Genomic DNA, 71014 nt, shown 5'->3' with positions numbered 1-71014 from the left:
CCACCAGAAGAGCAAGGTCTTTAGCTAAAGCAAGGCGTAGAGATGTTCCTAAGCCTTCTAAGTCATGTCCTCAGGGAAGTTTCTATCTTCTAATACATTTTGAGAAGAATAGCTAACCTTAATTAGACTCTAAATCAGTATGTTTTTATGATTCAATGATTTATGATATTATGGTCCCATTGGTAAGTCACTATTCATGGACTAAAAATCTTATGGGGCAAACATCTTGCTGTTATTCACCTTAGCCATAGCAAGCATGTACTACAATGCATAGAATATCTTTGGCAAAGTTCATGGGGGCCCCCCTCATTCAACCTATTTTGTAAAACAAACAAAATCTTGTTGACAAAGCTATGCTATCTTATATTAAGATTTAATATACATTCATCACGATTTTTGTATGCTACTTTCAAAAAGGCATATCCTAGAATTGCTAGCAAAAAAAAAAAAAACGTTAGTGCTAAAAATATACTCTTAGCATCAAATGCGATACCAATATAATTTGGTTATACATATATATCTGCATATATTATTGTTAGTTTGACAAAGTTGATTTATTGAATACCAATCTACAACCTAATACTAATATGAAGGTGAATTTTAATCTTTTGCAACATGTTAGTTCATCCCATGAAGGAAGTGTAGCAATTCCTTTGGAGTTTCCCTCAAGAATTATTTGATCTACACATTGGTTCTACAAACTAGAAAAGTATCCAAAAACAATTTATTTTCTCGCGCGTGGGCTACAGGTAACCCACGAGCTCGGGGGGCTAATGTTGAAGGCTAAAATTTCACAAAAAAGCCCATTCCATGAAAAGTAAAGAAGGCCCAATTCAAGCAGCAAGAAGAATCAACATTAAGGCCCTATTTATGTTCAGATTTCCAGCAAAAAGGTCATTAAAAAGTCCAGCAAAATCCAGTGAAAGAACTGGGCCAGGATACCCAGAGGCTGCCAGAGGCCCGGGATCCTCAGGTAATGCAGCACAGCTACTGTGAAATTGAGACAACTCAAGAAAGGTACCACGAAATACAAGAAATGAAGAACAGAGATGTCTTTCTCAAGTACCCAGTGGTGCAGCAAAGAATCAGAAAGTATAAAGCAAACATTCATGAACAAAGGAGCTGTACCACAAGGAATCAAGAATGAGAAAATCATAAGTAGAAGCGACTGGAGGGGAACTTTCAACCCAGCAATAAAAGATTCCAGCTATTTGGGAATAATGACAACAAGGAAATAACATCGACAACTAAGTCTGAAAAATGAGAAACCTTGAAAGAAGAGAGATTGAAGGCTAATTGCCAAGGACACCCCGAAATGGAAAGTCAGCAAGTGACTTTTAGAGAAACAGCAATAAAAGATGAAAACTATGAGAAAAAAGGGAAGAGACCAGCCCTTGGGCAACTGTCACAGCACGAGCTCTGAGAGGCAAAAGAGAGAAATCACTAGTACCATGGAGCCCTAGAAAACACACTATAAAAGGAAGAGAAAACCCATGTTGAAAGGGGGGAATTTTCAGTAGGAAGAATATCATAACAGAGTCATTTGAACTCTGTAAAATTCAAGAAAAACAGAGGAGCGTCTCCCGATATCCCAGAAACAGCCACTATAGCACATACTTAGATTCAAAATGATTCAAACTTTGCAAGTCTTAGAGGCTTGAATAGCCATCAAAGTCTGTAATTTTTGAGCTTATTTGAACCTTGTATCACGTCTTAGTGAGCACATTTGTAATCCACAATTAAGAAAAATAATGAAATATCTCATATTGATTTAAGGATTTCTAACAATTACTTTACATATTTATTTATTATATTATCTTCCTTTACTGCTTCTTGCTGCTCAATACATATATTCTTGCTTGTAAAACTGAGTCCTTTGCCCAAACAAAGCCACTCAGACTTGAGTTCCAAATCCCACAAGTCTTATGCAAAAGCACTAAGTTTGTGAGAATTGGGGCCAGGATCCTCATGGCTAAATCATTCTCATGAAATTCATTTACATATATGTATATGTAAATATATATATATATATATATCCTAGTCTAAGAAACTAACAATTATTTGAAGATATGTGCATTGTATAGTTGTTCTTGTGTAGGACCTACAGAGGTAAAAGGAAAGGACAACACTCCATTGCATAACAAGCATGGAGAAAGATTGTATAGTGCAGAGAACCAGATATTCTGGATTCTTACAGGCCTAATACACCCCGGGATCCCACGACAGTACGCCTCGGGATCCCACGACAGTACGCCCGGGGAGGAATCGCGTTTTTGCCTTGAGGAGATTTATGTGACTTGCGCACAACTTGGTTCGTAATCAGCCCCCATTTAGCTGCGGTGAACCAAGCCCAGTCCACCAAACTACAACTATTTGGCTCAAGATCCTTGGGCCTATGTGCTAAAGAAAAAAAGCACTCTCACAGAATCTAACCAAACGGGCTTTTTGGGCTGGGGGTTTCAAAACGTGCGTTTCAGCTTCTAAAAACTGAAACAAACAGGCACTTTATACCCTTAAGTGAACACTCACTTTTTTGATGTGGGAGAACTTACTCCCATGAATCTTTTTTTTTTTATAACCAATAATCATTGGAAAAAAGAATGCAAATGTGTTTGGACTTTGGACTAGCTTATAAATTTTAAAATTTTAATTTTTATGTACAGTTTTATAAAATTTATTGCTTTTTTTTTTCTTTTTTTTTTTCAAAATATTTGTATATTTTAATAGTCTTTTAGCAAATAGTGTATTAAAACTTTTGAGAACAACTTATTTAGTTTTTTGTTGAAAATGTGTTAAAATATAATTGTCCTTTTAAAAAGTAAGAAAAATTAAGGTTTTAAAAAACTATAAAGAAAAGCTAAAAAGCAAAAGGTTAAATTATAAGCCAATCCCAAACACACAAAATTTTAAAATTAAAATTTATAATATAATAGAAAAATGAATTTATAAATAATATTGCAACTTTCGTGAGCCATTTGAAACTTTATTAGAGATCCATTTAGATTAAATTATCGAAATGAATATATATATATATATATATATATAGAGAGAGAGAGAGAGAGAGAGAGAGAGTTTTTTTTTCTTTGTTTTTGGTTGATAATTGGGGTGTGAGGATTTTAAAACTGAATTATAATAAGGTGTCAACCAATTGAATTATAATGTTGTTGACATATAATCATATATTGAGTTATTTGGTGTGTAGAAGGTATGTGTAAGGACCAGATTTAGATTCCCTAGCCCAAAGGTTGGTGGACTTAAGCTTAAAAAGGCTCAAAACAATGAATTTGTAGAGAGTGGGTTGGAAAAACTGGGCTTTAATGGTTCAAACAAATACTAAGGTAGATTGTCGTCACAAAAGAATGAAAACAGACGGGTTTATATTGAAGAAAAAAGGTCCTCGGCAAGATTCGAGGAGCACAATTCTTATATATTGCTCTTAGGTTTGATTACAAGATTGGTTCCTGGTTACTATGATATTTTCCACTTGATTTTCTCGTCCTCCAACTCTCCCTGCCTTCTTTCTCTTTTATACTCTTGTTTCCTTTCACCTTCGCCCCCCACGTGCATGCTAGATGGCTGGTGTTGATACTTGTCCCATCAGCCCCTTCCTTAAGTCTCCGTGTAATAGCTGTAAGGCTGATAACTACTGTTCAGGCATCACCTCCACATTAATGTAGCCAGAGAGTTAGCCGGGGAGCAATTAATACGGTGGCAGCAGCTTTTCCCTTAGATATTTTAGGACTCTCCTTCGTACCTTGTTTCTGTAATGTTTATTCGTGCTAGCAAAACTTCCTAGAACATTCCTCTGGACAGCAACCCATGTATTTGGACCTTGGCTTTGGATAGTCGAGGATACATTTATCTCTCAAGCTATTATGACTAAAAAAAACTTCTTAATTTAGTAACACAATTTCCTCTACTAAAGATTTATCCTCCTCGGACAACCCCTCATCCTCGGCTTGGGCCATAGGCCCAAGATATAACCAGATAAAGAGCTCCTGGGCCCAACATCCCTACAATAGCCCTTCGAGATTCTTCTTTTTGGCTCCTCGGGAAGAAAGGAGGATTTCAATGTCATACTAGCCAGTCCGTGCTCACAACACGTCATCTCTGCTTATGTAGACGCCTTTTTAACTGCCCAAGGCGCACTCTTGATGCTTCAGCATACGAGACGCGCTCCTTATTAAATTTTACGGCGCCCTGTCCCCCACGTTTACACAGTGCGATGTAGATCTAATGGCTGAGGACTCCGCTAGGGTTGGGGTAGGAATTTTCTCGCTCTATTGCCTTATCTTTGATATAAATATTACTCAAATCAATCTCACACCTTACTTTAGCATTCACTTAGCATCAGCACACCTACACTGAATTTGCCAACTTTCTTCACTTACTCGTTTTTAGAAATACTAAAAGTCTGTTCGAGGAGACCCTCTTTATTTCTATAAGTCTTCACAAATCTGTACACTCTATTTTTCCATATAATTTTCTGTTTTTCGTACATTTCCTTTCCTCGGCCCCCTTTCTCTCCTTTCAACCTTTCAAGTTCTCTCCAAACCCTTCTGAAAATGGGTAGATTTAAGAGTCTAGTAAACTCCGAGGAGGGGATAGAAAACTTTAGGGCTCGATACAGGATCCCCCCAGGAGTAGGCATTAGGTACTACAAAGAGGATCAGTGGCATGAAGATAGGCAGGTCGGGGAAGTAATAATCCTGATGATTACCTTCATAAAGGGCAGGATGAGAATCCTTATGGGCGCTATAACCAGGGATTATCTTAGGGCCCATAGGTTAGCTCCTACTCAGTGTGCCCCGAATATGTTTAGGATCCTTGGTTCTGTAGATGCCCTCAATGAAAGAATGGGGTTAGGACTTACCCACCACAATATCAATTGGGTCTATAACCTCCACCACCTAAAAGGGCAAGGGTATTACCTAAAGTCTAGGTATCCTAAAGTTAGACTCATTTAGTGCCTTCCTGACTCCAACAAAGGCCTAAATAAGGATTTTCTAATCGTGTCAGGAGAATGGCACGATGGCCTCCCCTGCCCGATAAGAGAAGGGCAGCCAGGTGGGTTTTAGGTCTAGGGTGTTCATTTATAGGTTCTTTTTTTTTTTTTTTTTTTGGTATATGTTTCACTTTTACAATTGACAAAGGAAATTTTTTTTTTGTTCTTGATGATTTTGCAGATAAACATGCTGCTGAGCCGAACCTCGGCTTGGTCAACAAGGAGAGTTTGGATAAAATACTCCGAGCCAAGGTCTTCGTACACGACGACGGCCAATTGCAAGCGGCTCACCTAATCTTAGGGTACAAGCTGATCTCGTCCGGCTTTCAGGCACCAAATTGCGTGATTAGAGCCAAAGACCCCCGTCTACATTGCATAAACATAGTTGTCCCTAGTTTTTTCCTACCCGAAGGTGCTCCTGTTCCAGAAGGCACCTTCTTCACTCAACCCATCTCAAAAGGCGATTTCATCACTCAATTGATCCCAGAGGGCATTCCCAAATTAGCTTTTCCATCCCAACACATAACTAGTGAATCCACTTCCTCTTAACCTACTAACAAAGAAGAAGGCGAGGGAGAAGAAGAAAGGCCTAGAGGGGGGCTAAGCAGCAAAAAGGCCTACAAACGAGGTTAGCCACTAAGGCGGAGAGGAGGGGTGACCATGAAGTTGTAGCCCTAATTTAGGCCCTGTATATGGAACTGGATGGGGCTCTTTTTCACAGTGATGCCTCTATTCGAGATTTCCAACAAGGCATAACTGGGTATATAGCAAACGCTGTGGAACAATCCCTGCTTCTTCCCAAGGATATGACGGACCTCAGGCCTCTAAGGCAGTACGAAGTTTTCCTCGGACTAAAAAGGGACTTAACCATGGTAATTGTTTTAAATTAAGGTTTTTTTTTTTTTTTTTTTTTTTTTTTAACTCATCTTCCTTTTCAGGACATCCAAGCCACCTTTAAGGCCGAGGAGATGGTCAACTCCTCCCACTGAAAAATGAAAGAGGAAGAAGGGAAGAGGATAGCAATCATGGATGCCTTTCACGTGGCTGAGAAAAGCAACAAGGATCTAAAGGCTATGCTAGCCGAGGAGGAAAAACAAAGAAAATATGTCGTGGCCACCTTAGGAGGGGTGACTATGAAGCTGTAGCCCCAATTTGGGCCCCGCGCATGGAACTGGATAGGACTCTCTTACACAGTGATGCCTATATTCGAGATTTCCAATAGGGCACAGTTGGGTATGTAGCAAACGCTATGGAACAATCCCTGCTTCTTCCTAAAGATATGATTGACCCCAGGTCTCTAAGGCAGCACGAAGTTTTCCTCGAACTAAAAAGGGACTTAGCCATGGTAATTGTTTTAACTTAAGGGTTTTTTTTTTTTTTTTTTTTTTTTTTTTAACTCTTCTTCCTTTTCAGGACATCCAAGCCACCTTTAGGGTCGAGGAAAAGGGAGGAAGATAGCAACCGTGGATGCTTTCCACGTGGCTGAGAATTGCAACAAGGACCTGAAGGCTAAGCTGGCCTAGGAGGAAAAACAAAGAAAATATGTTGTGGCCACCTTAGGAAGGTAGAAAATATCTACTACCCCCCAGCCATCCGTGCTTCCTCTTCGAATAGCTCTAAGACAAACGCCCCTCCTGAAGTGGCAGATCCTAGAAAAGGCAGCCCCAACAAGGTCCCACCCCTTCCTAGCAGTCCTCCAAAAATGGCCGAGCAGCTTGGGGTAGACGAAAAAGGAGTTGAGGTGACCAAGGAGGTTGCCCTTGATGCCACCGTGCCCCTGGCTGCTCCCTAGGACCCCTCCAAAGATAAAAAGGATACCAGAATGGAAATTGTTTTGGCAAGCCTTCCAATTCCAGCCAAGGGTGAGTCCAAGGGAGCATATCAAGGATCCTCAGAGGCTGCAACTCAGCAACCCCCAGGAAAAATAGTAATAAAAAAGAAATAGACTTAGGGTAGCTTTTTTCTTTTTCTTTCTTTTGTTTTGTTTGGAAACTTCTATTTTGGTTTTCATAATTTGTAACCAAGTTGCCATTTTGTACTCAATCCCCCTTTCTTTAAGGCTTTTGTTAATGAAAGTTATGGAAAATTCTCTTACTTCTATGATTCTTATGCAAGTACTGATATAATTTCTATCTTGTCTAGTACTAAATATGTTCATAGGGTCAAAGGGAGTGAAATATACTAAATTCATCATCTCGGCCAAGCATAATTCTAATTTTAAGAACATACACAATGTTGCAACATGCACATAGGCTTAAAACTACTTTGTGCCTTACTCATTAACAAGTTTGTAGGGCCAAAGGCTTAGTCAACTTTTAAATAGATACAAGTATGCCTGTAAATGTTTTAAATGATGCTCATGAACATCTAATTGAAACTCTTATTGTAGTGAAGATCATTGATGATTGGAATGATTTCTCCTGACATTAAAGTAATCAATGAGGAATACTAATTCACCTTAGATGTGTAGTCCAAAAAGTCTGTAACAACGAAGGCTTTTCCCATATCAATTTACCCAAGGTACGTGATCCAAGGAACCAGACATGACCAAGGTTCTGTTTGATACTTAGAAAGATGTCATAAGGTGTTAATTTTACCAAAGTATGTGATCTGAGGAGCCAGACATAGCTAAGATTCTGTTTAACACTTAGTAAATTAACTCAACATATCAATTTACCCAAGATATGTGGTCTGAGGAGCCAGGCATGACCAAGATTCTATTTGGTACTTAAATTGATGTCAGGAAGTATTAATTTACCCAAACCAGATGGTCCGAGGATCTAGGCATAACTAAGGTTCTGTTTAATACTTAGAAAGATGTCATAAGGTGTTAATTTCACCAAAGTATGTGGTTCAAGGAGCCAGGCATATTTAAGGTTCTATTTAATACTTAGAAAAATAACTCAACATATCAATTTACCCAAGGTAAGTGGTCCGAGGAGCTAGACATGATCAAGATTTTATTTGATACTTAAATTGATGTCAGGAAGTATTAATTTACCCAAAGCAAATAGTCCGAGGATCCAAGCATAGCTAAGGTCCTGTTCAATACTTAGAAAGATGTCATAAGGTGTTCATTTTACCAAAGTATGTGATACGAGGAGCCAGACATAACTAAGGTTCTATTTAACACTTAGAAAAATAACTCAACATATCAATTTACCCAAGGTATGTGGTCTGAGGAGTCAGGCATGACCAAGATTCTATTTGATACTTAAATTGATGGTAGAAGACATAACACACAATATAAACCCAAATTGGATAAAGAGAACTTTCATTAATAATAATACCTTCTCAAGTTATTTACATTCCAGGGGCGTGGTACAGCCTTTTTCCTCTAGATCTTCTAGATAATACGCACCTATTCTAGCTACTAATGTGATATGATACGACCCTTCCCAGTTGGGTCCCAATTTTCCTCAAGCTGGGTTCTTTGTAGTGCCTAAAACCTTCCTTAAGACCAGGTCTCCAACTGTCAGCAGCCTTAGCTTTACGTTGGTATCATACCCCTGCTTGAGCTTGTGTTGATAGTAGGCCAATTGGACCATGGCATTTTCACTTCGTTCTTTAATTTAGTCTAAACTCTTCTCCAATAGCCCATCGTTGTTGTTTGGAGTGAAAGAACTTGTTCTCAGCGTGGGGAATCCAGTCTTCAAAGGAATGACAGCCTCAGCCCCATAAGTCATCGAGTAGGGCGTCTCCCTAGTGGATCTGCGAGGAATAGTCCGGTAAGTCCAGAGGACGTGTGACAGCTCTTCCACCCATTTCCCTTTCGCAACGTCCAATCTTTTTTTAAGTCCACTCACTATGACCTTATTGACAACCTTGGCCTGTCCATTCCCCTGTGGATAGGTCGGAGTGGAATATCTATTCTTTATTCCCAAATCGCAGCAGTATCTTCTAAAGGCTTTACTATCAAACTGAAGTCCATTGTCCGAGATGAGTGTATGTAGGATTCCAAATCGAGTGACGATATTTTTCCAGACAAATCTCTTAGTATCCATGTCCCTGATATGTGCCAGTGGTTCAGCCTCAACCCACTTGGTGAAGTAGTTTGTGCCGACCAACAAACACCTCTTGTTCTCTACTGCCTTAGGGAAAGGGCCTACAATATCTAACCCTCACTGAGCAAAAGGCCAAGGGCTGGATAGAGGATTGAGGACTCCTCCAGGTTGGTGAATGTTTGGAGCAAATCTTTGGTATTGATTGCACTTCTTCACATATTTCTGTGCTTCTCTCTACATGTTCAGCCACTAATAATCTTGCGTGAGGGCCCTGTAAGATAAAGATCCGCCCCTCGTGTGGCTTCCACAAATCCCTTCATGTAATTCCTCCAAGAGTAGCTCAATTGCTTCAGGGTGTACGTGTAGCAGATATGGGCCAGAGAAGGATCTTTTATACAACTTTCAGTCCTCGGACAGCCAAAACAGAGGAGTTTTTCTCCGTATCTTATTGGCCTTTGACTTACTCTCAAGCAGGACATCTTCCTTAAGGAATAGCATAATAGGGTCCATCCAGCTAGGCCCTACCTTTATTTGGTGAACATGAACCACATTCCTTTCTGTCTCGGAGGGTTTGCACAAGTCCTTCACAAGGATTACCCGAGGTAAGCTCTGTGTTGAGGAGGTTGCTAGTGTGGCGAGAGAGTCCGCATGTGCATTTCTACTTCTAGTAACTTGTGATAAATTAAAAGACTCAAATTTAGATTGTAAGCGTCTAACCTGGCTCAAATATTCCTGCATTCTAGGATCTCTTGCTTCCAACTCCCCTTGGACTTAGCCTACAACTAGCCTTGAATTAGAGAATATCTCCACTGTTTTTCCACCCATTTTCTGAACCATGGTCATCCCTACCAATAGAGTTTCATATTCGGCCTCATTGTTTGTATCCGAGAATCTCAATCTCAAGGATTTCTCAATTGTGATATTTTCTGGGGATACTAGAATTAGCCCCACTTCAGATCCTCTGTGATTAGTCGCACCATCAACGTAGACCTTCCAGGACAAGGGCTCTTGCAAGGAGATTACACCAATCGATTTTCCATCCATGTTTGGCTCCTCTAATATATCTTTTGATGGGGTCTCGGCAAACTCAGCCACCAGGTCAGCAAGGACCTGACCCTTGACAAGCCCTAAAATCGTGCTCCATTTTGCAATTCTCCCTATGTAGTTAGCACTCTAAAGTAGAGATCTGAGTGGGAGCTGAGTCAAGACAACAACCGTGTGTGATTGGAAATAATGGGGGAGCTTACGCATGCCATGCACCACTGCCAAAATGGCCTTCTCAAGTGGTAAGTACCAGACCTCGGCTTCATGTAGTGACTTTCTTATGTAATAAACTGGCCTCTGCACGCCATTATCAACTCGGATCAAAACCAAACTTACTGCGTGGGAGGCCACGGCGATGTAAGCAAACGAAACCTCGTCCACCTCGGGCCTGGACATAATGGGCAGCCGAGAAAGGTACAATTTCAACTGCTGGAAAGCCAGGGCACACTCCTTGGTCCATTCAAATCCCTTCCATTTGTTCAATAACTGAAAGAAAGGCCTACACCTGTCTGCTGATCGAGAGATGAACCGGTTCAGAGCAGCAGTCATCTCAGTTAGCCTCTGGACCTTTTTGGGATTCCGAGGTGGTTGCAGATTGTTGATTGCCTTGATTTGGTCAGGGTTGACCTTAATTCTGTGGTGTGTGACCATGTAGCTCAAGAACTTCCCTAATTCGACGCCAAAAGAACACTTGGAAGTATTAAGTCGCAGCTTATGTTTCTTCAAGATAGCAAAGATATTTCCGAGGTCATTAACATGCTCGGACTTTACCTTGCTTTTTACCACTATATCGTTGATATAAATTTCAATGTTTTTTCCCAGCTGTGACTTAAACATCCTAGTCATCATCCTTTGGTAGGTAGTTCTTGCATTCTTCAAACCAAAGGGCATAAACTTATAATGGTAATTTCCAATAGGAGTAACAAAATCAGTCCTCTCTTGGTTGTCCAAAGCTAAAGGTATCTGATGGTACCCTTGAGAGGCATTCAAAAAATTCATTCGAGGATGGCCCACTGTTGCGTCCACTAGCTGGTCAATCCGAGGCATAGGGAAAGGGTCCTTTGGGCAAGCTTTGTTCAAGTCTGTGAAATCTACACATACGCGCCACTTTCCAGTCTTCTTCTTTACCACTACGGTATTAGTTAGCCATTCAGGGTAAAAAACCTCTTTAGTAACCCTAGCCTGTGTGAGAGACCGCACCCTCGGCTCGTTTTTTGGGGATGTTGGACCAAACCCATGTGAATGGATGGAGTCGTGTTATTGCCTCTCAAAATGGAGGTTCGACTAATTATATTTTTCCCTTTAGATAAAGGGTTTTACGATGGAGTTGCCACTTATTTAATTATTAGAAAAATAAGAAAATCATAATTGAAAAATTCCTCATTTTATTAATTTGAAATTGAATTTACATTGATCATAGGAAAATTACATGACTTTGGTCCTAAATACAATCTAAGATAAAGTACATGGTTTTGTTTCCTAGTTACAATCTAAAAATCGAAAATTACATGGATAAGCATTTGATCTACTAACCCTTGATCTAAACTCGGAGGCTATATTACAAGGTGGGAAGGTGTTAGGCACCCACCTTACCTGGCGAAACCGGTCTTCTAGACTATGGTGACCAACATTCATATCATATCATCCAATATGTTATCAATCAATTTGCATGTTGAATTTAATGTGTGTGCATGTGATAAACCCTAATTCAATTTATTAAGTATTGTATTGGATTGAAAAATAAATTCTAGTGAATGTGTATGGATGGTGATAACCTAGATTCAAGGATTTGAAAGAATTATTAAACAAACATGTTTTTCATATTTTTGATGTGGATTTAAGATTAAATCTAGTAATATGCATGAATATGTGATGAACAACCAAGAACATGTGAAGAACACATAAGAACAATTAAGAACATTCAAACATATTCGAGGAAATTATCATGCTTTAATCTTAAATTCTCATCATGGCAATATAAACAAACAGTTAGGAAAGAGGATTATACTTTCATACAAGATCCATATGGTGGAGTAGGGGACTCTTGATGGAAGTTCTAAGGGTGGAGGAAAAGAAGAGTTAGGAGAGGGAGAGTGAGTCTCACTCAATACCTTTAGTCTCAGGAAGACCAAGATATGACAAGGCTACTCAATTTCACTAGAACTCAAGAGAAGAGAAGAGAGGGGGGTTTTTTGTGTCCTTTGAAATGAAGGAGATGAGGGGTTTATATAATAGTGATGGAGGAAATATAAATGGAATGTCATTTAATGAGGGTTGACAAATAATCATGAACCTAGATCTCATTGTAGTCTTTGGGGAAATTTGGTACATTAAATGTGGAGATTAATGAGAGTGAGGAGCAAGCAAAGTTCGGTTTTCCCGTAGCTGCTGTAACAGTCTGTAAAGTCAACTTCGAAAAATCATATTTGACTCAATTCTGATTGAAATTATCTCATTCTTGTACTCAAATTGAAGCCCCGGATGTCTAGTTTCTGGGAAAATTAACCTCATTCACAGATTCAAAATATTTTGAGAGATATTGATGAAATAGTGAGCAGAGGTCATTTGTTAGAAAATAGTTTCAGTACAATTAACATTAATAGGTCCCAAATTAGCTCCCAATTAACATTAAATGGCTCCAATCACTCCCATTTCAGACTTAACTGGTTCCAAATTTACTCTGATTAAAAGATAATTGCACAAATTACTCATTGAATAATTAATGTTTAACTATCTAGTTAATTAGGTGTGTGCAATCCTATCATATAATGTAGTCCTAACCAATCAAATTATGACATATCATTGATCTCAAATTGATTATACATATAATTAATTGAAATCAATTGTTCATAATCACATATAGTCGGACTCAATTTGTGATGGTGCATCTCAGCCATTAAAACTTGATTTAATGATAACTTTCAATCTGGTAGTCCGATTTGGGCTTATGATCAATCGATTTAATCATTACAACATCAACATCATTTTGATGAAATGAAATTAAGGATTTTTAATGACCAGAATCAAGATGCATATTTTCAAAGTGAAATTACCTTTTTACCCTCCATGTAAGGTTAAATGCGGGTTGCAAAATAGGGTGTCAATAGCTTGCTTAAATTTCATCACCTTGTCTTTTACAGCATCTGAGTGTTCTTTGGATGAATGCCGAGGTGGTTGCTTCCTGGGGGTGACAGATGGATTGATATTCAAATGATGGCAGATGAAACTCAGATCCACCCCTGGAGCTTCATAAGCATTCCAAGCGAATACATCAACGTTCTTCTTGAGAAATATCACCAACTCCTCTTTCTCCTGTGGTGGCAGCTAAGCTCTAACCTAAAAAAGCTTTTCTGGATCATTACCTACGGCGAATTTCTCTAAATCTTCACATTTGGCCTCCTTGATTGGCCCCTTTGCAGGTAATTTCGGAGACTTTGATTGCTATAAACCTTCCTTAATCGAGGCCGAGGACTCAGCTGCTGGCTGATGCAAAATTGCAGACATGAGGCACTGCCTAGCCATGGATTGATAACCTACCAGCTTCTCAATCCAGTCTCTAGACGGATACTTCATCTTTTGATGTAGAGTTGAAGAAATAGCACTCAAGGTATGAAGCTAGGGTCTGACTACAATGGTCGTATAGGGGGAGTATGCATCCACCATTATGAAGTCCACTTCCACTACTTCTGAGCTGGCCTGTACCGGCAACCTAATCTGGCCTTTTGGGGTAACAAGCTTCCCATCAAAACTTACCAGAGGCGAATCGTAGGTTGTCAGGTCTTCAGGTTTCAAGTTTAGTCCTCTGTACAAGTCAGGATACATGACTTTTAATCAGCTGCCCTGGGCCACCATTACTCTCTTCACATCATACCCCCCTATTTTGAGGGTAACCACCAAAGCGTCATCATGTGGTTGGATGGTTCCAATCTTGTCTTTGTCCGAGAAACTCAATGAAGGTCTAATTTCCAATCTAGCCTTCTTTGGCTCAGAGTTAGGGTCCTCAGTTGGTGATCTAGCTATAGACATCACCCTGGTAGGGTGAGAACCAATTTTCCCAGGTGCAGCAAAAATGACATTGATTGTACCTAATGTGGGCCTTGGAGGAGCATTCCCCCGAGCCCCTGTCCTTGATTGGTCTCTTTGTCCGTTGGGTTGATACAGAAATTGTTGTAACCTCCCCTCTTTTACCAATTGCTCCAGATGGTTCCACAGCGTTCGACAGTCTTCGATGGTATGTCCCCACTCTTGGTGATATAGGCAATGAAGGCTTCGGTTGCGTCTCAAAGAGTCTCCACCCATCTTGTTCGACCATCTGAAGTATGGCTCGTTCTTGATCTTCTCCAAAATTTGATGCACTGATTCTCTGAATATAGTGCTCACCACTTGAGGAGCTGCAGGCTCAGACTGCCCAGCAAAATCCCTTCGGGTTTTGTTATTGCTATAACGATCCAACCTAAAATCCCTCCTCTCCTGAGGGATAACCTTGCCTTTCCCCTTATCTTGCTGCCGGTCTTCTTCAACCCTCTTATATTTATCAATCCGATCCATGAGTTGGCGTATACTGGTAAGAGGTTTTCCAGTCAAAGAATTCCATAAACCATGCTTGGAAGGTAGGCCGAGTTTGAAAGTACTGATGGCTACATCGTTAAAATCATCATCTATCTCATTGACCATCTCCTAATATCTGTCTGAATATGTTTTCAGGATTTCTCCTTCTCTCATGGACAAAGATAACAAGGAAGCCAAAGGCTGAGGAATCCTGCTGCATGTAATAAAGTGGGACCCAAATGCTTGGGTGAGTTCCTTAAAGGAATCAATGGAACCTGCCCCCAGTCCATCAAACCACCTTATCGCCACATCAAGGGCTCGTTCTTGGAGTGTACGGTCATCCTTTGATTAAAATGGCTAACATGCTCTATAAGGTCTGTTCTACCATTATACATGGTGAACGTGGGCTGTGCAAACCATCGGGGGAGTCTCCCTCTTTCAATCCAGCACATGAAAGGTAATCTGAAAATTTGGTTGAGTGCTTTGCTCATAACATCGTTTCCTAAGCCTTCCAAGGACGAATTTCTGTTTCGGCCCTCGTGATGATAGTCCTCATCATATGAGAAAGACTCCCTGGGAGGGTCCTTGATCTGCGCCTATAGCTACGATCCTCTTCACCATCAGAAGAAAAGTTAGAATGAGATGGAGCTCGCTTTCGTCGTTTATGGCGCAAGCTCCTCTTCAGGTGATCAATCTCCTTCTGCATGTTTCTGGCATTCTCCTCATGAGAGACGTGGCTTTTATCCCAAGATTGACTCTTATTGATGTGGGTAGTATGTACACTTCCTTCCCAGTCTCTCCTTCGCTCAAGTTCACGGAAATGATCTTGACGTTGAGGCCTCATGGATTCTGCTTGGTTCGGACCTGAACCTACCATCGTTGAATGTTAAACTCACTATCGCACCAGTAATTTCCCACATACAACGCCAATTGTAAGGACCAGATTTAGATTCCCTAACCCAAAGGTTGGTGGACTTAGGTCCAAAAAGCCCAAAACAATGAATTTGTAGAGAGTGGGTTGGAAAAACTGGGCTTTAATGGTTCAAACAAATACTAAGGTAGATTGCCTTCACAAAAGAATGAAAACAGATGGGTTTATATTGAAGAAAAAACGTCATCAGCAAGATCCGAGGAGCACAATTCTTATATATTGCTCTTAGGTTTGATTACAAGATTGGTTCCTAGTTACTATGATATTTTCCACTTGATTTTCTCGTCCTCCAACTCTCCCTGCCTTCTTTCTCTTTTATACTCTTGTTTCCCTTCACCTTCGCCCTCCACGTGCATGCCAAATGGCTGGTGTTGATACTTGTCCCCTCAACCCCCTCCCTAAGTTTCCGTGTAATAGCTGTAAGGTGGATAACTATTGTTCAGGTATCACCTCCACATTAATGCGGCCAGAGAGTTAGCTGGGAAGCAATTAATACTGTGGTAGCAGCTTTTCTCTTAGATATTTTAGGACTCTCCTTCGTACCTTGTTTCTGTAATGTTTATCCGTGCTAGCAGAACTTCCTGGAACATTCCCCTGGACAGCAACCCATGTATTCGGACCTTGGCTTTGGATAGCCGAGGATACATTTATCCTCAACCCATCCTCTCAAGCTATTATGACCAAAACAAACTTCTTTATTTAGTAACACAATCTCCTCTGCTAAAGATTTATCCTCCTCGGACAATCCCTCATCCTCGGCTTGGGTCATGGGCCCAAGATACAACCAGATAAAGAGCTCTTGGGCCCAACATCCCTACAGTATGTAATATGTAAATATTATTATATTAAATTAAAAAATTATAATAGATGATCAAAATAATTAAAATGAATTTTGAATTTTATTTTAAAATTCTTGAAAATTTTGAAATAGAATAGGCTTGTTTCTGTCCATAAGAGTTTCAGCCTTACACATCAACCATGGCTGAGGCAACACATCTTAAGGGCAAACAAAGGAAGAAAGGGGATGCCTACAAGTAATTTTCAAATTATTAGTATGTAGTCCAATGCTTATACATGGATTCATTTTTAAGAATTCTAAATTGAATATTACTGAAGTTCCTTTTTATATTTTTGTCGACTCTTGAAAAAACATGTATGTGTCGGACAGTTAGATAGCAAACTCTTGAACAAACATTGTAAGAATATTATTTGGTAAACATTGTAATATATATATATATATACTCTTTGTGATGCAATGAATTTATTCAATATTTTCATTTTTCAAATAACTTATGAAAATTGTGTTTTTGAAAATATATTGAAAAGAAGCAACTGCTTTTTTAGAATATATTAAAAATTTTCATTGAAACTTATACTTTAATCAATAATAATTTTGTTAACAAAATTTAGATTAATTTTAAATGAGTTAGAAGAAGTTTGAAATAGTTTTTAAATAGAATGTGCTGAATGTAGTTTAGATGGATTTAAGTAGTTTTAAGTTGGAGAGATACTTGTCATTGATGCAAGGGCGGTGGTTACAATTATTACATTCTATTTATTCATTTGATTCATCTCACCCATGTAGTACTTTGAGCTCTGATTGCAGGTCTGTACTCCAGCTTTTTGAGGAAATCCACATCTACCACGCCTTCTGCAAGAGAATCAATGCGCAAACCTTTAGGCCAAGGAAGGATCTTATATTAGTGATAGCCTTGTTTTATATTTGCATCCCCCTTCCTCTATTTTGTAACAGTTATTTGTTGATGCTTCGAGTGTTTCTTACCCTAGACTTTGTAATCTTTAGTTTGTTTGTTTAAATTTCCCTTCCACCAAAAAAAAAATCTAACATAAAATATTAAAGGGTAAATACAAACAATTATTCCTAAAGTTTGGGCTAATATCAGGTACTATTAGAATTTTTTTTAGAAATATCCAATTTGCTCCTTAAGCACAAATGTCACTTAACACCATTTGAAAATTCCCTTGATTTTCTTGCTTTCTTCTCCATCTAGTGCTGCTATTTATCTAATATTGGCTATTAAAACACTCCCTCACACATTAATTGGCTTAATGCATTCAATTTGAGACTTATGCAGTTAAGACAAACTGATGGAAGGAAGCAGAAAACTGTCAACCATTGTTTATGATATTTGTGCTTAGAAAGCAAATCAACTATTTTTGAAAAATGTTGATGGCACCTAGAATTAACCTAAACCTGAGGGCGATTTTTGTATTTTACCCAAATATTAAATTAGAGTGCAATTAAGATCTAATTTTGATTTTTTGGGGGCTTTCTCTATAATATGTTACAAAAATTTGGTATGGTTTGATGGTCGGACTAGTAATTGACTTGATCCTTTTCAGTTAATTGGATAGAGTTCTGTCATGACACAATAGGCAGCCAGTGGTGTGATTCTTGAATATATTCTGTACCAAATAGGCCAACAAGCACCAAGAATACTTGGGTATGCTTCAGGAATATTTGGCAAGCTTCGTCAACATTTTGAAAGAGTTGAGGGGACTGTGCACTCAAGAGTTTCCAATGATGAAAATAAAATTATTGAAGTTTGGCCTCAACAGGTATATCATAAAACACATCAACTGTTTAGGGATTCGCTAGATTGTTGGACATAACTCCTGGAGTCGTGGCTGAGTTATGGCCTCTAAAGGATGGTCTAACGCTAGCTTCTCAACTTAGGATTTCTTCCATATGTGTAGAGCTTGATGTCGAGTTTATTGTTTTACTTCTTACTAATTACTCGATAAATAATCTTAGGTTAGAGTTTTTGCTTGATGATTGCAGGACCCTATTGAAGAAATTTCATAGTTTAATTGTCCATCACATTTTCAGGGAGGTAAACTAATATGCTGATGTATTGGCTAAATTTGGAACCACCTTTTCTTTTGACTATGTTAATTTTGTTAACCCATCGCCTATGGTGAAGGACTTGCTGGCTTTTGATAAGGCAAAGCTTTTTTGTAATACACTTATTAGTAATTAATCTATTTCAGCTTTGGTTTACCCCAAAAAAATAATAATAACTGTAGCAAATATTAATATTATATTGTTTATTAACGGTTTTTCTGGAAGTTCAGAAGATTTGGCCATAGCGATTGAATGATGAAAATAAAATTATTGAATTTTGACTTCATCTAGTAAATCAGAGAGCGCATAAAGTGTAGCATATATTGTGCTTGTGATCAACAAGCATCAAAGGTTTTTCAAGCCAAGATGTCTAGTGGGAGATTTTTTCACTGTCTCATCTCTCTCTTCGAGTGTTGCAGAATTCGTATTCTTTGTGCTTCATTAAGAGGTTGCCATTGGAAGGAGGTTGGGACGGGGCTTTGAACTATAGTAAATAGCCCATTGGTTGAGCTTTGCTCTATGCTTAGATGTGTAAAACCATTTAACAATTTAAGTTCTATAGTTTAGATGATTCAACTCGCAAGAGAAATATTACCCACATAAACATGATAATGATAGTCTAGCAAATATGCAAAACAACTTGGGGAGTAATTAAATTAGATAAAAGACCACAAGAACAGGAAAGATGTGTAATCATGGTGATTCTCTTTAGGAACCCCATACGCAAAATATTATAAATCGTTAAAGGAAATTAACATGACAACTTGGACGAAATGTAGCCACAAAAACAAGATAGAATTGCAGTGGCCCATATCAAATTATTCTCTTACCCTATGTTTGGAGAGAGAGAGAGAAAGAGAGCTCAGCCAAAGCACTGGTCAGCTGGGAGAGGACCTGGAATATAACCTTGTTGAAAATACTGCAACCCGAACACAACGAGGATGGCAAGTAATGTTAGATATGATAGGCCTTCAACAGCTCCTAACAACCCAAAAGGACCATTAGGCAAACCCGAACCAGTTTTGTTTTTGGTGTACAAGGACCAAGCTACAATTCCCACAACGACTAAATAGCTCACGCCCTCTAGCGCACCTATTGAGCCCCCTGGACCTGGGGGGAGGCCACACCCTGTTGTTTTGAGCGTGTAGAGGGACCAACCAATTACTGGGGTTGAGACCAACCCACCAGCTACTGCTACTTTCTCTATAATGTCGTTGTTGCTATCGCTGCTCTCCTTTGCCATGCCCACGAGTTTGAGAGGAGTGTGCGATCTTGCTCTTCCATCTTTGAAGCTGAATGAGTTACGCAGTGGTGACGGCAGAGAAGTTGATGGTGGTGATAATAGCAACATCTTTGAGGCTTCCACACCGTACGCTGGAACAAATTATAATTTGGCCTACTCCTGTAGATTATCTGGAGAGGGAGAGAGAGAGGTGCTAGACTGCTGCTACTTTCAATTCATTAGTATGGTGCTTCTAAAAAGCACCTTTCCCTTATCCACCCACACGGTTATCAATGTCACTTTCATTTGTTTTCAATAGGCCTTAGTCTTTTTTTTTTAAGGTAATAATGTAATATTGTGCCTCCAGTCTTACATAAACACTATTAAATTAAATTCAAAACTGTTAAAACGTGTTCAGTCACACGTGTGGACTTCATCCTTTGACATGTAGGACTCATGTAAATATAGGGCACACGGATATATCATATATTCAACCATGTTCCACCACACATTTGATATTAGCTTCCATTTATTATTGAGAGACCATGAAAATTAAAAAAAAATTTAAAAATCGTAAAATTTTGCCCAATTGCCTTTCATTTATTAGTGATTTTATTTTTATTATTATTATTAAAATAAGTTTTTGATAAATTATTACAAGAGTGGACAAAAAAAAAAAGAATAAAAAAAAAGAAAGGCGGGGGGGGGGGGGGGGGGTTGGGAAGGAAGAGAGTGGAGCAGAGTAGCCATTGAATTGGGCAGCTTTTTATTGTTAGGCTTGGCCAATGGCCAAGCAAAGCTTCCGCTGTTGGCTCTTGGAGCACAACAATAAAGCAGTTGAGTTTAGCCGCCGCCCAGGGTCCCTGAACAAAAATATAGAGAATAACGTATTACATTACATACAACATCAGCTCGATGGGCTCGTAAAAAGGCTCGTAAGCAAATAAAGGTAAAGCCGCATGAAAGTCGAGCTGGAGCTTCACCTGGCTAAGTGAGTCGAACACTCTCAGCCTGGCTTAAACAAAATTAAAAAATTATATTATTAATCGAATTCCACATAGACATGGACTAGCACATCACATGCGCTAGGACTTTTATACCATCCAATGGAATGACAAAACATTTGAGGCAGCTGTTTCATCCATGAAGCTTAAACCGTTGGATCATAGATATACACCAAGTTTCCAGGACGCATTTCACACGATCTTAACATCTGTACATTTCTATAGCAAGGAACATTTTCACCTCATCCTTTCCATTCCAATCAAACCCCAATTCCTATTGCCACCTGGCCTACTAACCTGCGACAATAATAATAAATATAAAAGCAACCTACAATATTACACGTCAAATGTGAGATAATACACAGTACTGAACACGTCATAAAGACTGGCAAAGCCCACTTGATTGATGAATAAAACATCAGAGGATGGAAACTATCTACAAGCGTTTTACAACCCCCTTTTTGGAAACAAAATCTGCTTAGACCGACAAACAAAATAAATTAAAAAAAAAAACAAATTCCAGGATTTTCTTTTTCTTTTCTTTTTTCCACCTCCTACTAGTCCCCTTAAAAATTCACTTTTGAAACGGGACCAAAGGCGGTGAATCTCTCATAACTGCCATTTGAAAAACAGATAGCAACGGCTATATAAGACTAACTGACGGGGACAAAGGACTAACGACTTTTTGAACTAAACATATGCCACCCAAGTTACATTTCCTTCCCCTAATATATATTTGTCCAAAACAAGAAGATGGCCAAAATCACTACCATACTACCAACCAATCTATCATCTAATGTGAGGTTCCCCTGTTTCCATATTTGAAAGACATTGATAACATTAACATAGGCAATTTGAAAGTGAGAGAAAGAGAAAGAGAGAGAGGGTTAATGATGCTTCTTCGATGACTTGCTGTACTCAACAACATCATCGTCCTCATCATCATCCTCACCATTATCATCCTCCTCTACATCTTCATCTCTTTTCCTCTTAAGCTGTGAAGAAGAGGGAGGCAGAACCTGAACTTCTTCATCGTCTTCAACTTCTTCTTCCTCCTCAGCATCAGCAGCATCTTCATTTACTGGTTCCAGGTCACTACCTCCAGCATCATGTTCCTCAACCTGCGGCACTGGTTGAACTAAGTAGCCTCCACCATAGTCTTCTTCCTGTCATTCAAGAAAAAATTCTGTTAGTGGATAAATCAAACATAAGAGGGAATCGTTAACAGATTACAAAACAGAGTATCTAAGTCTTTAAAATTGATAACAAAAAATCTAAAGAAATCATTTCAGTAATTGAGCAAACCTTAAATCCCTGAAGAAAAAAAAGGTAAAAATCACCAACAAGAATAACGGAACTTCTATATATATATATATATATATATAAATAACTAACAGGAATAACAAAACTTCCCCCCAACAAAACACAAAATCAAAATTGCATGAAGAAGAGGAAGTCAATACAGGTTTATGCTGCCAATTGAAAGGAAAACTCATCATATTGAGTGAAAAATGGAACCAAAATATACTACGGAACTTTCTCTATAAAAACAAAAATCATTAAAGATGTCAAATTACACAAACCAAGTACCCCAAAAGTAAACAAGGCTGTACAGACAACTTAAATAAGTTTGTATCAGACATTTGAACAATATTCTAAATATCTAATAGATCCATTAAGATAAAGAATCAGAGTAAAAATCCACAGTTAAAAAACAGCTTGGGACCAAGAAATACAACAGAGTATAAAAAGTAAAAGATCAGTGGGACATTAATGACTAAAATCCCCATAAAGATCAAAAGCGTCTACCCATACTATGGTGCACAAGAACGTCACTGTAATCAATTAAAAAGTTATAACGCAGCCCATCAGTTTACACTCGACAAAATTCACTTCAAAGCATAACCATGAGTATTATATTTTATCAATTTTGAACAAAACAGATTCTACCGCAAAGCATTACAACACATCTGATTATTGGGTTATTAAACAACTCAAATATAGTGCATGCTATGTTTGACCAAATACCTACAAAAACATTGAAATCCTGGAAAAGCAGGGGTCAAAGAAACAGTGTCGATGCTGGAATACTATAGAAACCTACAATTTTTTTTTTTTTTTTTAGAAGGCCAGAAAAAACACCTGACTCATAAATTTTCATTTTTCCTTTTTTGATGGGTGGTGTGGGCTAAGGGAAGAACTTGAAATATCATGAAAAAACCCAGATCTATTGGGGAAAACATAAAACTGGTTTTCGTCAAAGAAGTTAACCTTGTGGAAATGAAAATGGCAGTGAATTCAAAAACTACTTTTTCCAAAACCAAGAAAGTTATTTTCAGCATTTTCTTTATTGAATCTCCAAATCTTGCTTAAAAGAGCAGATGAGAGTTAAAAAAACAGAATTCTAGAAATGTATGATATCAAAAACCAAAATTTCCCTAAGATAACCTGAATTTTAACAAGAAAACATTATGCAAAAAAATAAGATAGATATTATGAAAAAAACAAAAAAAAAAAACTAAGAAGAGTGTGTGCCTAAAAACCTTTTTACCTATTAGATAGTATCACAGAAATTTGCACTTAAGTACCATTTTATAATCTCAAGATCAGGTGATGAATACACTACTGATTAGGCAAGGCTGAAACCACATTAGACATGCAAGTATCAATTTATCTTCTTTAATACTTTTAAGGTAACAAAGCAACATAACATAAAAGGAGCTACTAAAGACAGAAAAACAATCCCTAAAGCAGATGCAGAATATTGTATGAGAACGACAGAAAGATACAACAAAACCAATCAGTACACAGTTAATATAGTTCAAATGAATCAATAATCTAAAAAACACAATAGATTCAAACAATCATTAATAACTAGAAATAAATGGCATAAAAAAGCAATATATATGCAGATTTAAGAGTCGTGTTCATGCAAGTAGAAAGCGAATCTCACCTCCTCCTCACCCTCTTCTTCCTCTTCAAACTCCCCGCCTCCTTCAACAACCTGCACCTCCTCCCCAGTCTCACCATTATCATCCTCATCATCCTCGCCCTGCTCGTGCCCATCAATCTCACCTTCCGTGCTCGTCAACCGCCCCGTACTCTCGGGCTCTGCTAAGTCCCCGTCATCATTATCCACTTCCTCTTCCTCATCCTCCTCATCATCGTCATCATCCTCATCGTCCTCCTCCTCATACTCAACCCCATCTTCCTCATCATCACTATCATCAATCTCGTGCACCTCGACCACATCATCGTCATCATCGATTTCCTCCCCTGACTCATTGTCTTCATCATCGTCCCCCTCGTCTTCGTCCTCTCCACCCTCCCCTCCCTCCACACGCTCAACCCTAAACCCGTTCGCCTGATGACTCAAGTCATTCCCTCTCCTAGCAGTCTCCGTCTCCTCCTCATCAGCATCGCTCTCTTCATCCTCATCCACATCAACCACTCCATCAGCCCCTTCACTGTGCCCATTATTCATTCCAAACGGTCGATCCTCCCCATCGATTTCACCGCTCCCAGGGTCATCCTCCTCGTCCTCCTCATCTTCCTCCTCATCATCACTCTCAGGCCGCTCGTTCTCCTCCGCATCCATCTTATCCAAATACTTCAACGATTTGATCAATCCAAAAACCCTAGATCGATAATCCTTAACACGCGTAACCGGACACTCATACAGATCAAGCGAAACGAGCTTAAGCTGAGCAAGCGGAGCGAGATCCTCGATGTACTGAATCCGATTGTTGGACAAGTCAAGGTCCCGAAGCGAGTCGAGCCCAGCTTCGACGAGAAACTCGAGGCCTCCAGCGATCCGATTATCGGAGAGAATCAACTTCTGAAGATTCCGGAGCCTAGGAAATTGCTCGAGCGAAGAAACGCCGATGTTAGCAATAGAGAGATGCTGAAGGTTCTGGAACCTCTCCAAAAGGCTCGGCGGCGGTAACCGACCTTGGACGCACTTCACGGCGCCGTCTAGGGTTAGGGTTCGAGCCGAGGCGTGGTCGGTTTGGCCGTCTAGCGCTGTCTCCACGGCTCGCTCCCAGATCTCATCCATTAAATACGAAACCCTATATCTCATAAACACACCCAAAAAAAAAAAAAAAAATCACTTCACACAAACAAAACGAATCGTTTCAGAGCATGAATACCAGAATTTCAAAAGTAAAGCCACAGAACTCTAACCCCTAGTACCCGAATAGCTATTTCTTTGGCAACGCATAAAACCCTAAATTTTTTTTTTTTTTTGGTTTTGGAGGGGTTTCAGATGTACGGACTCTCTTCTGCAAGTTCAAAATGCTTCAAAAAGCACAAATAGACATGTGTGTGTGTTTCTCTCTCTCTCTTTTTATTTTCTCTCTCTTTGGTATTGGTTGGAATGGGCGAGTCGGGATAAACCACGAGAGGAGGGGCTCGCGGTTCGTGGCTAGGGTTCGAAGGGTGTGTGAGTGTGAAGCTAAACCTGAGTTGTTGTTGTTGAAAAAGTTTTTGATTATTAGAATTATTGGAGGCGTGTGGAACCGTTGGATTCATGAGACGCGGATCGATGACGTGGAGGAAATGGACGGTGGAGATTGGGGGTAAGTGTGTTTGTTTTCGAGAAGGATGTAGGTAGAGAGAGAGAGAGAGCGATGGTGCCAAAGCCTCGTCATGTCCGACACGTCTCCTTGGATGTAAATATCGGAACAGTTAGAGATATACCCTCCATTGTTTGGGTAAATCACGTATATGTCATGATGTACAAGCGCGTAGCACTACGTATGGAATTTTTCAGTTGTTGGGGGCTAAATAGTGTGCAATTTTTATGCTTCGTTTATGCTTCCAATAAATAAATTAAGTTAAACTGATTCTCAACAAATAAAAACTAAACTAAAAATTTCACTATTTTGTTATAAAAAAAAAAAAAAAATACACTATTTAAGTTTGGTATGTTCTCATTTTTGTCTTTTTCTGCAGTTTCAATGTTGTTTTTTCGTCCAACACTCCAACTTCATCTAAACTTTGTCACCAAATATAAGTAAAGCCAAGAAAGTTATTTCCATTCAATTCTTTTTTCTTATTCTTTTTTTTAAGTTCTTCATATTTCCCACCATTGTTTTCCTTCTCTACCCAATATGTCACCCATTTTTCTTCTTCTTTCTCAATTATGGATATATCACCATGGAGGAGAAATGGTGATAGTCACTCCCTTAAGCCATACTTCAATGGTTTGATAAGGTGGTCCCGAGTATACTTTGCTAATTTAGATTGGGTTGAGTTTAAGTCATAATTACACATGTTTAAACAAGTCCTATTTTTAAACATGTGACGGGTTAACACAAGTTCAAGTCAATTGGCAAGTCCTTTACTTTCTTTTTCCTCCTAAACAGTAAAAATAAACTAGTTGACTAATTAGTAATGTGAAAATTAATAAAATATCAAATATTATAATTAGTATTTAATATATTATAATAATTCTCAATTATTCAAGTCAAATAACACACGTTACAATTGTGAACACAAAATATCAAGTTTAAAAATCAAACAATTGAATATATTTCACAAGTGTAAATTTGGATTGATAAATTTGTAGGTACAATTCTTTATATTTAGATTCTAATACAGTAGAATAATCCTCTAATTCGATCTCATTAGAAAAGTCTTCAATTCAAATATTACGTCAATGTAGTCTTAACTTGAACACAAGATGACCTTCACTTGGATTGGAAAGTGGATTGAAAATCTGTGGGATGAAATTGCGATGAATCTCTAGCTGTGTGCTTGTTAAAGATTTTTTGTTCTTCGCGTTCTTTGTATTCTTAGTGTTCTTCTTGGGTTCTTTGAATTTTTTTGATCTTCGAAAATTTGTGATGGAAGTTCTTTGAGGCTTTAGAGCTTGAATCCAATGAAGCTTCGATGAATCAAAGTCTTTGAAGTTTTTAGAGGTTTTGAAGCTTGATTCTAGTAGAACTTTGAGACTTGGAAGAATGATTTGGATGAATATTCTTTGTCTTCGAAAATTTGTAGTGAAAGTTATGTGGGGCTTTGAATGCTTGGATTTGTAGAGCTTCACTAATTTGTAGTCTCTTGGTATTTATGGAGGCTTTTGAGCTTGATTCTAATTAGCTTTGAGATCTAGAAGGATGATTTGAATGCTTTTGCTTTGAATGGTCTTCGTATTCAAATGTTGAAGTTCTTGATGTTCTTAGAGGTTTTGGAGCTTGATTTCGATAGAGATTCAAAACTTTTGAATGTTTCTAAATCCCCCTTTACAAGACTGAGAAGGTTCTTTAGTTATAAGAGTCTTGAAGAGATTTGAAGGCACGTGATTAACTCACATTAGTGACATGTGTCATGATTTGAATGGAGGGACTTTATGTTTTGTTCTCTAAGGGACACAGGACATTATATGATTAGCCAAAGTATTCTAATTTAAAATAATACATGACAGTATTTAATTTGACTGCTCATGTCATTTTAAATTAAATATCAACGTGTGTTGACGTGTAATTGACCCTTAAGTATTATTTGCAATTTTTATTTAGAAACACTTAGAATATTTTCATTAGTCTCTAAATAATGTCAGTGGGACCCATTAAATAGTATTGGCGCTTTGTGATTGGTTGCAAAATTTCCACTTTTGCAACAACTAACATGAGAATAATATCTTAAATATTAAAATTAATTGTGAAAAGGTCAATCATCTCGTGCATCAATTTTTTATTTCTATGTATCATATATCATATTGTGTGTCATGTGATAAATAAATATACTTTACGGAAAAGTATGAATATATAAAGTATATTCATTAAAAACTTCATATAGATTCAATTAGTATTTTTGTTATCACCCTTATCCAATAAAATTTAACTAAACATGTCAATTAGAAATGTATTTGTAGTATATGCAATCAATCTTGTGAAATCACATTCCATTTATATCTTACATAAAAACACATCTTTGTTATTTTCCCGCTTTGTCTTGTTTAAATTGAATATGGGACCTATGGCTATGGTCCTATATTACTATCATAGAGTTTCAACTCCAGATTTTTTATTTAACCATTAAAAACTTTACTAGTTAAACTAATTGAAACTCACATATTATTTGTATATCATTTATATTTGATTTCTTATATAAGAGAAATTGGGAGAATAAATCAAAATAAAATGTATGTGTCGTATTCTATATTGGGAAAAAAAAAACCAAAATAAAACAGTGTCATTTTGGTGGACTTATTGCTCGTTTATGATGCACTTATTAGAGCATCCACCAAAGCCATAAATTTAGCAATATGGCTCTACAAAAAACTACTTTAATTATCTTACCTTTTTTTTTTTTTTTTTTTTGAGAAACCCCTAAGTAGGGAATATTATTAAGAAATGAACTGAAGATCAAAGTTGTAGACATCGACCGTGTCTGGAGGAACAGACTCCATCCAAACATCTAAAGGATTAGACATGGCTCTTTTGGCCAATTTATGGGCCAGACAGTTATCTTGCCTCCTAACATGCTAAAAAGAAATACAACTAAAAAAAGAACAAAGGAACTTGATGTCAAGTAGAATATGCCCAAACTCAGATTGAGTCATAATGTTGCCATTGATGGAATTAATAATGCTTTCTGAGTCGCCTTCAACAATCACATTGTGGAAATCTAACTCCCTTGCAAACTAGAGAGCTCGATGCGCTGCTAGCACTTCCACCATCTCTACCGAAGTAGGTAGCGGAATCTGTTGTGACAGAGCAGCCATAGCTAATCCGTTTTCATTACGAACTATAACACCCAAACCAGCAATATTTTTTCAGCAGAAAGTGCGCCGTCGAAGTTGATTTTGAGCAGACCCGACGGTGGAGGGCACCACCTTACAGATCTTACTGTTCTAGGGATCTTCTCATGCGTGGGCCGGAGTTGATTGTATTCCTGAAGAGCTTCACACGCCGAGGAACTAATCTGATCTAAAGGAGCCGTATCTTCCTGCATGCGTAACTTGTTTCTACGCATCCAAATCAAGGATGACGTCCAAGCAAACAGAGGAAAACGGGACTAGTCTTGTTGAGCGAACTTAATAACTTCCAGAAAGTTAGAAACCGAGTTGGTGGCTTCTATTAAATCAACAAAGTTGACCCGCCAAACCGTGGCTAATTGAGGGCATGTAGTGCATCCTCAGGACCCATATTGCATTGGAGGCATGAGCTCTCTGTTAATAACTTACGGCGAAAAAGGTTCGCTCTTGAGGGTAATGAATCATTTCCAGCATGTCACATGAGTAGACGGATCCTGTTTGGTACCTCCACCTTCCAAATTTTTTTCCATGTAGACTTCGTATCTCCTGTAGAGGTTGAATTAAGGTCCCGTTCACTTACGTGATTCGTTTCCACGAGTAACTTGTAGTCTAACTTCACAGTGTAGACCCCGTCATGGTTCCTTGGCCAGAATATCCTGTCACTTCTGTTAGAAAAGCTAAGTGGAATAGCTTTAATAACAGCCGCCTCCCTTGGCAAGAAAATTCTGTCAACTTCAACATCTCTCCAATAGTATCGGTCTTGATCAATCAGTGAAGCCACCAACGCATCTGGATTATTGTCTGAAATGGGAGAGCTGACTCTACCATTCTCAACTATTGGCAACCATCTGTCTTGGTAGATTCGGACTAAAGAACCATCACCAATCCTCCATCTCATACCCCTCAAGATGACTTCGCGTCCTTTTATAATGCTTCTCCAAGCATAGGATCCATTTTTAACCTTGGCTTCAAAAATTGAACCATGAGGGAAAAATTTTGCCTTAAAGAATCTGAAGAATAAAGTATCCTCCTCAATGGCCAATCTCCAGATTTGTTTGGCTAATAACGCATCGTTAAATTTTTGTAGATCCCTAAAACCCATACCACCTTCAGTTTTTGCCCTACAAAGCTTACTCCATTTAACCCAATGCACCTTCCTCCTTTCACCCCTTTGGCCCCACCAATATTTACGAATCATAATCTCAATCTCATTGCATAAAGTGCTGGGGAGTTTAAAGCAACTCATAGAAATTGCTGGGATTGCTTGGATCACAGCTTTCAAAAGAATCTCCCTTACGGCTTGGGATAGGAGTTTCTCTTTCCAACCTCTAATTTTTGCCCACACTCGCTCCTTTATGTATTGAAAGCTAGCCTTCTTTCTACGACCCACAAAGGAGGGAAGACCCAAATACTTCTCATATTGCTTGACCTCCGAAACACCTAGCAATGAAATAATAGCATCTTGTATATCTTGGTGAACATTTTTACCAAAAATTAGAGTAGTTTTATCTCTATTCAACTGCTGCCCAGATGCCCTTTCATAAGTCAAGAGGATGTCTAGAATATGCTGACATTCTTGGATAGAGGCCTTGCAGAAGAGAAGACTGTCATCTGCAAAAAACAGGTGGGTTAGTCTTGGCCCATTTCTACAAATAGAGATGCCCCTAATATCACCAGCTATCACAACTTGATTCAATAATCCATGAAGACCTTCAGTACAAAGGATAAAGAGATAAGGTGATAGGGGATCACCCTGTCTAATACCTCTGCTCGGGTGGATGGTATCTGTAGGTTCCCCATTAATCAAAATAGAGTAGGAAATAGTAGTAATACACTCCATCATCAAAGCAACCCACTTCTCATGAAAACCCATCTTCCTTAATAGCCCTTCCATAAAGCCCCATTCCACTCGATCATAAACTTTGCTCATGTCGAGTTTAAGGGCCATAAAACATGTTTTACCCGATTGGTGGTGTTTCATATAGTGGAGAGTTTCAAAGGCCATCAAAATATTATCAGTAATAACCTTCCCAGCCTGGAAGGCACTTTGATTTTCAAATACAAGGTAGGGCAACACCTTTTTCAATCGGTTGGCTAGAACTTTAGACATCAATTTGTAAATAACATTACATAAGCTAATTGGTCTAAATTCAGAAATAAACTCAGGACTCTTCACTTTAAGGATGAGGGTCACAAAAGTATGATTAAGATCATGAGGGATATGACAATTATTAAGGCAATCAAGCACAACAAAAGTAACATCATCACCCACCACAGACAAAAAAGATTGGAAGAAAATGGGAGGCATACCATCCGGGCCTGGAGCCGTTAATGGTTCCATGTTTTTTAATGCAAGATCAACTTCCTCCCTCGTGAAAGCTTTAATAAGCTCCTGGTTCATGTCCGCTATTACCTTAGGTTCTACTGCTTCCAATACCTTGTGCATATTAGTGGGGTGCGATGAAGTGAACAAGGATTCATAGAAATTGATGACAATCTCTGCAACTTGGCTGTCTGTAGTGCACCACTCATTATCACTATTCTTCAATCCCTTAATTCTATTTCGTCTGTATCTATGCGAAGCCTTATTGTGAAAATACCGAGTGTTCCGATCCGTAGACTTGAGAAATAAGGACCGTGCCCTCTATTGCCACATCAAGTTTTCTTTTTCTAACCGCTCATTCACCTCTAGCTGTATAGCCCTCACAGTGGCTATATCGGCCCTAGTAGTTGCTGCCCATTCCACCTTGATCAACTCCCTAGTTTTCTCTTCCAATTGCCGCCTTATGCTACCAAATGAGTGACTACTCCACTCCGTTAACCGTAACCCACAGTTCTTAATTTTTTAAGACACCATAGGCATGGTACTGGCATCTGAAGTGTCTCCCCACGTAGCTTTGACCGTCTCCCCACAACCTACCTCCCTCAACCACATTTGCTCGAACCGGAAAGGTTTGTTGCGACAAGCTGTGATGCCTTCTGGTTTAATGATAATCGGTTATGATCTGAAGAATGAGCTCTAACATGTTGCACCCGAGTTGCTAGGTTCAGTGTTAACCACGGCGTATTAGTGAAAGCCCGGTCTAGCCGTTCTAGCACTACACCACCTAATCGTTTGCCCCGCCATGTGAATTTATGCCCACTATAACCCAAGTCAACCAGCTCACACTCATCTACTGTATCACAAAAACCTTGCATCTCTGATTCCCTCCTTGGCGCACCTCCAAACTTCTCATGCTCCCTTAGAATTTCATTGAAGTCACCAGCGCAAATCCAAGGAAGGTAGAATTTTTGATTCAACTCACATAACAAGTCCCATGTTTCAGGTTTCCTACTAGCTTCTGGGAATCCATAGACACCCGTGAACTTCCAAGCATCCTCCTTGCCTTTGTTAATGATGGCATCAATATGGTTGAGAGACGTCGAATCGACATCGATGTCTACTGAGCTTTTCCAAAGGAGAGCTAAACCACCTACTCTTGTAATACGACCTACCACCCACCTCTCATCAAATTGTAGTTCATCACAAAGTTTCCTCAGCCTAGCTTCATCTGCCCACGTCTCAGCCAAGAACAGGATAGAGGGGTCTTGCGCTCACACAAACTTTGCAAGCTCCTAAACGGTGCGTTAGTTCCTAAGCCCCCACCCGTTCCAACATAACAGACTCATGGCTCTTGGCGGGGCTGGATATCAGTCCCTACCGTTGGAAAAGCATTATCGGAGTCGAAGTTTGCAATCTGTAACCTGGGTTTCTGTATTGGATGATCATCAGTTGGGAGAGAGCTGCTACGTTTACCTAGTAAATCAGCCATCGGGCTTGTATCATGAGGAATAATGGGCCTGTTAATCCGAGTTGACTTAGTGGGCTTGCTAGTGGAAACTGTTGGGTTCGGACTTGGCCCATTTGGGGAAGGTGTGACTGATGTAGCATGGGAATTATTGCTTTTGTGCGTTGATAGTTCGAAAGTGTTCACCTCTTTATCAATACCCAGAATTATCTCCACAAAATCCTCCTTGCCGTTATCCGAGCTTAAATGAGCTGAGCCATTCACGGGATCACAATCATCACTAATTAAGGGATTAGTAACGTCTGCGTTGAATGTTATCCCCTGTTTCTCGCTATCGGTTTCAGGGCACGCTGTGGTTGGTGGCCGTGTTGATGGATTCTTCCTCGATGCTGGTGTAAAAATGTGTTCCCCCTTAGATCGAGGGATTTACATGGAGTCGCCACTTATTTAATTTAAAAGGAAAAACAAGAAAACCTTTAATGAAAAATACTTCTGTTGTATTAATGTATATGAAAATTTACATCGAATTTTGTAACAAAAATTTACAATGCTTTTTGTCCTAGATACAATCTAAGAAAAGTAAATTACATTGCTTTATTTCCTAGTTACATTCTAAAAAAAGTAAAATTGTAAATACAAGAGCATTGTCTAGAACCCTTGATCTTGGTTCGGAGGCTAATTTACGAGATGGGAAGGGATTAAGCACCCATCTTGCCCGGTAAAACCGGTCTCCTAGGTTAAGGTGGCCAATGTCATGTCATGTCAAACAAATACAAATAATATGTCATATAAACATGTGATTTGCAGGAAGTGTAAATAAACATATGTTAGGGGAATTTGACATAAAGAGAAAAAATAAAAAATAAAATAAAACTTGTTAGATAACAAAAATGAAGGTAATGGCATGTTCATCCAAGAGATCATTATAAATAAAGAATTCCTAGCCTAGACATGTTCATCTAAGCCTGTGAGGGAAAAACAAAATTGTCATGTTATTTGTCATCAACATAATTGCAAAGAGAAGCAAATAAAAATAAAACCTTTAAGCATATTTGATCATCCAAGCAATTATGAAGAGAAGTAAAGGAAAAACCCTAGACATGTTTATCTAGACAAAATCAAAATACTTGGACATGTTTGTTCAAGCATTTAAAAAAGTAAAACAACTACCTAGACATGTTCATCTAAGTATTAAAGAGAAAATTGTGTTTTAGCTTAGAAGTGCTCATCTAAGCATTCAAAAGAAAATTGTGTGTTGGCCTAGAAGTGTTCATCTAAGCATGTAAGAGAAAACCAATAAGACATAGGCATGTTCATCCAAGCATAGCATAAAAGAAGTGAATAATGATTTGTAAGCATTTGTTCTAGCATGCATAAAGAATTTAAAAAAAGTTAACTACTTACCAGCATAAATTAAAAGGGGAAATGATCACCTAAAGGGCTAGGGAGAAAGCAAGGAAGTACTCAACTACAACCAAAGTAAGAACAATGGTTGCTCAATAGCTTTTTTTTTTCTGCTTTCTCACTAGCTCTCTAGAGGGAATTCGGGGTCTAGAGAGTGGAAGAGGTCTTCTCTATTTATAGGGGAAGGGATGGCTTAGCTTTAAAGCTAAATTATTAGCTTTCTTCTGAAGCTAAGGGAGGAGATAATCTGTTTAAATGAGCTGGGGACAGATTTGGTGTTGATCTTCATTCAAATTTTGAAATGATGCTGCACCTGCTTCGTATTTTAGCTCTAATTTTCCGCTCAAAACTCCAATTGATTCAAGATGGGTGTTTTTGAAAGGAAATTCAATTATCTACAACTTTTTCAGAAATAGAGAAAGCCAAATTTCAACGTTATCCATGCCAAAAATGTGTTTCAAATTACTGCTGAAGATAATGACGTTTTTTGAGCATTTTTTCTTTTTCTTCTTTTTTTTTTTTGAATTTTTCATGGATCATATCTCTGGAATTTTTTTCAAAAGAGCAGATAAGATGCCATAAAAAAAAAACATTTTTAATTATTTTCTTAAAAAAATGAAATAAAATGAAATCCAATCAAAAATCACACTTGATTAATTTTAAATTAATTCTTGTGAGAACCAATCAAAATTAAGTGTTTAGAATATGACGTGATCAGGCCCATCGTGTAGGCAAGCCATGATCATTGAAAATTGTTTGTATGATAACTTTTGATCAGGTGGTCCAATCAAAACCCATGACATACCATTATGATCGTTAGAACATCAAGATTTGTTTTGTATCACAAATCTGAAGATTGTATCACAAATCTGAAGATCTACCAGTTGGTTAAATGCAAGTTGTAAAATGGGGTGTCTATAGCTGGTGGCTTGCTACTGCTTGTGGAAGGTGTTTTTCCTTGTTCCTTTTTCCTCCCCTCGAAATATCCTAGGACATGGATTACATTCTTGCTGGACTGATAAACTGGCTTTGCACGAATACTAGAATCATAGTTCTTTTTACTTGCATCCAACTTCCCTTCATTTTGAACCCAAACCTCATAGTCTTTATCGCCGTGATCCAGACGACCGCACCAATAACATAAGTTTGGTAGTCTTTCATACCTGAAGGAAATCCAGATTTTTTGCCGGTTTCTAGAGTCACAACTCTTCCACAGCATAGGGGTTGTGATGTCGCAGAAGCCAAGAGAAAGCACACACGATGCTCTCTTGATGGAACAAAAACTAAACTGTTAGTTCCTGGTAGTAAACCTCGAATCCACGAGGGGTTTCCCTAAATCCACAAGGAGAAATAAAATTTGACAAAACGTCTGTGTTTATTGATAATAGTCTATGAAAAACGTTTACAAACTTAGGGGCCTTTTTAAGGGCTCCATAAAACTTGACAGACAATAAAATATATTTTAAAATAACTCCTAATTGATACCTAATCATAACAGGAGCCAAATTTGACCTAAAAAGTATTAAATGCACCTAAAAACAAGGAAATAAATTATCTAAACCTAAAATAACGTTTTTTACATAAAAATACCAAAAATAATAAATTACAATAATTAAATAGTAATGTCCTACATCAGACCCCTCCACTTGAAACAAACTCGTCCTCGAGTTCATCTTTGAAATCTGAAATCTTCCGCTCCAAATAAACAAATACTTCGAATGCTTTAATAACTTGATTAGGCTCTGAAACTTGAATCCTTCATAAAGTGTAGCATAAAATTTCTTCTCATCTACTTTCAATTTATTTGCAACATCAATCAAAAATGGGTTGATAATAAAATTAAAATTTTCTACTCCAAGAAAATCAACATATTGTGTAGTCGTTTTCAATAAATCAACCGGAACCTGGGGGTTGTGGTTGATGGACTCATCCTCACCTTTGACCTCAAGTGGATCTTCCACAATATTCTCAATAAATACTATCTCTTGATTTCTGTGATCTTCCACAATCAACTCAATCTTCTTTTCAAGTTTCAATTCAACAACTTGTTGCAAGTCTTGACATTTTTTAACCACTTCAAAAGTTTCTCTAGAAATAGGCTGCTTCTTCTCAACCCTCAAACTCTTTCCTTTACTTGATACATGGACTTGGCTATGATACTTTTGGTTTTGACCTTTCATGTTGTGAACATATTGATTTTCATATGAATATACAGATTTACAATCAACACTTGTATAATCTAGTATTTCATAATAGTCATTAGGAAACCATAAATCAATTAATACTTTTTTTCATTCTTTGCTAAGAGCAGATTGGATGCTTACCTTGCCGCTTTCTATCGATTTGAATCTCCTCCCACCATTCCTCTGCTTCATCGTCCAATTTATTAGATGCAAGCCGCACTTTTTCTTCATCACAAATCTTCCAAAAATTAAAATACTCTTCCAAATCAAGAAGCCAGTCAATAAAATCTAACTTACACATATCTCCATCAAATAATGGAATTTTCTTGTAGTTAGGTGTGCGTTTTTGAATATATTGGTCATTGTAATTGTGAGATGAATTCCTAGCAAGAAGAGTAGCAATCTTTTGCTTGATTTCACCTATAATTTGCTGACTTTTTTCACAAAATTGGTGATTCTCATCACGAAAATTAAGGAACTCAGCCCTAGTGAGGACTGGGTTGTTGACGTCGTCACCACTGTCATTGTTGTGGTGGTCACCGTCTTGCCGGTTAGCCATCAGACCAGGGTAAGTCAAGGCTCTGATATCAACTGATGTCGCGGAAGCCTAGAGAAAGCACACACAATGCTCTCTTGATGGAATATAAATTAAACTGTTAGTTCTTGGTAGTAAACCTCGAATCCACGAGGGGTTTCCCTGAATCCACAAGGAGAAATAAACTGGAATCCACCAGAAGAAAATTTGACAAAACGTCTGTGTTTATTGATAATAGTCTATGAAAAACGTTTACAAACTTAGGGGCCTTTTTAAGGGCTCCATAAAACTTGACAAACAAGAAAATATATTTTAAAATAACTCCTAATTGATACCTAATCATAACAGGAACCAAATTTGACCTAAAAAGCATTAAATGCACCTAAAAACAAGGAAATAAATCACCTAAACCTAAAATAACGTTTTTTACATAAAAATACCAAAAATAATAAATTACAATAATTAAATAGTAAATTGTGTCCTACATCAGGTTGAGTCACATCCACGATCACTCTAACCTGAATAAAACCATCACCCCCAAATTCTTTGTCACCCGTCGATTTCACCACCTTACCAATCTTTGAGCATATCTCTTATGCTATCTCTCTGTCCATGTATCCCAACGGGATGTTGTGCACTTGTACCCAAAACATTGCTTCATTCAAAGCATAATCCTCGAGGACCGTATCCTTGTTATAGCATTGAAGCACAATAAGGTGCTTGTCAAAACTCCATGGTTCATTTTGCAATACTCTCTCTACATTCGGCTTGTTATCAAAGATAAACAGGAGTTTGTGGTCACCTAAATTCTGTATTTGAAACCCGTTTTGAGTTCTCCACAAAGGAGTAAAGGTTCTTGCTACCGCATTGATGTTCAGTGCTCTGCTAGTTAGAAATCTAGCTACAAGAGAGAACTCTTCCTTTGGACCCTTCTTAATAAGTTTCATATTATCTTCTTCTCTATCCATTAGAGAGAGGCTATTCCAGCCTTGAGTAATTTCGTCCATTCTTGATAGTTGACACCACCGGTACAGTTAATCTCTCACACTGTTTCCCCACCCTTGACAAAAAAAACCCCCACAAGCCCTAACAGTACATTTGGTAATGTAGGGGACAAACACTTTCCTTCCTAGAAAGATACTTCAATTCTACTCTCGTTTATCTAGAAGGATTTGGGAGCCTATCTTTCCAAGCGAGAGAGAAACATAATACATATCAAATATCAGTGATTTTATTTTAACTTTTAGCATAATAAAATAATATATTCATTACAAAGTAGTATGAACATATAAATAAAATAATATATTTAATATAAAGCAGTATGAACACACAATTTATTATTATTATTATTATTTTTTAACTATGAGCTACAGCCCACAGCCACTTTTGGCTGTGCCGTGGAGCCAAATTATTTGGCTTTGGCTTCACCAATGCAGTTATAAATTTGTATTTGGTGGTGTTAAAAATAGCAATATAACTTTTTAGCACCACCAATACTAATGCTCTTATAAGCCAACTTATTACTTATTTTCTATTATTTGCAAGTTTCATGTGAGTCACTTATTTATTTTATTTAACTTCTATATTTACGATATTTTTAGTATAAAATTTTCATCAAAAAAGTTAGTTAAGCCAACACTTCGAATTTTTCCCCTCTCACTAACTTAACCTTTGGTGTGCCCCTAACCAATCCCACTAGTTGATCTTCAACCTAGTTGGTCTTACACTTTTTCCTTTTTAGGCTGCTTGCTGGTGATCATTCACACACCCCACCTTTCCCTCAGTTGGATTCCTTACTGCAATTCTTGTTTTTCCTATCTCACGACCACAATGGAGTATTTTTGTCATTTAACCAATTATTAATCCCGTCCACCAGTGGGGGCTACTTTACAAAGTGAGAAAGTACATTTGACCGATTCTAACTAGTTTGTTAATTATCTATAGTCAATCCCAAATTTTTAGGACTGATTTTCAGAGTGATGATGATGTTCATTGGGAGCTTTCATGTACAAGGTAAGGTGATGCTCAGAAGTGTGAGATGGTATTTTAAAAATGTTCTAAATTGTTTCGGGACATGGACATGATTTAACACCGTGAGGCGCATGCTTTGAGTTTTGAATTTACTAGAAGTCTGATCATGGCTATAAGACTAAGAGCCATAAGAAAATTTCAATCTCGGGGTGCCAAATGGATGATATCCGCTGTATCTATCCAAGGGAGAGAGGTGATACGTTGGAATAGTTCAGTTGAGGTGAAAGTAGCAGATTTAACAGTAATTTCACCAGTTTTAGAATAAACCCAGTAAAACCGATTTGAAAAAAAATGGAGGGGTATTGAATTGATTAGAGCTTAACCAAAATATGAGTGGGAAGATATGAAAAGACCAGTTGCAGATTCCATGTTTTTTGTGACTGGTATGACTGAGTGAAGGTCCAAGTTCAATTAAACAATAGGTGGTTCAATAATGGTACGATAAAAAAGGACCAGGTTTTCCACCAATGTATAAAACCCGAAGTTGATAGAGTGAACTTCACCCATAAAAAAATAAAAATAAAAATAACACAATCGGAGGAAAATGCACAGGATTCCCCCAAAAACAACTCTGACAGTTCATTTTATAAACATCTGTTATGCTTGACTAAGCAAGGCTTCAAACAAGTGTGAACTCTCACTAATTCAAACAAGCATGAATACTAACGCACAGTACGAATTGTTCGCTTCAAATGTTTCTCGATTAGCCGAACAGGAATAGACAGTCCATAATAATTTTGCAAGATTACACCATGCTTTTCTCCAAATTTAAAATAAAATACCTCCACAAGAATGCAACTAGTGTTTAACAGGTGGTTTTTGTTGAAGATAACAAATTAGTGCACTGAAGCTCTTAATAAACAGATACAGGTGAGACAAGCAATCATAAACAACAAAAATAAGTAGTTAGCAGTTACATGTCACCCTCCTTAACTAAACCACAGAACTTTTCCAAAACATGAAACATTCTCAATTTGGCAATGAAACATTCTCAATTTCGCAATGAACTGTTATAAGAACTGAACAATTAAAAAAAATACTCATAAGAAACTTTACTCTCCATATTATACAGATATATACACCATAGGGGCAAGACAGAATCCACTTCTGCCACTATTTATCCCCACACTGATTGGCACTTCTGCTTCCATTTAGACTCCCTGATCTTTTGGGTTCAGCATAACCTGACACTACATTTGGTGTCTGAACAACTGGAACATTTAGGGGCCTAGACATATACGGGGCCCAATACTGCCCGACCGAACTCGAACTTGAAGTTGGGGGACTTGAAAGCTGGTTTGGCTTTAGGGAATTAGTAGCACCATTTGCTCCCTTATCTACCTTGTGCTCTAGCTCTTGACGGTTAGAGTGCAGTTGATTGATGTTTGTTCCTCGAGTGATGTTCCGATTGTTGTCTCGTACTACATTAACAACTGGAATATTTAGAGGCTGAGACATATATGAGGACCAAACCTGCATGACTGAATTCTCACTTGAAATTGCGGAACTTGAAAGCTGGTTTGGCTTTAAGGAATTAGTAGCACCATTTGCATCCTCATCTAATATGTTGTGCCCTAACTCTTGCCGAATAGAGTGCAGTTCATTGATGTCTGTTCCTCCGGTGATATTCTGACAAGGAATGCTTTGAGGCTTGGGCATATATGAGGACCAATACTGATGATGGATTGAACTCACATTTAATGTTGGGGAACTTGAAAGCTGGTTTGGCTTTAGGGAATTAGTAGCACCATTTGCACCCTTAACAACCTTGTGCTCTAACATTTGATGGTTAGAGTGCAGTCGATTGATGTCTGTTCCTTGATGGTTGTCTCGCACTACATTTGGTGGAATATGTAGGGGCTCGGACATATATGAGGACCAAGCTTGCATGACTGAACTTGCACTTGAACCTGGGGGACTTGAAAGCTGGATTGGCTTCAGGGAATTAGTAGCACCATTTGCGCCCTTATCCACCCTGTGCTCTAACTCTTGATGGTTAGAGTGCAGTCGATTGATGTCTGTTCCTCGAGTGATATTCTGATTGTTGTCTCCCTCTACCTTTGGTGGCTTAACAACTGGAATATTTAGAGGCAGAGACATATATGAGGACCAAGCCTGCGTGACAGAACTTGCACTTGAAGTTGGGGGACTTGAAAGCTGGTTTGGCTTTAGGGAATCAGTACCACTTGCATCCTTATCTACCCTGTGCTCTAACTCTTGATGATTAGAGTGCAGTCGATTGATGTCTGTTCCTCGAGTGATATTCTGATTGGAGTCTCGCTCTACCTTTGGTGGCTTAACAACTGGAATATTGGGAGGCTGAGACATATAAGGAGACCAAACATGCATGACTGAACCCCCACTTGAAGCTGGGGGACTTGAAAGCTGGTTAGGCTTTAGGGAATTAGTAGCACCATTTGCATCCTTATCTACTTTTTGCTCTAACTCTTGACTGTTAGAGTGCAGTTCATTGATGTCTGTTCCTTGTGTGATATTCTGATTGTTGTCTCCCCTAGGACCAGAAGTTCCAATTGTAGCCTGAGCTTGCCAAAATGCAGTTGGTTGGTTCAACACTGGGTTAGAGGGCCCTTGAGAGTTACCTCTACTTTCAGCTTCCTCTTTTGCTCTGGCCTGATGACCCATGTCTGGAACCTCGTCTGGTTTATTAACTTTAATTTCCTGCAGCTTTTCTCTCTCCAATGAAGAATTCCCTTCAACTAAATCACCTTTAGGTGCTGAAGAACGGCCTGAAGCAATCACAGTTGTGGGAAATGCTCTCTCTGGAGGAACAGCTGGAGTATAATTAGATGGGAGTAAGTCATCCCAATTCTCTAACAACTCCTTGTAGACCTTACGGAGGGTGACCTCAGTGAGGCCTGTCACCTTACAAATCTCTGCCTGGGTTTTGCGTTTGTCTTCTAGTTGGCAGGCCAAATAAATAGCGGCAGCAGATATGCTTATGGGGTTCCTCCGAGTGCAGAAGCACTTATTAATAACAACTTCTCCAATGTGAGTTGCAAGCTCCTACAATAATATGCAGGACCACAGTCAAATTTGATCAAGAGAAAAAGAGGGGCATAAAATTCTCCCTAGAGTGAACTTATATTTAAAGCAGTTGGCAGTTTTATATCACATCAAATTTCAACACTACTGATATGAATCACAGACCATTTCCTGTAAGGAACTTCACATTACAATAAACCCGAATAGATGATTAGAGAAAAATGCAGAAATGCCAGTGCAGCAATTAAAAACTTTCCAAATGTGAACTAAAGGTGGTCTGCAACCAAAAATGCCCTCCTATCATCCAAAAATGCCAGGATTTATTTTTTAGAAATAACATTATGCACCATGTAATAGCCAAGAAGAAACTAACAAGATAAATTTAGAATCTAGCAACCATGTGGATTAAAACGTTTTTGCAATATTCCTCTTTTGTTATTACTATTTTTTTTTCTCCTTTCATAGTCTTCCAACTCCTCCATCCATTCTAACACAATTTTCTTTTCTCCAACTTGATTTGTTTTCCCGACATTTTTCAGCTGCATATCCCTGTCATCTTCCTATTGTATGATTACCACATGCCCACTTGATTATCAAGAATATGGTGCATGATTTTTAGCCTTTCCAATTCATTCAAAGTTACTGCTCAGGATCAAGAAGGTAATCTGCACTCAAACCCATGTACCTGAGCAGATTTGTTGAGTTGGAGAAGTGTGCAAAACCGTGGCATGTGGACTGATATGGAATTGCTATTAATGGGCTGACTTAGTTGTAGCGCTTCACCAAGTATCTTGATGTACTTCCCAATCTCCTTCTGAGGTACATTGGCTGCAATTGAAATTTCCTGGCATATATAAAGTCAGATGCCAAATCAGAGATGCTCTAAACTAGAAAGAATTGGTAAGAATTACTACGATTAACAAATACAACACATAGAGGATGAATCTATATAAGCAACCTTTCACACTAATCTCAAGGGACAAAAGATTAGCCATTGCAAGAAAGATCCTCATCTGAGAACTTTAAAAAATTTATTAATAAAAAAATGACTGAAAAGCATTAAAAATCCCACAGTCAGCACCAGAAAACGCATATGATTAAAGAAAATGAGAGTCTGAGAGTATATTTGTAATGCTACTTGGGTACTGTGTTGCTATATTTTGAGAAGGAAACTGTTTTCTATTGCCATTGAAAAACATCAGCCACAATATAAATAATTTCCCATGTGACAAAACACAAATATTGGTTAAAAGTGACCACAACAACTATATAGTGCATGCTGGAAAGAAGTTTGGAAACAGCTTCTAGATTTTTACTTCAAAGAAATGAATCATCTAGAGTAATGTTGATCATTACCAGATTTGGAAATGTAATTCCTAGACTATCAATAACAACAACAAAGCCTTAGTCCCAAATCTTTGGGTCTGGCTATGGATCCTCAACAAGATTAGTGAGAGCCGGCTACGTGTATTCTTTTCCTCCATTCTATTTTATCTGAAGTCATAGCCTCCGTTACTTCCTTAATTGACGTATCTTTTTTAACTACTTCTACTGATATTTTTTGCCTTCCTCTACCTTTTTATGTTCCCTCAACTTTTAAATCATTTCAACCTTAACTCCTAGACTAGCGTGGTACTGACAATTCAAATGAGGAATATCATTAATCCAGCAGTGAGAAACGCTTCGCTTAGCAATGTTTTCTCGAGGCATTGTGTGTTATTATGTCACTTGATTAAGAAAAAACTATTTATAAACCAAGAGTCTCGTAACACGACTGACACCTCCTGTTTTTTTTCCAACGGATACGTCCAGGTTCAAATTGTAACCAGCAAATTATCAAAAAGAAAACCCATTTAAATAAATAAGTGTAAATAAAAGGCAAAACATTGATACAGTGAGAATCTTGAAACATAGTTAATTTGACTTTGATTCATTGAATATCTCATGATTAAACAGAGAAACAGTAATAATGGAGAGAAAAATAGAGACCTGGAGAGTTCTGGGCTCTTGGGCCTCCCTAATGGCTTGGACAAGCGCAGCAGTGGCGAGTGCCTCCACGCTCCGATTCCTCAAACAAGTAGCGGAGCAACAATCCCTAAATAGCTGAAACGCGTGGTCCGATATCTCGTACTCCAACCCGAGAATCGACGCCACGTCGATAATCTGCATGTACGCCCTGAGATTATCGACCACGACGGTCGACGACGAAGAGGACGAAGAAGAAGATTCGAGAGTTCGCTCGAGCTCGGCGAGGTGGCCGGAGAAGGAGATGGAGGAGCGGAGGAAGAGGGGGTTGGGCTCGATGGACCAGGTAGAGAAGGCGGTGATGAACCCGGTGGGCTCGAACGGGTCGTTCTCGTCGTTTTCGAGATGGGAGGGGAGGTCGGAGGTGACGAGGCAGAGAGGGTTGTCTTGGGAGCGGAGGTGGAAGAAGTGGTGAGGCTGGGATTGACGCTCCTCGATGACGTGGCCGCAGGAGGCGCACTCCGTTATCGACCGGCCTGAGCTCGTGGTGGCGCACCGCCCCTGCGCCGACGGGCAGTATGGGCACTTCATTTTTGGAAGTGATGAGTGAGGTTCGTTTGGGTTTGGGTTTTGGGGGAACTCCAAAATGACCCGGGAGGGATGGGGGCCCGGCTATGGGGCCGATTTGGCCACTTGCTAATCGGGTCAAGTAGTGACCAGTGAGTCGCCCCAGACCCAATTAATGGCCCGTGTGGTGTCGACCTCCTTTTTCATTTACAGCTTGGCTTGAGAAAATGTTTGTTTATGTTCGTTTTTATGGTAATTAAGCTAAGCTTAAGTTCAACTTTATGTTTGATTATTAAACAAGTTAAGCTTAAATACGTGTTCGTGAACAAGAGTACTCGAATTAACTATATATAATACTATATATTTATATGTATATTTGTCTAAAAATATATTTATATAGACTTGAAATTTAGTTATATAAGTTTATAACTTGTTTTATATGATATAAAATTATTATTTGTAGTTTATCCATAATATAAACATTACATTTGTGGTAAAAATTAATAGAATTGTGAAGAAGTAAAACATTTAAGTCATGGTTTTATTATATATAGGAGGAAAAAAAAAAAGTTAATCAAGTAATTCGTGAATAAGCTTGAGCTTACTTGACAAGTAAATGAACCAAATTTGAACTTGTAATTTTGTTTGTTGATGAGCTTGAGTTTGAGCTTGACTCATATTTGAAATAAAATTAAATGAACAAACATGAACTTTCAATACTCGGCTTAGTTCGGCTTGTTTACTGACCTAATAATAAGTGACATATCTTTTGCCACAACTTGTTTGCATATTAAGTTGAGTGATTGAAAGAAAATAATGAGTCTTTGTGGGTTTAAAATTCTACCACTCATAACTCATCATGCAGGTGAGCTGTAGCAAAAATTGTGTCACTTGTTGTGGCACTAGCATTATTAAGAGATTATTTGGATCTTCTTGTATTTTCTGAAGCACCAGAAGGAGCCCTATTGAAGTTTTAACAACTCTAACAAATAACGATCTATCAAACACTATCGCAATATCTGAGTCCCACAATCCTAACAAATAACAACCCTTCAAACACAATAATTATGATATATATTATGCATGCAACTATACAACCTCCCTGTTACAATATAAGGGTCCCACGACTATATAAAATGCATATAGTTTGGGAAAGATGCAACAAATATTGGATAGAATTCACGATTTTGTAAAAGAAATATTAAACCCGTTTAAGGGAATGATCTTATTCTTCTCAAAAAAAGAAAAGAAACATAATGATCTTATAGTCTACCTGTTAATGCATATGACGTGTGTGTGTGTGGGAGGGGTCTCATTTTTAAATAAAGTGAATGCAACTACAATTTTCTTTAAGTATATGCAACCTATTAAAATTAGGCACATGTAATACCAAAGAGTTATGCATGGTGACACATGTTCCATATATTAAGCCTAAATTGACCACATGGCCAGTCATGCAAAGATCTTCATTATAAAAGGAGGAGAGATCATTTGGAAAATGGGGCTCTCTCTCTCTCTCACTCATTCTTTTTAATTCTCATAGAGCTTTGATCCTTTGAGGGATTATCTCCCTTTGGCCGAGGAGACTCTTCGGAGCATTCTTCCAGACTTTCTTAGTTAGTCCCTCTGAGTTGGCTAAGGTGCATTAGACCAAGGACTCCCTTGGCCGAGGAGAATTTTCGGAGCACTCTTTCAGATCCTTCTAGGTACCCCTTCTAACTTGACCGAGGTGAATTAGGCTGAGAACTCCCTTTGGCTGAGGAGACTTTCTAAAACATTCTCTCAGACTTTTGTAGGTACCCTTCTGACTTGGTCGAGGTGCACTAGACTAAGGACTCTCTTTGACATTCCTAGGTACACCTTCTTTAATTCTATTGTAGGAATACACTCTAATCCTTTCAGGTACATTTTACTGAGCACACCCTCCTGATATCTTATGATATACTTAGTTTTAGCGAAACTTCCTTAAAATAACAAAATTTATTGTAGGAAAGTCAATACCACCATATTTTTACCCACTACACTTTTTTATTTTGTTTAATGATTAAAAGTCCATCCAGAATGCTTTAAAAGATTAAACATACATTCTCAAATATAAGGTAACCAAATAGACGCCCACATGATATGATACTTATCTTTTACTTTGGAAATTAGATGTGTTATATGCAAATTGTTTTTAAAAAAGAAAAAGAAACAAATGATGTGATAGGCCAAGGAACTTTAATGTTGTAAATCATTTGCATTGAGATTTCAGGGTTTTTCTTTTCCCCTGAGAATCAAGATTTCAGCCAGTCCATGGTCCACAATGGATGATGGATTTGTTTGGCATCGGTCTATATACTCTCATTGCCTGATATTTTGAATTACTCTTCACATATGGAAAACCAAAATCCTAAAAACGGAGAGCTCATTTTGCACCGTAAAATGACATTGAATTAGCAAGTTCGTAAATAACTTAACAAGGGAAAGTAAATGTCTGTCTTGTCTATGTGTTCATTTTACTTGGAAGTTGGAACCTGACAAGCGCATGTATTACACAAAGGTCCTCCACTCTAAAACACAGCTTCCTATGATTTTTACATCAATGCTGGGAAATTGAACTAAAAAAAAAATACAAGATTATACTGCTGCAGCAACACTGCCCCACTGATTAGGACTTATGAAATGATACAAGAGAAGAGGAATGAATCTGTTCCAAGTTCCAACAAAAATTTCTCTTAACATTGAGGAATATATTCAATTGAAAGCTAGCAGAGACACAATCTAGAATAATTTTGGTTCAAGACATAGAGCTTGAATATATATGCTTGTCCATGCTGGTAAGGAACTCCTACTCAAGACAAATTTTCGAAAATTCTTTCACTAGAATTTATAAATTTATAAAAATATATCTCATAAAAAATTCCCTTCACTTGATTGATCTACTTGAAAGGTTGTTTCAGTTTACTACCCGCATGAAAATATTGTGACTGCAAAAATTTGGAAGAAAAATAACCTAATTAAATACATAGAAGAACCGAGTATGATTTCACCTATCACTGCCCTTCACAATCTTTGGGCAGCACGCGATCAATTGTGAGTAATCTAAATGACTGAATCCTTCCACCCTCAACATCCTTCGCATCATCGATGACCACCTTTCAAGGTCACTACTTCCCTGCCTTTCTCTGCCCGCTTCAGACTCTTATGCAATTCTCGTGCAGTCTGGCAATATAGACAGGAAAAGACACAGGAAAAAAGCACGTTAATAAATCTGTACATGTCTGGCTCCAATACATAATGCATAGCAAGAGAGAAGGAAGCACAGGCTCAGATAAATAGCACAGGTGAAGATGTGAAAGTATAATAATTTCCAATCTAGTTTTCATGGTAAAAAAATTTGACATTTATGAGTCTCATGAAAAGAACGAATTCTGAAGTAATTAAAATATGAAAATGATACCCTCATCAATGAACTCCTTTCCTATAACAATCTTAAAAACAGTTTGGGATACTGCACATCTCTACAAATTGCCATTCTTTACATAATAACTCCCACAGATTTGGAAGTACACAAGAAATATCAGTGGCAACTAAATTTGCACGAAATAGGTGGCATTTATCAGGTTCGATAATTGATATCTGAGGATAATTCTAGAGGCAATAATTAAAGCACATCTGCTGTCGGAGTGACTTGCAGATGTGGAACACAAGTGCAGAGAATAGACCCCAACAAGTATTGAAATCAAGTAAATGTAAATAATCAAGATTCTCATAGAATCTATAGCCGTGCTTTGCATGAAGATAACAATTGTGCTTAGAGCTTGATATCACCAAATATTTTCAAGATGGGAAAATGTTTGAGGCCTTCTATTCTAGAAGTTATCTGTATCCACATCACATCATACTGAAGAAAGCAGGCAAGTACCTACTTGCATTATAGTCCAAATAAACTCCAATACATAATGGTCCATAAGGCTAATCCTATGTTTTCATTTTAGTAATTCATAGTGGTAAAGAGATCAGAGCACCATGAATTTTAACAAAGCGGAGAGTTTTTTTTTGGCTTTCATACCACATTTACCACCTGAGATTTCAAATTGAATTGCATGACTTATCCCTAAGTTTTTGAAACTATGAAACGAAAATTTAAGACAGACAAAACAAGAGCATTGAGAAATGCCCAATAGAAAAAAGTTTAAAACCAAAGGACTAATTCTATCTCCATCTTGAATCTTTGGTTGATGAATGTCCCACCTTATCAATTACCTCAATTTTGTGACAGTCAATATGATCTTTGTACACCCAGGGAAAAGTAAAAAAGAGATACAGATTGACCAAAAAAATTGCCAGTATGAAACTTCCTCCAACCTATATTACCCCAGATAGGAACTTGAACTCATACAATGTGTTCATCAGTGATCAGTCTCTTACATACTGAACAGCAAGGTCTGTAGATTTACCAACATAGGCAGATAACTTGTCCCACTCAATTCCTTGAAACATAGATTTTCCTTTAGACTATTGATAATTGAAAACAATGGAAAACAACAAACAATTTCTTTTGTGGCAGGAGCCTGTGCATTATTTAGAAAATAAGAGAAGAAAAATTAAGAATGTTTCTTACTTGAAGATTGTAGAAAACTAAAGTTGATTTTAAGACCGTGTACCAGGGCCTTAATCTAGCCCAGTGAACATGTTATGGATCTATATGAGATTAACAAATTTAGGATCTTCTGGCCCAGCTTATCAATGATGTTTAAAATGGATTATTGTAGAGAACAGATAAAACCAGTAGTTAGAGGGAAAGAGAAAATAAATGATAAATCATAGACAGTTCCTACCTGAAAATTGTAAAAATTAATGTTGATTTCAGGACTTTGTACCAGGGCCTTAATCTAGCCTGGTGAGCATGTAATGGATCCATTTGAGAGCAAAAAATCTAGGGGTCCAGCCTATCAATGATGTTTAAAATGGATTATTGCAGAGAACAGATACACAGGTGCTCATCCACATGCCAACAATTCTAACTTTCTTCTCAGTACTAATTTAGTTAGGTGTATAAATGTTATGGATTGGTCTGATACCCACCATATCCAACATCCACTTCAAGTACAGTGTTTGAGTTACTGTTCTTAAGATCGCTTTTCGATTGGATGCCAGCAACTGATTGTTTTAACATTCTTAGTAAAATTCTAAGATTCATTGAACTTGTACCTTTTTTTTTTTTTTGTGTGTGTGTGTGTGTGTGTTTCTCTTTGTATACATCCACTATGCTAGATTTGTGCCCCTTTCTTTTTCACTTTAATGAATACTTATCTTATAAAGAAACAATATTAGTCCCAAATTTATTGGGGGCAACAAGTATACTTTTCTGCCATTCTATTTTATCCTAATTCATGTTCTCTGTTACTTCCTTGATTGAAGTATCACTTTTTTACTACTACTACTGCTATTTTTGGTCTTTCTCCGGCTTTTTTCGTTCCCCCAACTTGAATCAACTCTCTTTCATTGATGTATTAATCACTCTCCTATGAACATGATAAAATGACTCTCTCTCATCTTTTATCAATATTGGCCACCCCTATCTATAAGTAAATTTCATCATTTCAAACCCTATCCTTTTGTATATTTTCACTTATCCATATTAACTTTCTCATTTAAACTAATCAAAAAAACATTCTCATTTAAACTACACTCATTTTATAAATATGTTGCATCTTAACAGCCCAGCATTCAGCACTATTAAGCATAGTTGGCGCAGTCTTATAAAATTTTAACTTGATAGGTATTCAATGATCACACAATACTCTTGATGCACTTCCCTACTTTTTTTTTTCTTTTTTTAATCTCTTCCTTTACACTGCATATATATAATTTCTTTAGATTTCTCATCCACCCACTTAGCCTCTTGTGTACCATAATATGTTTATTCTTCCCCTAATCATGGTATCTACTATTTCCATTAGTTTCCCAGTAAAAGATCCTGCGTTCCAAGTGCCTATACAACTTCTATTCTCTTAGAGTCCTACACCAAAACGGTATTAACCACTCTTATTATCAAATAGAACAAGTATGTCAAGTTTCGTAGCTTGGTTTGCCCACGTAACCTTAAAACAATGCTCCTGCCCCACCCAGAAAAACAGGGATAAAAATGCTGATTGGGGAAAAAAAATCATGATTGTGTTATGTTGCTAAGTAAACTTTTCATAAAAATACATATGCATAGTCTTGAAAGAAAATAGTCCAACTTAGATTAGACAGATATTCTACATAAATGATGGAGTCCAACAGGAAAAAAGGAGAGAGAAAGGGGAAAACATCTTCAAGCATTCAAGCTAAGATAAAACACATACAGCATTGACATAAAATCAAAGTTCCAAAGAAACAATAAACTGTCAATTAATTAAATAACATAATCAACCACAAAAATGAAAGTTTCCATACCTAACAACAGGTTCAAAAGAAGTTTTCAAATTGAGATTAAACCGATTAATCTATTAGAACCCGAATGTGGCATCTGAATTCAGCTAAAAATCAAGCTCTAAAGAAGTAGGTCAAAGAAGGAATACGAACCGTTGATTGGACGGGAGTGGGATCAAGATCAATGGAGCGCACAGACATCTTAGCGATCTCAGCAATAGCACCGTCTCTAACACCAACAACATCACTGGTCAAATCCTCATAGGCAGCCTCAAACGCTTCCTCCCAGAACCTCGGTAATCTGATCCGACGGCTATTCGTGTACACATCCCACATGTGCTTCACCACCTTCTCTCTCTCCTCCATTTCCTATAACAAAACAAAAACAAACCCAAAACCAAACCCTCCAAATTTCATCAACCAAAATCGAACCCAAGATCCAATTCCAAACACAAAAAAGAAAAGAAAAGAAAGACAGAGAGTCAGAGAGAAGGCTTACGAGGACATCGAGATCGTCGTGGATGTAATTATCGAGGTCTTCAGTGAATCGGTTGAGATTTCCAGCGGACCAACGAAGAGTAACGGTTCCCGTAAACATGGACCAAAATGCGAGCAACAAAATCGCCGCCAATGCCCAGAACTTGTACCGACCTTTACCGAAGAAACTTGAATCCGAGGTTTCTTTCTTCGCTGTCGTTGTTGGAATAAGCCCATCTTCATCCTTCATTTCGATCAAACCCAAAAGAAAACAAAAACAGAGAGATACGAGGATTTTTTTTTTGGAGGGTTCGATTCGATAATTAATGTAGTTACTATGCCGTTTTGTTTTTGTTTTCAGTCTGATGTGGACTATTGGATTTGGAAGGAGGAAAAACAAAAACAAAAAAAGAGGGTCGGTTGGGTAGCGGGGTCGATCTGATACAGAAATTGCTCTTTTGGGTAAGGCTGTGGGGGAGAAGAGTCAAAATCAACTTTCTTTTTTAATTATATATCTATGATTCTATATATATATATATATATTTATATTTATGTGGGCCACCACTTTTTTATTAAGTGCTGCTTGAGTTGACTTTCCTTTGGCTAGTTTTTCTAAGGTTGATTATGGCTTGATGGGCTCTCGGTGGGATGATATTGGCCGTTGATCTCACGGGGATGTACACTTTTTTCTATAGGCGTTGGTGTATGTTATAACTTGTAAGAGACAACCGACGCAAAGCCAATATCGTTTTAATGTTTTTTTTTTTTTTAATACGAGAAATGTTACATCTACAATATTTTTACAACAAATTACATGTGGTTAGTTGTTATTGGTTCAAATTTGAAATTAACACCAAGATTACTTTTTTGCCCCTAATAATAATAACCAGTAACAACTTGCCACTTAAGATTTGTTATAAAAATATTATTAAAATATTATCGACATATAATTTTTCTTTTAATTTATTGTATTGATCAATTTTACGTGCACGCAAATTTTTTTTTTTCCTTGGATGGGTACGTGCACGCAATTAGTGTTGCATTTATATAGCTTTGCAATTTGTGTCATACTGTCATTAAATATACAATTCATTGATTAATGGTACTTTGACATTTGCCTCTTAAATTATTGATTTCCATTGAGGGTTGTACCTAACTGGATCATCCGGGAGTTTAATTAAATAAAGGGTCATGAGGCACTCGTTAAATGCAAGTATTAATTTAAAAAAATATCTTAATTTTTTTTTTAAATTTAATTTTTAATTTATAATTTTTAATATTTTCTATAAAAGTGGTATCAAAACTTTAAAAAAATAATCTATTAATAAATACATTCCATTCCTTTCCATTTCTCTCATGATTATTCTATTCCGTTCTCTTATGAACTCTCAAATGAAGCCTAAGGCTTAATAAATTGCTTATTATTTATTTTTTATTTTTGGATTAAAAGGGGATATGCATAGATTAAGAGTTTTTTTAGTAAATAGATTAAGAATTAATAAGTCCATCACAAAATAATTCAGTCATATCAAAAGCTAGCAAGTTCTCCATTATATGTGATTATTCATTAAAAGATACAAAATGAATAATAGATCTTGATCCAAACTTCAAAATGTATCAACACATTGGTTAGTTTTGCTATTAAACATGTTCAACCTGCTTGTTGGAGATAGCTTTCAATAAGCTATTGCAATAAGATAGTAGAAGTTTCACTAGCAGGTTAGTTTTGTCACTATTCATTGCTTGAACTACACTCCAAGCATCTACCTCAACAATGAGATACTTAATTCTAATATCTCTAGTAAGGATAAGACCACCCCTCAAAGTCCATAGTTCTATGGTAAAACTATTATTGAAGTCTAGAGTTTTGCAGTAAAACTATTATGGTTCGTTTGAATTGAGGGGAAGGGAGGGGGAGTAGTATAAAGTAAAGTAGATTTAACACAAAATTAGCTTATTTTTAGCCAACACTACTTTACTCCCCACCACTCCTCCTTCTTCCCCCTCTATCCAAACAGGCTTTTAGCGATACCAAGAGGTCTAGCATATCCTTTAACCAATCTCCATGATGATCTCTAATCAAACCCTCTCGACTTGCACTACCAGGATTATCCAAGGTTGATCCATTAGAGTTCAATTTGTATGACCCATCAGGAGGTTATACCTAAATTGCTTATAATTTAGTTGCCATTGTACTTTATTACTCTTTTATACCCAAAAAAAATGCTATTTATTTTACTACAATTAAAATGTTTATAAACTAATGTGACAAATAAATGTGATTGGTGCCATAATGTTGAGGAACTAATAAGTTTGTAATGTAGTAAAATTTCTCATTAAGTTTGTGATGTAGTAGAATTTTTATTATCTCTATCATTACTTTTTTTTTTTTTTGGATAGAAAACTAAATAGATTTATTGAAGAAAAAATCTCTATCATTACTTATTATTAATAGCGAAATTCTTGAGTTTTTTGAGGGAAAAACCGAGTCTCCCAAAGTTGAGTAACTAAAGCAATTGGATTTAGTAAAGGGTACAAGACTTTATGTGCTTCATCAATTCGACAAGCTTTCTTCAATTTAATCATGTGACAAGAATATATACACTTGTTAGTAGCAAAAGCTTTACAATTCCATCTGGTAATTAGAAAAACAAGTTAATTGAGTTTTAAAATTTTAATTATGGGTATGATTAGCACTTAATGTAAATTTTAATACAACATTTTTTTTTAATATGAAAACATTTCTATTATAAGATTATTTTGCAGCTTGACGAGAAAGATGTTTTTTTTTTGGAGAAACAGCTTGACGAGAAAGATATGAAAGCTTTGATTACAGCCAAAACGGGTGAGAAAAATCAAATTGTTAGATCTGGTGCTTCAAAACAATGCTTCACGATTCTGAACACAATACTACTCTCTGTATAACTTTAAAAGCATCCTTAAACCTTAATCAATTACAGTCCACCGATAAAATGTACCTTTTGTTTTAGGTCAAATAAATGTTTGAAATATAAGTTTTAACCCGTAACACTACATGGACAAGGACATGAGATTTAAAAAATTAACACTCATCTTAAGATATGTTACGCAAAAGCCTCACAATATAATACATGTACGTCAAAAAGCAATGCGACATAAAACAAAACTCTTAAGCAGCTGCTAAATAAGAAATGTTCTTTGTTTCTTTGATTGTTCCTTTTTTTGGGTGGTATCAACTATCAGAGCATTGCTTTCCGATTTGCTAGTATTTACACTTAAAAAAAAAAAAAAAAATTAATACTCATTAATTACAGTGTAAATTATCTAACGGGTCCAAGATTGAAAGTTCAAGCACTAGCATGCTTTTGCTAGTATTTAACTTAATACTAATCATTTATAGTATGTATTATCCAACGAGTCCAAGGTTGAGAGTTCGAGCACAAGCACGTTCCATTAATTGAGCTGGGGCAGTGGACTCACCTACAAGTATATATATATATATATATATATATTTTTTTTTTTTTGCTGGATTAATTTTTTCCTAGTTCAGCTGGAGGCAGAAAGCTTTCCATTGTTAAGCCCCATATGTTGAAATCAACCTCATCAATTTTCCATTTCTCTTCCAACTCCCTCTTGTGGTTAGCAGATTGCTCTCCATATCTATAAATCGTGATGTGAGTCTTGCCACTGTGTGCAATGTTTACACCATCAACGTACCTATAATCCTCCATGATTGATTCAGTGCTGGTTTCCCAGAACACGTCCTCTTCAGATTGAGTTTTCATCCTAAGCAGCCTCGAGTCTTCAAATTGAATCAAAAGGCCTGAACGTTGGCTGAAGTATCCCCATATTGTGTGGTGGATAATCTCATAGTTTGGACTGCTTTGAGCCTCGCGAATTGCTGCCCCTGTATCTATCTTTAGTATGAAGCAGTCTTCGTCATTTATGATTTTTTCTCCAATGCACATTGCATCCATAAATAAGTTGGCTGTGGCTCTTGGGTCTAAACCCTGCCAAAAAAAACAAAAATTCTCATTTTACAAGTGCTAACTTACAAGTCAAAACAATGCAAATAAATTTATGAATTTGTGCTTCCATTGAAAATCATCAATTTAGCTCTTTCACACACACTGAATTCAAAACAATGTCCACCTTTTCCAACATTGAAATTAAATATTTACTAATAGGTGCTCTAGGATGGACTAGAAGTATAACTTGAAGTATGGGCTATTAAATTCGGTTTATTACTCACTGGAATAAGGAATTTAAGAAAGTGTTAGTAGAAGAAACTGAATCTTTACTGACATAATGTGGCTAACTAATAATAACAATCCATCACCTCTGATTTTGATTCTTGCGTATGATTGTAGAAAAATGCTGGAAAACCTATGGCAAGTCACAATTAAGTACATCTACCGAAAGCCAAAAAAAGGGTGTCAATTTCTTAACTAAGAGGAGAGCACAACAACAGAAAGAGAGCTGATTTATGATAATTGTCCCAAATTTTTGTCACAATATAATTACAGGGAATATGTGTGTTAAAAGGTAAGCGAAAATTATAATAAGAAGCCTAGAGTAGAGTTTACCCAATGTTTCAGATTAGTCCTACATTTTTAATTTTATCCAGTACAGCTTCAAATTTATAAAAACGTTTCAATTTAAAGTCTCTTTCCATCTTCGTTATTTCATTTCTGTGATTCTGGAAAGTAATAAAGTAGAAAATAAAAATGAGAAACTATTGATAAAACTCTTTGTTTCATCTAGGAATTATTCATAACTTGATTTGACAACAATAAACAAATTAAGATGCATGGTACATAGGGAAAGCTCTATTTATAAAGAGAGTTTTGTTTAGAAGAAGAAAGTTTTGAGACACAAAGTTTTATCAACACCTTCCCCTCTATTTTTTTTCTCTAAGTTTTCTACCTGTTAGAATAATAATGGAGGTCAAGAAAGGTTTCAAATTGAAACATGTACATAAGTTTTGAGAGAGAGAGAGAGAGACCTGTAGGAAACGGCGCAAGGGTCTGGGAGGACCATTTGAAATGGGTGTCTGTTGATTAGAGGAATGCCGCCATGAAACCTTACCATTGCTGCCGCAGATGACCTTGCACCCGGGTACAAGAAGCTCTAAGCACCACAAGTCAGGATTCTTTTGCCAAAGCACAAATCCACCAAACTCTTCTCTACTCGTTTTCAACTCTACACACTCGTCCTCCCCTCCTCCTTGCTGAAAATCCGAGGCTCTAATCCTCACATGCCCGGTCACACACATGCTTTGCACTGAGTTTAATGCCGGTTGCCCTCCCGTTGCTGCTGTATACTGTTGCACTATATATTTCGCTGTTGAAGCTTCCTGTAACAAATGACATGAAATTCAAATAACCATTACTTATCAGTTTTCACGATCGATTATCAGCAACAAAGAATAATAACATTAAGAGAAATGCTAACGAGTGCCCTTAGGGCACTCTTTAAGAATCCGATTAAAGAAAATTTTTATGGGAAAAGAAAAAAAAAACAATTAATATTTTGACAGTTTTTTTCATTTCTCATAAAAGTGATATCAAAATTTTTCAAAAATGGATTGTTAACGAGTGCCCTTAGGGCACTCGTTAGCATGATCCTAATATTAAATATATATCTCAAATTAATTTGAAGCATTTAAAATAAAGATGGTGGCATTTAGTCTTTTATATATGTGGCACATTTAGTCCTATACTCATTGTGAATCCTAAAGTTTACCAATTAAAAAATTAGATTGATGAATTTCTTTGTTTTCATTTTATAGCATTATAGCTCAATTGTCACCTGTTGGTGTTTCCAACTGAGACGTCTAGAGTTCAAATTCCCCATCCTCCGTTGTAACTATCGAATTTTCAAAAGAAAAGAAAAAAGTTGTTAAATTCAACTATGTATTCCATTGATTAATACAAATACTTAACACAAGTAAATAAATTAAATTAAATTAGAGAATCTAAATTACAATGCATAAAAAAAAAAACTTTATTAAGTTTTGTCCTTGTACTAGCATCCCATGCCAAGAAAAAAAAAAAATAGTGCAGCAAATTTCCCCTTGTATCCTGATCAGCCCAAAGAAAAGAAAAGTCGCTGCATTTGAAGAGAAGACCACTCTAAAATCCTTTTAGAAGATTATATATGATCGATTCTTTTCTTTAGGCAATGAACAGGACAAAGTGATAGCATATATATATAATATGGGGTTGTGATGTATATAATGAAAATGTGGTACGTACAATGGAGCAATCTTTGACAGGACGGTGGATAGAGTGACCTAATTGGACCTGAAGGGGAATAAGTGGGGATCCAACCAGGTAAAGCAGGAAACGTAGCTCGTTAAAGCGACCAGCAATGATTGGAGTTGATGACCATTTGTTGTTTGTTTGAGCTTTCATCCATGTTTGCATGTTTTCCCATCGTATTGTTACACTACTCCCCATGCTTGTGAACATTTCTTCTGGTATAGGGACCTCAAGAACTGTCTCAAGGCCATCTTCTCTATCAATATTCGGACAAAGTCTCCTCATGTAATTTAGTCCCACAGAGAGAAAGAGATGTGGAAACTGGAAAGAAGATGGTTAGGTTGGAGAGGCAAGAAGGAGAGAGAGAGAGAGAGAGAGAGAGAGAGAGAGAGGCTTAAACGTCTTTGTCTTTAGGGAAAAAGAAAAAAAAGAAGAAAAAAAAAAAAGAGGTGCTAAGAACGTAAACGGGAATGAGAGGGTCTCCTTGGTCGTAGGTGTCGTGTGGGTAAAATTTATGCAAGGATTTGATTGGTTAAGTCTCTATTCTACGGGTCCAAGCCCGACAAATAACAAGTTATTTTTGTACTCAGTCTTTGCTGGACTGGCTAAAGACTCAAAAATTTACTTTAACAGGAGAAACAAACAAAAACGATAGGCAAAAAAACTAGCTCACAGTATGTTCCAAAAAAGGTTGAGAATAAACAACATTTCTGTTGTAAGAATGCACCTTGTACTCTGTTAAATAAATAAAACAATGCAAATGAACTTTATTTATTAATTTATTTCTTTTTATAATAAGAAACAAAGAAAATGATCATTACAAAACAAGATGGAATGCCCCAAAAACTTGATAAATGACTAAATATAACACTTTTAACAAGCAAAGCACAACGACATGTATTTCATTTTCGTATATTCACTTACTCAATTGATAACGTCTTAAAATGTATGTTCATTATATTAAGGAATACCTATTCCTCAATTTAAAAAATAACTATTACTAAGAAATAATTATTCTCTATAATAAAGATGTAACCAAATAACTGAATAGTTTGAATAATCATTTAATTAATAGTTGTTCTTCAAAAAAAAAAAAAAAATTTACAATATCTATTACAACATACTAAAGGTGCCCTTAATTTGTCTCCCACAATGACAAACCATTTATCCAAAGTAACATAATAAAGCCACATGTTGTGTATATCTGTCATAACATATTAGAATTAGTTAGGATTAGTTATTTAATTCAGTTAGATTTTGTTGTGATTGAGTAATTATAAACTATGTTATTTGTAATAAAATGCAAGGAACAATTCTTAGCTTCAATCTCTCTCTTTAATTTCTTCTTTCTGTTATACTCTTTTCTTCTTCCTTTTGACTGTGCTCAAACCTTGCATCAATCTCTTCTAGGGGTGTTCACAGGTCAGCTCAAGTCGAGTTTGTGGTGAAAAATCAGAGTCGCCATTGATAGACAAGGGAGTAGGGTTAGGTGAATTGGATTCTTGTCTGGTGGCAGTCGTTTTGGTTGAAAGCAGTAACGAAAGAGGGAGGCCCAAAAACTCACTAGATCCAGAGAAGATCTCGTTGAATTTGGCATAGATCTTGCAAGTTGCAACATCTAGCGGAGGTCTCACTAGATCTTGTAAGATGTCGCCAGATCTTGAACAGACACAATGACCAAGGGGTGTGCCAGACAACCACCCACTCAGATTTTACTCTCCTTCCAACCAAACCATACCCTCCTTGGGCTGAGTATTAGTCTCTTGGACTTAGTAAGGTCTTAGGCCCAGGGCTAATTCACCCTCTCTCACAAATCACTCCATTTTCTATAAATAAAGTATAAACTATTTTAGAAAAATTTTTATGAGAAAATAAACAAGTTATTAACTTTTTTGATAGTTTTTTCAATTTCTCATAAATAATTTCATAAAATAAATGATTAAGAGCATATATATATTAACCAAACCCATACATAAATATAGTAGTAACATAGTCAATGATGATCATAATAATAATAATAATAATGCCAAAGGTCTTGTAGCTGAATTGACATCTCCCCATGTACAAAGTGCTTGGGGGTTTAGAGGGGAAATGGTTCAAGCTGCGGGGTTAGCAACATGTTGTAATTATTTCTCAAAAAAAAAAAAATGATGATATTCTTATTTGGTCCTTGAATAACAAATTTTTGACTCTATCATTGCATAAAAAATTAATTCAAGGTATCAAATTGGGCTTTTTCTCCACAAAAAAAAAAAAAAAAAAAAAAAAAAAGGGGTATCAAATTAGGCTAAATTGTGATGGATTAGATTTGTCAGGTTGACGGATTAAAATAATGTACACCCTTCTACAGAAGTAATTATTTAGGAAATAAAGGTACGTAAGAAGAACCTTTGTCTTGCTTAGTGAGTGCAGATCATACATTACATAAATTTTATTACTCTTTATTTATCAAACGAGAATAATTTACAGCATACACAAGTTCAAACTCTAGCGTGAGAGTTCTCGGTATTTGCTGTCCCCTTAACCAAAAAAAAAGAAAAGAGAGAAAAGCACAAGCAACTCATACGATTGCCTATTTGTTTGGGTTGGGCTGCATAGCTTCTGCATCAACATTTTTCTTCTTCTTGCTAAAGAGACCCTCAATCTCTTCCAAAGTCTTTCCCTTGGTCTCGGGCAGGCAGAAATAGATGAACAGCAAAGATAAGAAACCAAAACCACAATATAGAAAGAAGGCCCCGCCAATCGTGAGTGCTTTGGTGAGTGAAATGAAAGTCAAAGAAACTGTAGCATTCATAAGTCTATTCACAGCAACCCCAATTCCAACACCAAGTCCTCTGACCCTCATGGGGAACATCTCTGAGAGATAGATCCATGCAATAGGACCCATCCCCATTGAAAAGAAAGCCACAAATGTATAGACTGCAATAAGGCTAATGACTAGGGACCACAGCGGTTCGTCATGGTTTTCAGCTATGGTGAGTGAAGTTGCTACTACTGCTAGGGCTAGAAACATACCCACTGCGCTTATCATCAAGAGTGGCCTCCTTCCACGTTTGTCAATATAAAACGTAGCTATAAATATAAACACGGTCTTTGTAATCCCAGTCCCAACAGTGGCAAGCAACAGCTTGCTCTTCTCATGTACTCCAGCTTTCTTGAAAATTCTTGGACCAAATAACAAGATTGCCTCAATACCTGTTGCATGGTCAAAGAAATGGAGTCCAATTGCTGTGAATAAAATTCTTCGTACAGCAGGGGTAGGCTTCAAAAACAGCTCTTTCCAAACCTGTTCGTTTTTACTAGTTTTTGAAATTTTAACAACATCGTCAGTGCAATTTTCATCGATCCCAGCTGCAATTTTGATGTCCCGGAACCTTCTTTCGGCTTCTTTTTCGCTTAGGGAAACTTTCATCAACATTTTCTTGGATTCGGCTAGACGGCCTTGAAATGCAAGCCACCTTGGTGACTCTGGCATTTTTAGGATGCCTATAGCTAAGGCAAGCGAAGGGATCGCTGCAACTCCAAGCATCAGCCTCCACCCAAGCTTCAAAGTCAATTTGCCAAAAAAGTAGTTTGAAACATAGCCAATTAAGATGCCAAAGCTTATGGCAACGTCTGGTAGAGAGGTGAGAGCGCCTCGAGATTCAGCAGGAGAGATCTCCGCAGTGTAAACTGGTGCAATCATAAGAGCGAAGCCCACGCCAATGCCAGCAGCGCACCTTCCGGAAAGAAGTACAGCATAATTTGGGCCCCAACCCATTAGAACAGAGCCAATCAAGAAAATAAGGCAGGCCACTACAATCGTATAACGACGACCAATATAATCTGAAAGTTTCCCAGCAATAAGAGAGCCAAACAAAGCACATATGTTGAGGATTCCAGCCAGGACTGATACTTGGAAGTCACTGATTTTTAGATCATCTTCGATGAATATCATGGCACCACTCATAACACCAGTATCTGAATAATTAAGGAGAAGAGTTAATATATATGTTTGTGTCTATATATATATTAAAAGCTAATAATAATAATAATAACAACAAAATTTGACAACAAAATTGGTTGTAGTCTAATATTACAACTTCTTAAAAAAAAAAAAATTAATATTGCTACATATTTTAAAAAGCTAATTGTTAGATTGTTAGATTGTATGTTCTTTACATTTTTAACACATATGTCAAATTTTGTATCAATAAGATATTATTTATTATATGATTCATAAACTTATTTTTTATGCATAATTTAAACTATAAAAACTTGTAATTTAAATAATTGATTAATGACATAGATATTAATTTTTGATCATGTAAAAATTTTGCAAGTGCAAATAAGAAGAATATAAGAAAAAAATTTAATCTAATGATAGATTTATTAAAATCCACATCTAATAAAAAGATATTGAATGAAGTTGTAATTTTAAGTTACAACTAATTTTGTAATAATAATAATAATAATAATAACAATAATAATAATAAAGAGATTAATTTTTAATTTTTGAAAATCATAAAGGATTAAATTTAAGTACACTTTTTTAGGTGCTAGATTATAGGTACAGAAGATGTGACTTGTATTTATCAGGCTTATTATGCAGGGAGTGATTTAAGGACGAGGCAATATCCAGTCCCTATTATTCATTAGATTTTTTTTTTTTTTTTTTTTCAAATGATAAAAGTCAACATTCATGCATTCTTTTTTTTTTTTGGTATTCATGCATTCTCGTTATTATGTAAAGTTGAAATATGAATTTAAAAAAAAAAAAAAAAATCTTAATGTGAAGAAAAAGATGCATATAGTTATGATCTAAGCACGAATATATGAAGCAGTCTTAGCACATAATATTAAGATCACAAATCAATGACTTTTATTTTCTCCCGGTTCCCATAAACAAGCACACAGTGCAGAGAGAACTTACCATAGCCGAATATAACGGTGATCAGAGAGATCACTATTGTACAGGAAAGAGAATAGCTGTTATACGTTTTCACATCTTGCGCCTTACCCTCGGCCATCGCTATCGTCATCCTTTCAAAGTTAAATGGTTAGAGAGGCAAAGACTCAAGAGGGAATAATAGTGAGGCTTAGTCTCCAATAGTCTCCTCTGCTGTAGAGAATAAGGGAATCCAGACCAAATGATAAGAGATGTAATTGAGTTTCAGAACTTCGCCTGCCTGGGCGAGTTTCCCTTAAACTCCAAATTATATATTTATAGATGTTGGGGGGTGAAGAATGAAGATTATGGGGCTGGATATGGCAAAGCGATGATCTATTTTTGGGTCATACTCGTTTCAAAGTTGTTCTTCTTAGGCTATTCCGGACTTCAATTGGATTAGCTTGATGACTCAAAATTAAGATGACAGCTGATAAGGATGTCTTATTATATAATATGGGGCTTTTGTTGGAGTCTACAACGACTATTCAAATTACACGTGATAAATATTTATTAAAAAAAAAACTTTTAATACTATTTTTAGATCCGTGAATTTAAAATGGATGTATATAATTTTTAATAAGTCTTGAGACACACTAAGATGACATGTTGTTAGCCTATCCTCTGTCACTATTTATAGGAGGATTTTTTTTTTTCTTATTTGGTTCAGAAATAACTTAAGTGTATGCTTAAATACAATTTATTTTGTTGAAAACTGAAAATAATAAAAAAATAATTTTTTTTTCTATTTATTACTATTTAATATTGTTCATTGGCCTAAATTTACTATTCATTGGTTCATTGGCCTAAACTTACTATTCATGGCCAATGAACAATACATACCACACACGTTGATTAAAAATAAAAAGGTCCCAAAATCCAAAACACGCTGGTTAAAAAAGAAAATGCCCCAAACACAAACGTGGACATAAATCCAAATTGACCTTAAATCTTAGGTTTAAGAAATAAAAACCTAAAAAACAGTCCAGTAAAAATATATTTTAAACTTCACTTAAAATACTTACAAAATAGGAGGTTCTCTAATGATTTTAAAAACCAAATCAGCCGGTTCAACCGGGAACTGGACACTAGTCCAGTCCAATTATTCAGTAAAGCCGGAAATGAAGAAAAAAACGGTAACTGACCGTTAAACCGGGATGGTTGAACCGGTTTTGCTAAATCAGTGAAACATATCTAGATCTTCTCCAGTGATGACTGAAGCAAAGGCATGGCATAGCCTCTTGGAGCAATCCAGATTTCAAACCATGTGTGGAAACACAGATCTTCACACACAAAGAGTGAGAGATTTTCAGATATTCATAGAAAAAGAGAGGTTGAAAATTATTTTTTGGACTTGGGAGACAAGAGCTGGAAAGGCCACGAAGCAAAGCACGAACACGGTATTGCTTGACTTTCTTGAAATGAGCTGCTTCTTCAGAAACAGGGAGAGAGAGATTAATAAACAAAACAACTGAACTTCCACTCTTACAAACTGTGTGCTCTGCTATTCTGCTAACTCCGGCTGTATACACAACAAACAATGAGAGGCACACCTTTGTTTTTAAGTTTTTAATTTGGAATCAGTTACAGCCACGTAATTTTGATATTCTTTTAACCCTTGACTTTTAATTTTTGTTTTACTTGACACACTGTTATTCCTTAAAAACATTATAATATATATATATATATATATATATAATAAAAGTTAGATTGAGATGTTGTGGTTGTGACAAGTGATTTCACTAAATTGCAAAAATTTTCTTAAATTTTTAGATTTTAAGAAAAGATATATATAAGTTTTCCTCAACTATAATTTCTAAGTAGATATAAATCTTAATTTGATTAAAACAATTAAAGCAACATCTTTCACTCAAACGTGACTTATCTAAAGATGAAGCTGAAGGTTACGTATAAAAGAGTGCCGTGCTTCCTTGGCCATAAGACCCGTGAGGTTGAATCTTTAAAATTCAAGAGAGAGTATATATATATATATATATACTTTTCCTTTCTGACATATGTGGCATCTTAGTTTTAAGGATATAAAAGTATACACTTCACGTGGCCAGCAATTGGCAAATCACATAGTGGTTGAATTAGCTTTAGACTTTTTGTTCATGTAAAATACTTCAATGTGGAGGGTATATATATATCAAATAATTTATAATTAATACCCATCATACGGTTTCTTTGCGCTATTATTCTCTTCTTCTACCTACTACTTTATAAGTACGTATTTATTTACTCTACTTTTTTTTTTTTTCCATCCAATTGAATATATTTTGTATATTTGTTTAAGTTGATTTCCTTAAGTTTAATCAAATTTAGAGAATTGTTATGGATTGTCAATTGATTTTTTTTTTTTAATAATGTTAGTTGGATTGTTTAGAAATAATATAAGAAATTGAGCTTTCATGTCTAATTAACTAAGAAATTAATTTTTTAGTTTAAGCTTGAATAAAAAAAATTTAAATAAACATTAATCAGTTTAGGTTTTCCAAAAAATAAAATAAAACGTGTAGTTGTTCGGAGTAGCGATTTTTGGCATTTTATGGATTGAAGAGACTTACAGATTGGGTGTACATAGATAAGTACAATGGCAGCCGAAATCCCACAAGCCAAGTCGGTGATTTTTCAGGTTTATTTGTTCGTTCTTTTTTAACAGCGGAGAAACTGTGAACATGAAAAGAAAAGAGAGAGAGATAAATTTGATGAATGTGAATTTGTGATGGTTTTTTAATAGGTTTTTTTGGATTAAATTTGATACTAATAGAATGGATCGAAGTAAAAGTGTAAAACTATTATTAAAAAAATCTAATATTTATCTTTAACTTAAAATAAAATAAAATTGAGAATCAGATATTTATTCTTAAAAAAAAAAAAAAAAGTTAATGTAAGGATGCATTTTGGATCCTTGGCCCAAGGTATGATTGGATCCAAGCCCAATACAATAAATTTGTAGAGAGTGGGTTGGAAAACTAGGCTCTAATGAATGAGATAACAATTAGAATAGATTTTAAAGGATAATCGAATAGAAATGGATTGGAGTTATCTAAGTAAATTTGTCCTTGGCACAATCCGAGGGAGTATGTTCCAGTATATATTGATTAAAAATGATTACAGATATGGTTCAAGTTGCTATAGTGCTTTTTCTTACAAATTTCCGATTTCCCCTCCATGGAGGGTCTCTTATGTTATATAATTCTCTTTGAAGGATTTTGGTCCTACACTTGTTGATCATCTAAACCACTTCTTGAGTGCATGTCCCATCGGACACCCCCTCAGGTCCTATGTGAGTTGGGGTAGTCAAGACAACACTGTTTAGGGATCTTCTCCACATTAATGCAGCTAGAAAATTAGTTGCAAAGCATTTAATGCGGTGGCAGTGTGAGAGACCGCGCCCCCAACCCGTTTTTATAGGATGTTGGGCCAAACCCATGTGAATGGGTGGAGTCGTGTTATTGCCTCTCAAAATGGAGGTTCGCCTAGTTATATTTTTCCCTTTAGATTAAGAGTTTTACAATGGAGTTGCCACTTATTTAATTATTGGAAAAATAAAAAAACCATGAATGAAAAATTCCTCATTTTATTAATTTGAAATTGAATTTACATTGATCATAGGAAAATTACATGGCTTTGGTTCTAGATATAATCTAAGATAAAGTACATGGCTTTATTTCCTAGTTACAATCTAAAAATCAAAAATTACATGGATAAGTATTTGATCTACTAACCTTTGATCTAAGCTCGGAGGCTATGTTACAAGGTGGGAAGGTGTTAGGCACCCACCTTACCCGGTGAAACCGGTCTTCTAGACTATGGTGGCCAACATTCCTATTACATCATCCAATATGTCAATCAATTTGTATGTTGAATTTAATGTGTGTGCATGTGATAAACCCTAATTCAATTTATTAAGCATGACATTTGGATTAAAAAATGAACTCTAGTGAATGTGTGTGGATAGTGATAACCTAGATTCAAGGATTTGAAAGAATTACTAAACAAACATGTTTTTCATATTTTTGATGTGGATTTAAGATTAAATCTAGTGATATGCATGAACATGTGATGAACAACTAAGAACATGTGATGAACAACTAAGAACATGTGAAGAACACATAAAAACAATTAAGAACATTCAAACATATTCAAGAGAATTATCATGTTTTAATCTTAAATTCTCATCATGACAATATAAGCAAACAGTTAGGGAAGGGGATTATACCTTCATGCAAGATCCATGTAATGGAGGAGGAGATTCTTGACGGAGGTCCTAAGGGTGGAGGAAAAGAAGAACTAGGAGAGGGAGAGTGAGTCTCACTCAATACCTTGAGTCTCAGGAAGACCAAGATATGACAAGACTACTCAATTTCACTAGAACTCAAGAGAAGAGAAGAGAAGAGAGGGGGATTTTTTTTTTTTGTCTTTGGAATGAAGGAGATGGGGGTTTATATAGTAGTGGTGGAGGAAATATGAATGGAAGGCCATTTAATGAGAGTTGACAATGAATCATGAACCTAGACCTCATTTTAGCCTTTGGGAAAATCTGATGCATTAAATGGAAAGATTGGTGGGAGTGAGGAACAAGCCAAAATTCGGTTTTCTCGTAGCTGCTATCACAGCCTATAGAGCCAACTTTGAAAAATCATATCTGCCTCAATTCTGATCGAAATTGTCTTATTCTTGTGCTCAAATTGAAGCCCCGGATGTCTAGTTTCTGGGAAAAATAACCTCATTCACAGATTCAAAATATTCTGAGAGATATCAATGAAATGGTAAGCAGAGGTCATTTGTTAGAAAATGGTTTCAACACAATTAACATTAATAGGTCCCCAAATTAGCTCCCAATTAACATTAAATGGCTCTAATCACTCCCATTTCAGACTTAATTGGCTCTAAATTTACTCTAATTAAAAGATAATTGTACAAATTACTCATTGAATAATTAATATTTAACTATCTAGTTAATTAGGTGTATGCAACTCTACCATAAAATGTAGTCCTAACCAATTAAATTATGACACATCATCGATCTCAAATTGATTATATTTATAACCAATTGAAATCAATTATTCATAATCACATATAGTCAGACTCAATTTATAATAGTGCATCTCAGCCATTAAAACTTGATTTGACAATAACTTTCAATCTAATGGTCCGATTAGGGCTCATGACCAGTCGATTTGATCGTTACAATATCAAGATCATTTTGGTGAAATGAGATTAAGGATCTAATAACCAGAATCAAGATGCATATTTCCAATGTGAAATTACCCTTTTACCCTTCATGTGAGGTTAAATACGGGTTGCAAAATAGGGTGTCAATAGAATGCCCCTCATTGGAAGAGCTTGAAAAGCGAATGCTAATGTATGAAAGAGACACCTAGCTTTGCAATCAGTATTTAACCGTGGTGAATGTATGATGCATGTAAATAAAAATGTAGACGGTCATGTTCTAGATCAAAATGTGGACCGAATCTCGAGGGAGATTGCCTACGTACCTTTTAGTGGGAGGATCAGGTTTAAACGTAGTTCATGCATGCAGATTTTTTTTTTTTTTTGTATGAGTACAAGATATGCTTACCTGGAGGACGACGGATTTGGGCTTTGGCTCATGCTTTCAAAGGACCAAAGGTTCTGGATCCTGGCTCATGTTTTCAGAGGCCTAGGATTTTTGGATCTTGGCTCATGTTTTTAGAGGACCAAGGGTTTTTGGGCTTTGGCTCATGCTTTCAGAGGACCAAAGGTTCCAGATCCTGGTTCATGTTTTCAGAGACCTAGGATTTTTGGATCTTGGCTCATGTTTTCAGAGGACCAAGGGTTTTTGGGCTTTGGCTCATGTTTTCAGAGGACCAAAGGTTCTGGATCCTGGCTTATGTTTTCAGAGGCCTAGGATTTTTGGATCTTGGCTTATATTTTCAGAGGCCTAGAGGACCAAGGGTTTTTTGGGATTTGGCTCATGTTTTCAGAGGACCAAGGGTTTTTTGGGCTTTGGCTCATGTTTTCAGAAGACCAAAGGTTCCGGATCCTAGCTCATGTTTTCAGAGGCCTAGGATTTTTGGATCTTGACTCATGTTTTCAGAGGACCAAGGGTTTTTTGGGCTTTGGCTCATGTTTTCAGAGGACCAAAGGTTTTGGATCCTGGCTCATGTTTTCAGAGGCCTAGGATTTTTGGATCTTGGCTCATGTTTTCAGAGGACCAAGGGTTTTTTGGGCTTTGGCTCATGTTTTCAGAGGACCAAAGGTTTTGGATCCTGGCTCATGTTTTCAAAGGCCTAGGATTTTTGGATCTTAGCTCATGTTTTCAGAGGACCAGGGTTTTTTGGGCATTGGCTCATGTTTCAGAGGACCAAAGGTTTTGGATCCTGGCTCATGTTTTCAGAGGCCTAGGATTTTTGGATCTTGGCTCATGTTTTCAGAGGACCAAGGGTTTTTTGGGCTTTGGCTCATGTTTTCAGAGGACCAAAGGTTCTGGATCCTGGCTCATGTTTTCAGAGACCTAGGATTTTTGGATCTTGGCTCATGTTTTCAGAGGACCAAGGGTTTTTTGGGCTTTGGCTCATGTTTTCAGAGGACCAAAGGTTCTGGATCCTGGCTCATGTTTTCAGAGGCCTAGGATTTTTGGATCTTGGCTCATGTTTTCAGAGGACCAAGGGTTTTTGGGCTTTGGCTCATGCTTTCAGAGGACCAAAGGTTCTGGATCCTGGCTCATGTTTTCAGAGACCTAGGATTTTTGGATCTTGGCTCATGTTTTCAGAGGACCAAGGGTTTTTGGGCTTTGGCTCATGTTTTCAAGGACCAAAGGTTCTGGATCTTGGCTCATGTTTTCAGAGGCCTAGGATTTTTGGATCTTGGCTCATGTTTTTCAGAGGACCAAGGGTTTTTTTGGGCTTTGGCTCATGTTTTCAGAGGACCAAAGGTTCTGGATCCTGGCTCATGTTTTCAGAGGCCTAGGATTTTTGGATCTTGGCTCATGTTTTCAGAGGACCAAGGGTTTTTGGGTTTTGGCTCATGTTTTCAGAGGACCAAAGGTTCTGGATCCTGGCTCATGTTTTCAGAGGCCTAGGATTTTTGGATCTTGGCTCATGTTTTCAGAGGACCAAGGGTTTTTGGGTTTTGGCTCATGTTTTCAGAGGACCAAAGGTTCTGGATCCTGGCTCATGTTTTCAGAGGACCTAGGATTTTTTGGATCTTTGCTCATGCTGATGTGTGTGGCCTTTTACACTAGTACCTGCAAAATAAACATTTTCAATTAGTAACGAAGTTATTCATTGAAAAGAAGTTGGCATACCTGGCGAATGCCCCTAGTTTTGGACATATTCCATGCTTCGATGAATGCTAAGGGTGGACAGTTGACTTGATGTTGCATCATTGGAAAATATGGAAGAGGATTATAGCTTTTTGTTCCTAAAGAATAATTTAATGAAGATTTTTTTCTTTTTTTGGGGAAAATTTGGAAATTTTGAATTTTTTCAAGGAATTGAAAATTTGATTGATGATTTTTTTTTTTTTTGAAACAATTAGAAAGAATTGAATTTTTTTTTTTTTTTTGAAAAATTTGGAAATCTTGAATTTTTTCAAGGAATTGAAAATTTTGATTGATGATTTTTTTTTTTTTGAAAGCAACCTAAGAAGTATGAGCCCAATGCCCGTAGTCCCAAGGCCTTTTTTGAAAATTTCCTTTTTTTTTTCTTTTTCTTTTGTTTTTTTTTTTTTTTTTTTTTTTTTTTTTTTTGAAATATGAAGATTTGTTCATTATCAAAAAGTGAAGAAGATGAAGATGGAGTAAAAGTGATGAAGATTTATTCATGATGATGTTTTTTGAAAAACCTATCCTTTGAATGAGAACAACTTTGGTTGGGAGTTGATGCAGATTGCTGGATAAGTCCTTGCTTAATTCCTGCAAAAAGATAATTTCAATTAGTAATGGATTTATTCATTGAAATGAATTGGAAAGTATTTACCCAATGCCCCTAGTTTGAGGCATATTCCATGCTTAAATTGAAGTTGAGTTCATTTGATGTTGCGACAATTGGGGAACATGAAAGAAGATCACGGTCCGTCATCATTGGTTCCTGCAAAAAGGCTTTCTTTCTCTAGCTTGTTAGAAACCAATTATCATGAAAACTTGCATACAATATAAATAGGCCAATGCTCTAAGTTTAAACATGCTTAATGCAAAACAAATGAGTTTAGCCTAACATGCACCCAAACAATTTTGTCACATTATTTTGACTTTGTTCTCCAAGGTTGTTTGAGGTGAATGGGACCGGGCCTCTGCAAGGCTGCCTACGTACCTCTGTCATAGAGGATCAGGTCAAGACGTAGTTCAAGAGAACTGGATTTTGAAAAAGAATGATTTTTTTTTTTGAAATTATGAACAAGAGGTGATCCTTTGAACAACCATTTTGGCAAATCAAAGTGTTTAAGAATCAAACAAATCTCTTTGATTAGGAAGGATCAAGATCATTAAACTCATGTAATCAAATTTGCTTCATCCTTTTGAACATCGTCAGATTAAGTCTCCAAAGGCAATCAAGAAATGAAATGTGATAATATTTATGAATCACATTGTTGGGTGCAAACAAGGAGAGTGCTCCAGGTTTGGAAGTTCTTTTGAGGATTTGAGAATTTGAGAAATTTTTCTCGGACATGTCATCCTGTGGGGTTTGACAATTTTAAGCATTTTTCCTTTTTAATTCAAGAGAAAATATTATTAGAGTTTAAGATGCACCTACAACTAGCAAGACTTCAAGGAGGTCTTTACTCATGGGTTGTAATGTAGGCCGGGTTTGGCTTATGAAATGAAAGATATAAAAGGCTCAAAATTCCCTATGATGTTTCCCCCAAGTATGCATTACTCAAAAATCAAGTATTAGAGGAGTTTTCCCATTTCTTCTTTGTCATCTTCTCACTAGTCTTCATTGGTCACTTGTATCAACAATTGTTTTTATGCTCATTCATCTTGAATCATACCTCTAGACTTTCATCTTGTAAAATTTTTCTTTTTAGGTTGCTTCTTCAAGTTTCCAACTTGGTAGGATTTTCCAAATTTTTTTTTTTTCTTTGGCCCTAACTTTTGCCTAGACCGCCCTTTT

General features: G+C 36.9%; 7 protein-coding genes across 8 annotated transcripts; all 7 read right to left on the bottom strand.

The window, feature by feature from the left end:
- Positions 1-13884: 13884 nt before the first annotated feature.
- Positions 13885-14727, bottom strand: LOC115950359. The gene has a single exon (XM_031067565.1). It carries the CDS (start codon positions 14725-14727, stop codon positions 13885-13887), a length of 843 nt encoding a protein of 280 aa, XP_030923425.1.
- A 4298-nt stretch (positions 14728-19025) lies between these two features.
- On the bottom strand, positions 19026-19940 carry LOC115995053. The gene has a single exon (XM_031119463.1). It carries the CDS (start codon positions 19747-19749, stop codon positions 19261-19263), a length of 489 nt encoding a protein of 162 aa, XP_030975323.1. The 5' UTR covers positions 19750-19940; the 3' UTR covers positions 19026-19260.
- Positions 19941-20942: 1002 nt separating this feature from the next.
- On the bottom strand, positions 20943-25086 carry LOC115994527 (acidic leucine-rich nuclear phosphoprotein 32-related protein). Of its 2 annotated transcripts, XM_031118720.1 has the most exons (3): positions 24810-25086; positions 23578-24694; positions 20943-21790 (listed from the first exon to the last, which is right to left on the bottom strand). In XM_031118720.1, the coding sequence occupies exons 2-3, from the start codon at positions 24679-24681 to the stop codon at positions 21512-21514; spliced, it is 1383 nt and encodes a 460-aa protein (XP_030974580.1). In that variant the 5' UTR covers positions 24682-24694; positions 24810-25086; the 3' UTR covers positions 20943-21511. The 2 variants fall into 2 exon arrangements, with proteins under 2 accessions (XP_030974580.1, XP_030974579.1); XM_031118719.1 differs by having other exon boundaries at positions 23578-25086.
- A 14116-nt stretch (positions 25087-39202) lies between these two features.
- Positions 39203-43972, bottom strand: LOC115994871 (plant-specific TFIIB-related protein 1). The gene is made up of 3 exons (XM_031119180.1): positions 43323-43972; positions 42019-42177; positions 39203-41354 (listed from the first exon to the last, which is right to left on the bottom strand). The coding sequence occupies exons 1-3, from the start codon at positions 43887-43889 to the stop codon at positions 39444-39446; spliced, it is 2637 nt and encodes an 878-aa protein (XP_030975040.1). The 5' UTR covers positions 43890-43972; the 3' UTR covers positions 39203-39443.
- Positions 43973-46576: 2604 nt separating this feature from the next.
- On the bottom strand, positions 46577-51233 carry LOC115995260. Its single transcript, XM_031119762.1, has 3 exons — positions 50767-51233; positions 50421-50636; positions 46577-47069 (listed from the first exon to the last, which is right to left on the bottom strand). Exons 1-3 carry the CDS (start codon positions 50992-50994, stop codon positions 46989-46991), a joined length of 525 nt encoding a protein of 174 aa, XP_030975622.1. The 5' UTR covers positions 50995-51233; the 3' UTR covers positions 46577-46988.
- A 3020-nt stretch (positions 51234-54253) lies between these two features.
- Positions 54254-57356, bottom strand: LOC115995259. The gene is made up of 4 exons (XM_031119761.1): positions 56981-57356; positions 56535-56591; positions 55729-56079; positions 54254-54733 (listed from the first exon to the last, which is right to left on the bottom strand). Exons 1-4 carry the CDS (start codon positions 57269-57271, stop codon positions 54254-54256), a joined length of 1179 nt encoding a protein of 392 aa, XP_030975621.1. The 5' UTR covers positions 57272-57356.
- Positions 57357-59445: 2089 nt separating this feature from the next.
- Positions 59446-62406, bottom strand: LOC115995258 (probable polyol transporter 6). Its single transcript, XM_031119760.1, has 2 exons — positions 61899-62406; positions 59446-60946 (listed from the first exon to the last, which is right to left on the bottom strand). Exons 1-2 carry the CDS (start codon positions 62005-62007, stop codon positions 59559-59561), a joined length of 1497 nt encoding a protein of 498 aa, XP_030975620.1. The 5' UTR covers positions 62008-62406; the 3' UTR covers positions 59446-59558.
- Positions 62407-71014: the final 8608 nt, after the last annotated feature.

The sequence above is a fragment of the Quercus lobata genome, chromosome 6 (assembly GCF_001633185.2).
Source record: "Quercus lobata isolate SW786 chromosome 6, ValleyOak3.0 Primary Assembly, whole genome shotgun sequence".
Lineage (NCBI taxonomy): Eukaryota > Viridiplantae > Streptophyta > Magnoliopsida > Fagales > Fagaceae > Quercus > Quercus lobata.
Note: the sequence above shows the minus strand (reverse complement) of the source record. Positions and strands in the feature narration are given on the sequence as shown.

What these genes read in the sequence shown, in the direction of transcription:
- LOC115995053 (XM_031119463.1), bottom strand. Translation starts at nt 19,749, where the DNA reads ATGTTGCTATTATCACCACCATCAACTTCTCTGCCGTCACCACTGCGT.
- LOC115995258 (XM_031119760.1), bottom strand. Translation starts at nt 62,007, where the DNA reads ATGACGATAGCGATGGCCGAGGGTAAGGCGCAAGATGTGAAAACGTAT. An exon ending in CACCGTTATATTCGGCTATG is followed by an intron (nt 60,947 to 61,898) that starts GTAAGTTCTCTC and finishes TTAATTATTCAG; the next exon opens with ATACTGGTGTTATGAGTGGT.
- LOC115995260 (XM_031119762.1), bottom strand. Translation starts at nt 50,994, where the DNA reads ATGAAGGATGAAGATGGGCTTATTCCAACAACGACAGCGAAGAAAGAA. An exon ending in ACGACGATCTCGATGTCCTC is followed by an intron (nt 50,637 to 50,766) that starts GTAAGCCTTCTC and finishes GTTTTGTTATAG; the next exon opens with GAAATGGAGGAGAGAGAGAA. An exon ending in CCACTCCCGTCCAATCAACG is followed by an intron (nt 47,070 to 50,420) that starts GTTCGTATTCCT and finishes CTATATTGCCAG; the next exon opens with ACTGCACGAGAATTGCATAA.
- LOC115994871 (XM_031119180.1), bottom strand. Translation starts at nt 43,889, where the DNA reads ATGAAGTGCCCATACTGCCCGTCGGCGCAGGGGCGGTGCGCCACCACG. An exon ending in AAGAGCCCAGAACTCTCCAG is followed by an intron (nt 42,178 to 43,322) that starts GTCTCTATTTTT and finishes TATATATGCCAG; the next exon opens with GAAATTTCAATTGCAGCCAA. An exon ending in AACTCAACAAATCTGCTCAG is followed by an intron (nt 41,355 to 42,018) that starts GTACATGGGTTT and finishes ATATTATTGTAG; the next exon opens with GAGCTTGCAACTCACATTGG.
- LOC115995259 (XM_031119761.1), bottom strand. Translation starts at nt 57,271, where the DNA reads ATGAGGAGACTTTGTCCGAATATTGATAGAGAAGATGGCCTTGAGACA. An exon ending in CTGTCAAAGATTGCTCCATT is followed by an intron (nt 56,592 to 56,980) that starts GTACGTACCACA and finishes AAAATTCGATAG; the next exon opens with TTACAACGGAGGATGGGGAA. An exon ending in TCAGTTGGAAACACCAACAG is followed by an intron (nt 56,080 to 56,534) that starts GTGACAATTGAG and finishes CATTTGTTACAG; the next exon opens with GAAGCTTCAACAGCGAAATA.
- LOC115994527 (XM_031118719.1), bottom strand. Translation starts at nt 24,705, where the DNA reads ATGAGATATAGGGTTTCGTATTTAATGGATGAGATCTGGGAGCGAGCC. An exon ending in AAGAAGAGGGTGAGGAGGAG is followed by an intron (nt 21,791 to 23,577) that starts GTGAGATTCGCT and finishes CTTGAATGACAG; the next exon opens with GAAGAAGACTATGGTGGAGG.
- LOC115950359 (XM_031067565.1), bottom strand. Translation starts at nt 14,727, where the DNA reads ATGGTCAATGAGATAGATGATGATTTTAACGATGTAGCCATCAGTACT.